Here is a 67,784-nt window from a genome sequence, read left to right as displayed (position 1 = left end):
CATGTGCTTGGCTGATTTTGCCTCAATGTGCAGAATTGTTTATGGCAAACAAGCCAAAGGTAAGAATGTTTTGCCTCTGCTGAACGACATGGGCTTTGTCCAGAAAAGAACAGAAAAACATGCGGTCATCAAATACTGCAAATACTCTGAACAAAAGAATCTGGAGGAATATTACTGCTCCTTGCTCAAGCTGTACCTGCCTCATCGTGCTGATTGCCAATTAAAATCTGAACGCTGTCCTTCCTATCAGTTGTTTCATGATAACGCCTGTGTACAGTTACCGTATAACGACTCTGTGGAGCGCGTGTGCCAAATTGTCAGAAGGAACAGAGAAAGGTATGAGAAACACAGTAAAGACATTGACGATGCCATCCAAGAGGTGGAGGAGAGCGGGCTCGTCATAAACGAATGGTGCCACCTGGATCCTGAGAGCGAGTTGCAAAGACTCGAATGCATTGAGGAAAACAACGCAAGAGATGAACCAAATGACAACGTGGAGGACAATGTCCCGGACTATAACGTAAGGTCAGAAACGTCTGAAATTTCCATTGCGACAGAAGCTGCTGCCATCGATCCCGCAGTGTTACGTGACATGTATCGGAACCTGAACCAAAAGCAAGCGTCTGTTTTCTACAAGGTCAGAGATTGGTGCATAAAACGTGTGTGTAGCTCAAAGCCCATCGAGCAGTTCTTCTACCACATCAACGGTGGCGCCGGGACCGGCAAATCGCATCTCATCAAGTGTATCCACACAGAGGCTACCAAAATACTGCAGAGACTACCACGACTGGCTGAGGAGGCCGACATTTCCAAACAGACGGTCGTTCTCGCAGCCTTCACTGGCACGGCGGCGTTCAACATTTCTGGGACAACTTTGCATTGTCTGCTCAAACTGCCGAGAAGTCTCAAACCCCCGTACCACGGCCTGGGCAATAAACTGGACGAAGTCAGAGCCGAGCTGTCGATCGCCCAAATACTCATCATCGACGAGATTTCCATGGTGTCCAAAGACCTCTTTGCCTACGTGAATGCCAGGTTGATACAAATCAAAGGCATCAATTTACCTTTTGGTGGCATGTCTGTTCTTGCTGTTGGAGATTTCTTTCAGCTCCCTCCCGTGAGACAGTCCAAACCGCTATGCGTGTACGATCCCACTCGGCTGGACCACTGGCGTGACAACTTCAAAAAGATCACGCTCACCGCCATCATGAGGCAGAAAGACGATGTTGCCTTTGCCGAACTGCTGAACCGACTCCGGGTGAAAGAAAAGTCTGATGAACTTTCGGAACTGGACAGAGCTCATCTTGCTACGAGGTACACTTCTCCAGAAATGTGTCCAAGTCATATTCTGCATGTTTTTGCCACCAATAAACAGGTAGATGGCCATAACTCTGCGATGCTGGATCTGCTTCATAAGGACATTGTACAAATTGATGCAGATGACTACAAGAAGGACAAACAAACTGGCAGAATGGCGAGGCAAACTTTCCCTGTGCAAGGCGCTAAGAGCGAGCTCCCGGACTCGATCAGAGTTGCCCTCGGTGCTCGTGTTATGCTCACGCGTAATTTTGATGTTCAAGCAGGTCTGTGCAACGGGACGTTTGGAAAAATTGTGGAATTGGTCAACTATCCGAATGAAGCCCGCGTAAAGAAAGTTGGGTTGGAACTTGATCATGTGAGTAACACAGCGCGTGCCGCTAACCGTGTGTACATTGACAGACAGGAGGAAAAGCTGAAAAAGCCTGGAGTGACGCGCCGACAGTTTCCCATCAAGCTTGCTTTTGCCTGCACGATCCACAAGGTACAAGGTATGACAACATCAGAGGCTGCTGTTTCGCTGAAAGGCGTTTTCGAACACGGCATGGGGTACGTAGCTCTGAGTAGAGTGACCTCGCTCAGCGGTCTGCATATTCTGCATATGGACGAGAGAAGACTTCATGCAAATCCAGAAATCACTGCTGCTCTTGCTGAGATGGCAGAGGATTCTTTGGAGAGCGTCATGCCACTCCTTCACGTGATGCCGTCGGTAGATCGAGCAAATCACCTGGTTGTCGTCCATCATAACACCGAAGGGCTGTCCTGTCATGTGCAGGACATCAGGTGCCACCACGAGCTGCACTTTGCTGATGTTTTGTGCTTCACAGAGACACACCTTCAAGGATCTGTGGCTGATGGACGTGCCTGCTTGGAAGGCTTCACAATGTTTCACAGGAACCGAAGAGATTCTTACACAAACTGTCCTGACCTGGCAACAAAACTTGGTGGCGGCGTAGGTATTTGTGTCAAAAGTCACATTGCAGCCCAGGAAAAGAAATACATACAGGGTGTGACCGACATTGAATTTGTTGTGGTGAAACTTGAAGCTCCCCTCAATGTGTTGATTGCTGCCGTTTACAGGCCTCCAGGCAACAGTCTGCGCACTTTTCTGCCAAGCTTGGGAAATCTCTTGCGGTACCTTGAAGTAATGGACCATCATCAGATCTTGGTATGTGGAGATTTTAATGAAGATATGCTATCTGCCTCATTCAAGCCCATTCTCGATTTGTTTCGCTCAACAGGTTACACGCAACTCATAACCACTGCTACCACTGACAAAAACACATTGCTTGACTTAATTTTTGTCTCTCGACCTCAGTGTGCTCTTCATTCAGGTGTCTTGCAAACGTACTACAGCTATCACAATCCTGTTTTCTGTGTTTTGGCCACTGAAAGGTAAGTCACAGCTAAATCATGTGGTTCAGCATTTGCAAAAAGGATGGAAATCAGAACGTGAACGTTGTCGTAAGTGTATAATATTAGTGGTGGGATGTGGTGGGTGATTTGTTGCCTTTAGGTGAGATGGGATCTGGGGCGAAGGTTGCTCAAAATGACAAATGAAAGAAACCTGCTGGAATAGTGGTTGGGGGTCGGTGAGGAATCACGTTGAGTTAAGGGAAGGCAGAGGCTTTTTAAAATTTCAAAAAGCCTTCCCTTAACTCAACTTTTTAATTTTTAAAAAGCCTTCCCTTAACTCAACTTTTTATTTTTAAAAAGCCTTCCCTTAACTTAACGTTTTAATTTTTAAAAATGTTACTTTTATTTTTTAAAAATTTTAACTTTTAAAACTTTTACCTTTTTACATTTTTAAATTAACTTATGGTTGAGAGGAGACTTTTTAACTTTTTAAACCTTTATTTTACAATCAAATTTTAACCTTTTAAACCTTTATTTTACAATCAAATTTTAACCTTTTAAAACTTTATTTTACAATCAAATTTTAAAACTTTAAACCTTTTTTTTACAATCAAATTTTAACCTTTTAAACCTTTATTTTACAATCAAATTTTAAAGATGAGTTAAGGGAAGGCCTTTTACATTTAAATTTTTTAATTGTTTTGAACTTTTATTTTGAATTTCTTTGAATGTCATAATCACCAGGCGAGAACAGAAAACAGATGAGGTAAGTTGCTCGTCATGAAACATGTTTTTTCCTTTCTTTCTAAAGAGAGTAAATGCTGCTATTTCACTCTTTTGTATTTTAACAGTTTTTATCTGGCGAAAGCAGTTCATCCCAGAATGGAGGCCAGAGGTAGGCATGACATATCACCTTATTGTAATGTAATTATAAAATTGTAACATGTTGTAATTTATAGTTAAGCTTGTGTAAGCCCTCTGTACAATCATACATTTTCAATCAACTTTGCTGGATTGTCCTTTTTTCTCCACAAAGACCTTGAGCATGCAAAAACATTCATCATGGACGAATGACTCCCAAGCAGACTCAAGGCATGCCACCCCTACAACATGGCAGCACAAGAGATGCTCAATTCCATCCCTGAAGACATCTCCAGAGATGCCTGGCTGGCAGCAGCTTGGAAGCAGGAGTGGGAGGCAGCTGGCCCCTCCCTCATGCACTGTTATGTCTGGGAACCAGGAGACGGCGCCATAGGAGGAGACGAACTACCTCGCCAGCAGTGGACCACACTGAACCGCTTAAGAACTGGTGTTGGGCGCTTCAACATGTCTAGTGGGGTCTGGCGGACAGTGCGGCATGCGAGTGCGGAGCCCTCGAGCAGACAGCCGACCACACCATCAACACCTACACCAACATATAGACCACCCTCAGAGGCCGGCCTCTTCGACCTGGGACCAGAGATGCTGGCGTGGCTCCACGACACCAAGTTGGAGCGCTGACGTTATACGAGAGAGAGAGAGAGAGAGAGAGAGAGAGAGAGAGAGAGAGAGAGAGAGAGAGAGAGAGACTCCCAAACCAGGGTGGCAAGAAGCAGGACTTCTCATTCCTCTGTAAGTAGCCAATTATTATTGACTATTGTTACAAAACACTCTCTTTAATTTTGAATGTCTTTTTCAACTCATGTCCTCAACCACCTCTATGTTTTTTCTTCTTCAGTTTTCTATGTTGCGTGTGGCTCCACATGCTCCATTTGTCTAGACCATTTGTTTGGCCACCTTGGTACTCAGCCTTGATGAGACCTGGCCTGTCTCGCCAAAAAAATGACCGACATTTTAAGAAGATCCATGGGACCAGTGTTATTCTCCTTTTCTATTGACTCCAAGCAACAGGTAAGTAATTGTGATTCCAAATTGAATGTGTTCATATCATTCACTCAAGATGGACACAAGTTGCACATATGCTTGATTTATGACTGTATTGTAATGTGATTTTTCAAAATGAATTAATTATGATGTTATATTATAGCACAGGGAGAGCCAAGACTTTCCAAAAGACCTGTACAACGGAGGCCAGCATCATGAAACACAAACTCCCAAACCAGCATGGTAACATGAAACACAAACTCCCAAACCAGCATGGTAACACACAGGACTTCTTCTGATTCTTCTGTGAGTAACCATCAAGGAACATTTTCATGAAGCATTTTGCTCCTTTTCCTCAACACATCTTTCATGTTTTTTTTTTAGTATGTTCTTGGGTCTTGCCTGTGGTTCTACACGCATCCAGAAATGCAGACAAAGAACAGCTTGGCCTTTAACAGTCGGAAGCCTCTGATTTTACTCTACTAAGCCTCAGATACAGTCTGTTTTCTGTTCTCATTCATTCATTCATTCATTCATTCATTCATTCATTCATTCATTCATTCATTTATTTATTTATTTATTTATTTATTTATTTATTTATTTATTTATTTATTTATTTATTTATTTATTTATTTATTTATTTATTTATTTATTTATTTATTATATTTTTTGCCTCAAATTATGTTTGCATTAGCTTTTGTATAACAGCGTCTTCAATCATGTTGCACTTAAACTCTTAAAAAATAACACTGAAATTAACATAACATCCATCCATCCATTCATTCTCTGAACCGCTTAGTCCCCACGCGGGCCGCAGGTGTGCTGGATCCTATCCCAGCCGTCATCGGGCAGTAGGTGGGGGACGCCCTGAACCGGTTGCCAGCCAATCGCAGGGTACACAGCGATTATTATCTATTGAATCAGTAAAATACTTGATATGTTTTTATTTGTTATGTCTTCAGCGTTTTTGAAAGTTATTTATATTATTTCTTGCATTACTTCTTTGACTCAATTAAAAAACCTGTATTTTGTCCCAAAAGGCACTATTTTTTCCCTTCTCTTGTGTGTGATTTATTATATTTTGTTTCCAATGTTTAAACAGCTCAGTGACCTAGTGGTAGAGTGTCCGTCCTGAGACTGGAAGGTTGTGGGTTCAAACCCTGGCCGGGTCATACCAAAGACTATAAAAATGGGACCCATTGCCTCCCTGCTTGGCACTCAGCATTAAGGGTTGGAATTGGGGGGTTAGATCACCAACTGATTCCCGAGCGCGGCACCGCTGCTGCTCACTGCTCCCCTCTCCCCCAGGGGATGGATTAAAATCACACGGGGATGGGTTAAATGCAGAGGACAAATTTCACCACACCCAGATGTGTGTGTGACCATCATTGGGACTTTAACTTTAACTTTTTTAACATGAATTTGAACACTTTCGAGTCAAGCCCAATTTATTCATACTTTTTCAGAGTTTCCGAAAGTTATTTATATTATTTCTTGTATTACTTCTTTGATTCAATAAAAAAAAAAAAACTAATTCCTCCCAAAATCAGGAGTTTCCGGGTTAACGTAATAAATCGGTGAGCGATTGGCTAAGGCAGCGCCCAATTACGTGAGCGGTTGTCTAAGCCAGCGCCCAATTATGTGAGCGGTTGGCTAAGGCAGCGTTATGGTAGCCAATCAGAGCCGGTGCTCTGTAAACTATTGCGGTTCGGTGTTATTGTGGAAATTATTACTCGCCACTTTAAACTTTGTGAAAATTATTAAGTATTCCAATATCCTCACATTTCATTTACTAGACATTTGCGTGTACATACATTTTCAAAATTTTAGAAAAGTCGAGTCAACATTCAGCATCTTACAAAATACACAAATCAGACATTTATTCGTTTAAGAATACTAATTCATTATGTTCATATGCCCATGTATTTCACCACTTAGTAATTGCCAATTTATATTTGGTGAACGACAATTGGCTGCAGAGAATGACGTTCCTGACGAGTCGCAGCCAGACGGTGAGAGTGGGCCGTCATACATCCACACCTCTCAGTCTCGGTACCGGCTCCCCACAGGGCTGCGTACTGAGCCCACTGCTTTACACGCTCTACACACATGCATGCACCCCCGCCCACCGTAGCAACATCATTGTGAAATTTGCGGATGACACAACCGTGGTGGGACTCATCTCAAAGGGGGATGAGTCTGCCTACAAGGACGAAGTGGTCCGGCTATTGGAGTGGTGCGGAGAGAACAATCTGCTCCTAAACACTTTTTTTTAATTATTCTATTTTTTTTATTATTTTTTTTTTTTTTATCTCATGCGCGGATCGGTTGGCACTTTTTAAATTTCGTTGTACAGGTGACAATGACAAATAAAGATCTATTGTATTCTATTCTATTCTAGAACCGCGATCATGGTCGAAAATATGTTTTGACCATGACTGACAGCTCTCAATTGTATAATCACAATTCACATGATGTGTTTAGCAGTTATTATTTTTCTTTCTTCCGTGTGTAATTAATATCTTATTAATGTTGAATGGGGGCGGGGTTGTGCTACGTTCATAGAAATCTGAATTCACAAGGACTGTGATCGTAGTATATCATGAACAAAATCTTAAAGTGCTGAAACATGTTCACTCTTTTTATCGATTGCATATCCAAATGTTGCATATCCAAATGTTGCATATCTGTTTACCCTGCACTGAAATTTCCCACTACCCGCAAAGATATTGGGGCGCACACAAGTTCGCATCAGACTTTCCCAGACGTCGACAGAGGTAAGTAGCTCGCTCAACCCAGTCCGAAATTTGATTTTCCCAAAACATTTATAAACACTTTGTAGTCTAGTGTTGTTCTGTAGACCATTGTGTTACTCTAAAAATTAGTATTTACTACTTTAAACTGGGTGAAAATTAAGTAACATCCTCACTTTTCCGCGTGTACAGACAGGCCTTTTAAAATGCTGGCCTGTACACGCGAATTTGAGTAAGAGGTCTTCAGGTCCGTTTCTTAATGTTTAATAACAATTGTACCGATTTGGTTGAAGAAGAGCTGATATTCAAGAAAAAAAACGAAATAAACCTCGCGCACGACGGCAAGTGTAAAACTATTAAATTAGTCCTATGACCTTAAAAATGTATATTATAATATATATTTTACCTATGTCCTCAAAAAAATTGATCCATTAGTAAGCATCTCTTGAACAATATATTTCTTCAAATGGTTTAGTTTTTGAGACAGACAGTGAATGTACATCTTGTCTTGACTAAATATCATTCAGTAGTGCGTACTCTAAAACAAAATGAGCAAATATTCCGAGTCATATTGTATAAACTTATTTGTACAATTATAAATTGGCAATATTGTTGTATACGTGATTTAACATTGTGATGCCGCCTTAACAAGGCTGCATGGACACCTCTTTTGATCTATACCGCAAGTGCGAAAAAAGCCTGGGAACTAGTGGCGGCCAGGAAAAAGAAAAACGTGGCGCTGTCAATCATGCGAGTTGCGCGGCTAGATCAGTCAACTCTCAGCACCGTTTCTGGCTGCAGATGTTTATTTCACTATAACAAATAGAAAATTAATCTTTGCTTACTGTGGGAACAAATGCACAGGTGCCAACATTTGAGTTTCCCAAATTATGTAGGGGATGAAATTGTAGATCAAAGGAGTCAACTCTTAACATCTTCCAAAATACACAAAACTGGAAGTAGTTCATTGGAAATAATAAATAAATAAATAAATAAATAAATAAATAAATAAATAAATAAATAAATAAATAAATAAATAAATAAATAAATAAATAAATAAATATTTGATAGATAGATAGATAGATACATAGATAGATACATAGATACATACATAGATACATACATAGATACATACATAGATACATAGATAAATAAAACCAACAAAAAACAATTAAACAATAGCCATTTAGGACAAAAACAATTAAACAATAGCCATTTAGGACATTAACCATAGTCCTTCTAAAAGGGTAGGGCTGCTATTTTATAACCAATTTCTGTCATCATGTAGACTAATTCAACCATATATAAGTGCTATAGTAATTATGTCTCTGTTATTATTTTCATTTTTTTTGTCAGAATGGAAAACCTGTGGACGCTCCACCAAATGCCAGCGGTGGTCACGGCCAAAGTGGTGGCCTTAAAAACATCAACACGATTTTCCAGATGGGCCCTTAAAGAGGATGGCACGGTGGAGGCTAAGGCTTCCCACTGTAATACAGTGGTGGCCCTCTGTGATGGCCACCATTTGTGTAAAATGATTCTTTTTGAAAATTTAGCCTCTGATGTCTCCGTTGGAGGCACCTTTCGAATTATTAATTTTGGCCGGGGAAAAGAACAAGGGGTCCTCCTCTCCCGGCACAACACCGGCATTTATGTGGCTGGGGCGATAGAAGTGACCCCAGATTTGGAGGTGAGAGGGACAGCTCTGCTGTACCCTCCAAGCATTGCCAGAGCCTTAAAGGACATCCGCCATGAGGAGGGTGTCCTTTTCACGACAGACGGCATTGTCTCTGCTGTAAGATCAATCTCTCTCTCTTTCCGCTCCCTCTCTTTCATGAAGTAGTGATGATTAATCTGTTTTTCATTTTTAGATCCGCCCCATGAGGATGGTGATGTCACGTGGGTCTGTGGTCCCATTAGGCATCATTTATTTAAAAAAAGTAAACTGATTGTTCTCTCTCTCTCTGTCACACTATCTGTGTGTGTTTGTGTGTGTGTGTGTGCGCGTGCGTGTGCATGCATGTGTGTGCGTATGTGTGCATGTGCGTGTCTAAATATAGATACATCACACACACTCACATTTCACCTGAGTAAGGTGCCTTCAAGGCCTGATCCTTTCCAAGCTTTTGATAGCTCACTCTAATATCACCCGTGCAAAGTTTGCTGACGATCATGCATATTAGAGGAGGGAGACGTCTAAACCTGCAAGACACTGGTTTTGTAGGACAGAAATTTGACACCAGTTTCTTGAGTATTTCTCTAGCTTTATTGTCTTAGTCATTGTAGCCTAGATCGACATTTCAACAGCTAGTACTAATTTGTCATTTTCATTACAGGATCAAATGGTAATAAAGGTGGTCAGGTGGCGAGAGGCGAACATTTCTGTTCTAACGGTTGGACAGCGGGTGTCTCTTACGCACCTGAAAACATCGTGTTCCGGTGGCCTGGAGCTCCACTCCACCGAAAATACTGAGATCAAGGTACCTAAAGCAAGCTGTTTTTCCCATGTGTATAAACAAAGGTATTCTAAATTGAATCAACACTGTTATTTATTTGGGATGCACTGCTATCAGTGGCTCATCATCACTAAGGTTGAAGTCAGATTCACGCTTTGGGAGTTTTCTCAAAATCTGGATCACCAACTTTATAAGATTTTGTCTCAGATGCAGCTCTATCAGGAAGACATACAATTTCACTTGCTTCCTTGACTGTATAAAATCATTGTGGTTGTGATTATGGTCATGAAATTAATCAAATTGTTTTAGGTTATCTATCTATCTATCTATCTATCTATCTATCTATCTATCTATCTATCTATCTATCTATCTATCTATCTATCTATCTATCTATCTATCTATCTATCGATCTATCGATCTATCTATCTATCTGCCCATCATGTTTTCTCGTGGTGTTTTAAACACAATAAATTGTCATGAAATTTCTTTGCGCAGGAACTGGAACAAGAGCCATTTCGATTTGTGGCCTTTAAAATAAAAGGTGAAGACGTGGAGCTTTTGGACGCCACCAATGCCACCAAAAAGGTTCCATTGACAGTGTGGAAAGAAAGATTCCCCGAAGGCCCTAATCTTACCCCAGAGGGGCTTTTGTGGTAATTTTTTTTTGTGTTCTATTGTTTGTATTTCTTGTTTGTTGTTCTGTTTAAAATGTTCTATGATTAAAGTTTAAATTTAAATGCACAAAATAGTCATTGTTTATTTTATTTATTTTTATTAAATTGAATTAATTTAATCTAAATTATGATAATATATTTCACCACTTAGTTATATTTTGTTGTCCGTGTATAAATTGTGTATTGCATCATTATATTAAATGTATTAGTTGTATCAATTCAATAGATACTTTAATTTTTCTTCTCCCCATATTTTTCCAACTGTTTTTTTTTTTTAAATTATGATCAATTATTATTGAATATTCCTACACCAAAATTCAACTTATTTGGACATATTTAGTTTTCCTTTCATAGGCTGGCTTGATAACCACATAAGGTACAACAAAACCAGAAAAAAAGTAAGTAGGTCTTTACTAAACTTTGCTAAATGTGCAATATGATGGGTGATAAGCAGTACAGTTCTGTTGATTCTGTTGCTCAGCACTGGTGGATGTTGAAAATCATTACCAGCAAAGTCATATTTCGTATTTAAGTGACCTAGTTTTATTATATTTCTATTGCAAATACGATCGCGATCTTGATTCAGTTGCTCGACACTGACACTTAGCGGCTGTATAAAATCATTACAAGCAAAGTCTTCCGTGCATTTAAGGTACCCGTTTTATTAAATTACCGTATTTATTCCAATTATCACCCATTATTGTCCGATTGCCAAGGGGCACTGAAAAGGGCGATAATATGTATATTTTCCTTATGTAGTATCTAACTGGTGTTCTTAACACGAGGACAGCGGCTGTTTTGAGCTACCTCTAACAGCGGGGTGCGTCAATTGACGCTCTATCGATGCGACACGCTACCGTCGCATATCACGTGTTGTACACGTCATATTAACGCGATCGTCTTGTTCGAGCCCATGCCCCGAGAACGTAATTGTGTGAGGAGGATATTGTTGCGGAGTGACGAGTGTAATTGTATCATAGTTTATGGAGAAAAACAATTTAAAAGGGGCATTCAACGGGCTGTCAAATCAGTCATATTTAAACTTGCGCAATGACGTCGGCATGTGGTCGCGGAGGAAAACGTAAGTTTTGGGGGGAATTTTTTAGCAGCATGGGCGATAATTCGAGGTATCAATGTTTTATTTATGCTATCGCTAACACACACAGGGCGGTTATTAGAATATGGGCGATAATTATTAGAATAATTACGGTATTGCAAATACAAACTAGCTCAGTGGCCTAGTGGTAGAGTGTCCGCCCTGAGGCTGGAAGGTTGTGGGTTCAAACCCCGGCCGGGTCATACCAAAGACTATAAAAATGGGACCCATTGCCTCCCTGCTTGGCACTCAGCATTAAGGGTTGGAATTGGGGGGTTAGATCACCAACTGATTCCCGAGCGCGGCACCGCTGCTGCTCACTGCTCCCCTCTCCCCCAGGGGATGGATTAAAATCACACGGGGATGGGTTAAATGCAGAGGACAAATTTCACCACACCCAGGTGTGTGTGTGACGATCATTGGGACTTTAATCTTTAATCTTTAATTGCAAAGAAACAATTGGCTGAGGAGCAGTTTTATAGCAGATTTTTGTTGTTGTATTGCGATAGCGTATTGCTAATGCTAATCTGTTGATTGTGTCGCGAGAGAGAGAGAGAGAGAGAGAGAGAGAGAGAGAGAGAGAGAGAGAGAGAGAGAGAGAGAGAGAGAGAGTGAGTGTGTGTGTGTGTCTCAGTAAAGATATCTGTCACACTCTCATTTCACCTGAGTAAGGTCCCTTAGGGCATCATGTTGCCTTAGCCTAGATCTACATTTCAACAACTAGTACTAATTTGTCATTTTCATTACAGGATCAAAGAGAAATTAAGGTCCTCACATGGCGCGAAACCAACTTTTTCCATGTCAAACTTGGACAGCGGCTGTCCATGACACACATGACAACATCATCTTCTAGTGGCGTAGAGCTCCACTCCACAGAAAATACTGTAATAAAGGTACCTAAAGCAAGCAGTTTTTTATGTGTATAAACAAAGGTGTTCTCAATTGAATCAATACTGTTATTTACTTGGGATGCACTGCTATCAGTGGCTCACCATCATTAAGGTTGAAGTCAGATTCATGCTTTAGGAGTTTTCTCAAAATCTGGATCACCAACTTTGTAGGATATTGTCTCAGATACAGCTGGCTGGCTGTCTGTCTATCTGTCTGTCTGTCTGTCTGTTTATATATCTATATCTAACCAAGCTACATACCTACTTACCTACCTACCTACCTACCTACCTACCTACCTACCCAACCCCATCCATCCATCCATCCATCCATCCATCCATCCATCCATCCATCCATCCATCCATCCATCCATCCATCATGTTTTCTCGTGGTGTTTCAAACATAATAAATTGTCATGAAATTTCTTTGCGCAGGAACTGGAAGAAGAGCCCTTTCGCTTTGTGGCCTTTAAAATCAAAGGTGAACAGGTGGAGCTTGTGGACGCCACCAATGCCACCAGAATGGTTCCATTAGAGGAGTGGAACCAAAAATTCCCCGATGGCCCTAATCTTCCCCTAGAGCAGTGCTTCTCAATTATTTTCTGTTACTCCCCCCCCTAGCAAGAAGAAATCTATTCGCGCCCCCCCTCCCCACCGTGACTATCCTAACTTGTCTTGTAAGTCGTAAAATGTTGCACTGTCGCAAACGTGACAGAAGTAACAATGAGAGCGCCACTGCCCCCTGCTGTAGTAAACCCGCAATTACACTTTATTCTAGTACTGCCAAAAAAAAAGCCTGTTCCCCAGGGTCACACGCGCCCCCCCAGGAATAGCACCGCGCCCCCCTTGGTTTTTTTTTTGTTATGTTATTTGTATTTTGTGTTGTTTGTTCTGTTTAAAATGTTCTACTATTAAAGTTTAAAGTTAAATGCACAAAATAATAATTGTTTATTTTATTCATTTTTATTAAATTATGATAATATATTTCACCACTTCATCAACATCTGCCCCCTATAGAGACCACCCTCAGAGGCCGGCCTCTTCGACTTGCAACCAGAGATGCTGGCGTGGCTCCACGACACCAAGTTGGAACACTGACGTTACACGTGAGAGACAGACGGAGAGAGAGAGAGAGAGAGGCAACGTCATCCGCCGAATTAGGTGACCCAGTTTATTATTTTGTTTATAGCAAATACAGTCGCAAATATATTGTTTCAATGTGTAGTTAATGGTATTAATGTATAATATATGATTTTAATCTATTTTAATCTATAGTAATGGTATTTTACCCATGCCTTATTTTGGGATATTTGTAACTTCTGCTGTCTTTATCTTAGTATTCTGGAATACTATGGTTTATTTCGAAAATGTTTCTCAGATGTCGCATGTTTTCCCATTCTAGATTGATAGATAGAATTTACGGTAGCGTTCTTTGGCCTGCTGTCCAAAGAACATAGAAAACAATACGGAATGCGATCATCTCATGTGCGGTGGCACCACAAAGTAGATTGCAGAAGTTAACTCAGCAGCATGGACGCGTTCCAGGCAGTTACTGCGACCGCAAGAGGGTAAGTATTACTAAAAAGAAGCACACAAGTTTCAAACTTGCCGAGTGGACAGTGAAGCAGAAAATAGATTTGTCAAAAAGTGTGAGGAAAATATGCACTGTCTGCCGACTCACATTTTCCATAGTCCATGTGGAACTGACTCACCTTAAGCAACACGGTGGACACGAACGAAAAAACGCACAACTAAGCAAGGGGAAACCTGGACAGATCCATTAGGCAACGACAAAGATGGTACGTAAATATTTTTTTAAACCCTCTCAAGGTTAATATGAGAATGTACAATGGATGTCTATCGTATAGAAAAAGCTATATTAGCTTTTGGGTGTAATAAACGACCAGGTAAATGGATAGATAATACATAAAAACCATTTGTTTGCATACATTGATAAATAAAAGATCAACATTATGTGGCACTTGCCTCCCCAGAACTTTTGGTTTATAGGAGGTTTTTTTTTTTTCTATGGAAGAAACCCATGCGCCCAAGTGCAATATGTATTTTCGCCAGTAGAGGACGCTGAAAATAAATGTTGCACAGCGGATGAGCTGTCTTCATCATTTCTGTCTGTAACAATTGCACACACAGCCTTACATTTGTAACTAGTTTTAAGAGATGTGCATATTTTTTCATTGGACATGCAATGTAATTCTGTCAACTTTTAAATAAACTGTTATTTTATTTTTAATGTGGATAGAGGATTTATTTTTGGTGTTTCCGATTTTACTGCAGATTATCCAGACATCCCCAACGTCAAAGCAGCAGTATTTTTGTCCTCAGCATCCTTATTTTCCACAAAGGTTTCCACATTTTTCAACCGATTCAACACATTCCAACTTTCAACTGTTCATCTTTTGCCTACCTATTCCACAACTTCCCACTTACCAAATATTCCAAACTTTCAATTTTGAAATTCACCACAAATTCTCCAAATATTCTACATCTCTCAAGTAATTCAACACGTTTCAACATCGCTCGGCAGCATTGCCCGAAAAAGTTATTCATACATTTCGCCTTCACACGCAATTTCTCCAGAAATTGCAAAATTCTAGTTTGTTGTGTTATCTGTTTATTTATTATTTATTATTACTCTTATTATTTATTGTTTGTGCCTTTTTGTTTATGATGTTTTTAACTTTTGCGCTATGCTTGCTGGCTCCGTTTTGCTCCTCTTATTTATTGTGTTATCTGTTTATTTATTATTTATTCATCACTCTTACTATTGATTGTTTGAATTTCTGCCTTGTTTTTATATTGTGTCGCGTACTTGTATGTCTATCGTGTTATGTGTCTCGTCACCATGGGATAGAGAAAAACGTAATTTTGGTCTCTTTGTGTGTTGTGACATGTGGAGAGATTGACAATAAAGCTGACTTTGACTTTTGACTTTGTTATCAGTAAATTCTTGGTGGTGACGTTCACCTGAACACCGTCTAGTGTCGCTCGTCTCAACACATGAGACAATCTCAGCAACAGGTCTGCTTGCGGCAACACTGATTTGCGTCATCCACTGCTTCTGTGTCAGCGTTTTCTCTCGTGTGTCTGTCTGTGCATTAAAACTGAGAGATGAATAGAATTCAAGTCGACGTTGCAATGTGATCAACTGCAATTTTCAAAACCGCAAAGGCTGCAATTTGAAAAAGAAAATGTGCATATATTTATTTATTGAATGACTACCATTTCAGTCAAACTGTTTTCTAGGTTGTATTTGAGGTAGTGCCCTTTTTTTGTATTGAAGTTAATGTATCGCTTGTGTTTGGTAAATATGTAGAAAGAGAACCTTAAAAAAATGGCAGATTAAGTCAAAAACAACAATGACATACGTATCGTTGGCTGTTTTTGCTTCGTTTCAGTTTACTTTGGGGTTGAAGAAGGATGACGTGCACCTGCATCAACAACCTCCACCCGAAGACCACGACGAGTTGGCCACCTGAAAGTCAATTTGGTCTGAGATATTTATTTGTTATTGTTACGACATTGTCTTGAAGTCTGTTCCATGTTTTTGTCAATAAATGTCTGACAGTAAAGCCCATAAGTGGCCTTACGATATTTCAGTTTTGCAAATATATATATATATATATATATATATATATATATATACGATGTCTTTGAATCTCAGAAAAAGAGATTTTTGTAGTTCAATCTAATAAGTGAGATTCTCAAAAGACACCTGCCAAAGTGTTATAAATCAAGCAGTTCAATTCACAAGTAAGCAAATAGTTTTATTCATGTTTTAAAAATACATTCCGTTTAAAAAATAAATATAATTATCATGCCTTCAAGTATAAAAACAATAATATGTAATAAATATCTTCTTTAAATAATTCATACGACTGTTTGCAATAAATAAGGTCTTAGATTCACAATGGCTTTTTTGAATGAGCAATAAATAGGTTATCTACAGAATAAAAAATTTAAAAAACTCAGTGCGTCATGCAAAAACAAATACATCATCAATCCGTCAGTGGGTTACGACACGTCAGTGCAGATCCAACAACTTAATTCACTTCATGTTTTGCCCAACATTTCCGACGGGCTTCAGTGGCGGACGTGACTACCGCAATAAACTAAACATGGCGAAGACCTTGGCATGTTTTCCCCTTCGCCGTTTTTTGCGCCTCAGCGCCCTCTCGCCGTCAACAATGAAGATGTAGAGCTTCCGCAGGATGTTGTGCGCCGTCATCTTTCTGTGGAAAGCATCGGGGTGGTACAGTGACCTCAATAGGCTCTCTTCCTCATTGCTACTCAGGCCTGTGACCTCTTCTGTTTTTTTCATCTGCCGGACAAGAGTAAGCAACACAATGTCAAAATAGGTATTATAGTAACAGCAAAATTCATTTCCTATCCCTAAATTGTCACACTGGCCAACCTTTTGTTTGATATTGTAGAGCAGGAGTTCAGAGTAGTGTTTGGCCTCAGACAGAATTTTACTGCCGGGATATTCCTTCTCCACGTGCTTGAGAAGAATTATGTAAGTGGACAGACCTTGGGCCAGCCTGTGCAGGCAAGCCTCCTGGAAAAAAGAATATTTAGGTCAGTTAAAAAACAAATATCTATTCAACCTACGCATAAAAGTCAAGCCGATGCTAGCAAACAATTATGGAAAGTGTCAGTGTCTGTATTTTCTCCCACCTCTGGTGGTTTTCCATTTCTGGTTCTTACCTTGCTAAAGTTGGAGCTGGGGCAGTTTGCTGGAAACTGAGGTGCTTTGTAGTGCTCCAGTAAATGAAAGTTGACATTGTTTTGGAATTCATCATCAAACTGATATTGAAATTAGTCACAAGTCAGATATGTTTTACAGCCAGGAGAAGACAATGAAGGTGCTTTCTGAATTTCCACTTACAGCTTTCTGGTGTTCTTTAGCGGTACCCAGAACCGAGTCCCAAACATGAGCAGAGGTCAGCAGGTCAGAGGGCGCCGTTTCCTCCTCACTTGAGGTGTCGCTTGATGGCAAGACGGTGGTCGCTTCTGTCAACGGAGCGCCATTGGCTCGCAGTACTAGAAAAGCCACCAAGCCCACCGCGAGAATTTGCGTGTCTAATGCGGAAGCAGAAGAAAATCATGAATGAATGGCAAAAGAGGAAGAAAATTCAGGAAACATTCATCACTGACTTACACATGTTGGGCATGTTGCGTCGAGATTACTCTTGCCTTGACCGCGTGCTCTCGTGGAACATGTCTTGACTTCTCATTGCACAGCCGTTATATATTCTACTGACCGCAGGGATTTCCGAATACCTTCCGGTTTCAATTATATACTGATGAAACCGATATTACACTTTTTTTTTTTGGTGCATACAGCAGAATGTAATTACACAGAATGAAAAAAGACCAATTCAATCATTTTTAAAGAACAACAACTTTATTTCAATTATTTCAATTAAATTTCACAACAGGTCGGAGCAGATTTTATTTAAAAAAAGCCCATTTAATTGTAATTTATACAATATTTTTATAATGTGACCATGTCAAAAGTCAAAGTCTGCTTTATTGTCAATCCCTTCATATGTCAAGACACACAAGAAACCGAAATTACATTTCCTCTATCCCACGGTGGAAGTGGAATTTCCATCATCATCTTCCAAACGTGCGCCAGTGGCTTTGCTCATCCTTATTTCCTGGAAGAAAAACAGACGTCAAAAGAGAAATATTGCTTCTTGTCGCTTGAAAGATGTGTCACCTCTCCGTTGGCGTTGATCAAGGTAAAGTGGACCTGGCCTACGGGTCCCCAGTTGGACTGTGTCTCCCAGACTAGATCAGAGGGAGGATTGTGGTTTCCGCCAGCGTCAGCCGCCCAGATCTGATGCATGTAAAGGTCATTGAAATATTGAGCACCTTGTATCTGAGATCTTCCAGATAAGATTGATTACCGTGACACTCTCGTGGGCCTTCAGGATGAATTCTGCGGCAAACTTGAATACAATGGGAGCAGAAGATCCAATCTGGAGCTTCACCTGCCAGTTCCCCAAATTCTGATCCTAATAGTAGAAATTGATCTCAACAGGTTAGTCGTTACTGGAAAATGTGCAAATTTCGTAAGATATTCCCCTGTGACACATCCACTGACCTCATCAACTGTATTGCGGAGTCTGACATATTTGCCGTACTAGTCCACCTCATCCAGAGTGACCTGCTGCTCATCCACAGTGACCTGCTGCTCATCCACAGTGACCTGCTGGGCGATTTTAGGACGAGGCACATTGCATCCGCCCGAGCTCAAACCCTCGCTGTCCTTCGGACGTTTCCTCTTTTTGCTGGCCGACATGGTTTGGCGTACCCTGGGGACAAACGTGGAGACATTAATTGCTATGAGAGCAAACGTTGTGGTATGTTCTAAAGCTGTAAAAAGACCTCTCCTCCTTGTTCTGGGTCCGCTCCCTCTCTGTAGACAGAGCCTCCTCCAGATCTTTCACTTTTTGGCCGGCTTCTAACTCCACCATGCGAGACTCGTGCTGGCTTTGGACCATGCGCAAGTCCTACGTGAGACGTGAAAATGACTCAGCTTTATTTTCATTAATTAAATAAGCGATAGTGATGGTAATTACCGACCGCGGAATGCAGCTTCTTTTCAAACTCCAGCTCATCTTTAAGGATTTGAATGTGATGCGACTTCCTGAGCAAAAACAGTATTAAACCCTCGACGCAGTCAAATGCGCTATTTATATTGATGTGCGACTATGGGATGGTTAACTGAAAGTCCAATTGAGCTGCAATTAGTCACGAGGAGGATTTTCCTTGGGGTGTGGCCCCAGCAGCAAAGCAATTGTGTCAGCACTAATATCCACTATCCATTTTGTTGTTGGCATATTTTTGATAAAATGGCCGGGCGGGCCTCACCTTGCTTCCAGCTCGTCAAAATCAACCTTCAGCTTGGACAACTTCACCTGCAGACGTTCACGCTCTGTGGCCTCCGAGTCCACAGCCGCACGGGCTTTCGCCAGATCGGATTCTTTCTTCGTGTCCCTGAGATGACAGATATACACATAAACTGAGAATATGGAAAATTTCGGGCAGTCGGAGAAATCAGCGTGAACAAACAAATACATACAGCCGAGTTAAAAAAACACCAGAACAATCACCATGACAATTGCGAACACACAGAAAGAAAATAAATAACTGGAACATCACTCAAACACCGGTGATCCCATCGTGAGTCCCACATATGGCATGGTTAACTGTAAGTCCAATTGAGCTGCAATTAGTCACAAGGAGGATTTTCCTCGGGGTGTGGCCCCAGCAGCAAAGCATTTATGTCAGCACTAATATCCACTATCCATTTTGTTGTTGGCATATTTTTGATAAAATGGCCGGGCGGGCCTCACCTTGCTTCCAGCTCGTCAAAATCAATCTTCAGCTTGGACAACTTCACCTGCAGACGTTCACGCTTTGTGGCCTCTGAGTCCAGAGCCGCACGGGCTTTCGCCAGATCGGATTCTTTCTTCGTGTCCCTGAGATGACAGATATACACATAAACTGAGAATATGGAAAATTTCGGGCAGTCGGAGAAATCAGCGTAAACAAACAAATACATACAGCCGAGTTAAAAAAACACCAGAACAATCACCATGACAATTGCGAACACACAGAAAGAAAATAAATAACTGGAACATCACTCAAACACCGGTGATCCCATCGTGAGTCACACATATGGGATGGTTAACTGAAAGTCCAATTGAGCTGCAATTAGTCACGAGGAGGATTTTCCTTGGGGTGTGGCCCCACTAGCAAAGCAATTATGTCAGCACTAATATCCACTATCCATTTTGTTGTTGGCATATTTTTGAAAAAATGGCCGGGCGGGCCTCACCTTGCTTCCAGCTCGTCAAAATCAATCTTCAGCTTGGACAACTCCACCTGCAGACGTTCACGCTCTGTGGCCTCTGAGACCAGAGCCGCACGGGCTTTCGCCAGATCGGATTCTTTCTTCGTGTCCCTGAGATGACAGATATACACATAAACTGGGAATATGGAAAATTTCGGGCAGTCGGAGAAATCAGCGTGAACAAAGAAATACATACAACCGAGTTAAAAAAACACCAGAACAATCACCATGACAACTGCGAACACACAGAAAGAAAATAAATAACTGGAACATCACTCAAACACCGGTGATCCCATCGAGAGTCCCACATATGGGATGGTTAACTGAAAGTCCAATTGAGCTGCAATTAGTCACGAGGAGGATTTTCCTTGGGGTGTGGCCCCAGCAGCAAAGCAATTGTGTCAGCACTAATATCCACTATCCATTTTGTTGTTGGCATATTTTTGATAAAATGGCCGGGCGGGCCTCACCTTGCTTCCAGCTCGTCAAAATCAATCTTCAGCTTGGACAACTTCACCTGCAGACGTTCACGCTCTGTGGCCTCTGAGTCCAGAGCCGCACGGGCTTTCGCCAGATCGGATTCTTTCTTCGTGTCCCTGAGATGACAGATATACACATAAACTGAGAATATGGAAAATTTCGGGCAGTCGGAGAAATCAGCGTGAACAAACAAATACATACAGCCGAGTTAAAAAAACACCAGAACAATCACCATGACAATTGCGAACACACAGAAAGAAAATAAATAACTGGAACATCACTCAAACACCGGTGATCCCATCGTGAGTCACACATATGGGATGGTTGACTGAAAGTCCAATTGAGCTGCAATTAGTCACGAGGAGGATTTTCCTTGGGGTGTGGCCCCACTAGCAAAGCAATTATGTCAGCACTAATATCCACTATCCATTTTGTTGTTGGCATATTTTTGATAAAATGGCCGGGCGGGCCTCACCTTGCTTCCAGCTCGTCAAAATCAATCTTCAGCTTGGACAACTCCACCTGCAGACGTTCACGCTCTGTGGCCTCTGAGACCAGAGCCGCACGGGCTTTCGCCAGATCGGATTCTTTCTTCGTGTCCCTGAGATGACAGATATACACATAAACTGGGAATGTGGAAAATTTCGGGCAGTCGGAGAAATCAGCGTGAACAAAGAAATACATACAGCCGAGTTAAAAAAACACCAGAACAATCACCATGACAACTGCGAACACACAGAAAGAAAATAAATAACTGGAACATCACTCAAACACCGGTGATCCCATCGAGAGTCCCACATATGGGATGGTTAACTGAAAGTCCAATTGAGCTGCAATTAGTCACGAGGAGGATTTTCCTTGGGGTGTGGCCCCAGCAGCAAAGCAATTATGTCAGCACTAATATCCACTATCCATTTTGTTGTTGGCATATTTTTGATAAAATGGCCGGGCGGGCCTCACCTTGCTTCCAGCTCGTCAAAATCAATCCTCAGCTTGGACAACTCCACCTGCAGACGTTCACGCTCTGTGGCCTCTAAGACCAGAGCCGCACGGGCTTTCGCCAGCTCCGTCTCGTAAATGGCCCTCAGCTCATTGTATGCATCTTGAGGAGTGTTTTCTGGGGTTGCCATTTTTCGAATTTGATTCTGTTGATCCAGAAAAGACTCAGTCAGTATCATGCCATTACACCAAATGCAACATGCACTTATCAAAGAAACGTCATAGAGGTTTCTTCAAAGTCAAAGTTTCCTTTGTAACTAGAATTTCGCAATTTCTGGAGAAATTGCGTGTGAAGGCGAAATGTATGAATAACTTCTTCGGGGAATGCTGCCGAACGATGTGGAAACGTGTTGAATTACTTGAGAAATGTAGAATATTTGGAGAATTTGTGGTGAATTTCAAAATAAAAGATGTGAAGTTTTTGGTAAGTTGTGGAATAGGTAAAAAAAATGTGGGATAGGTAGAAAAATGATGAACAGTTGAAAGTTGGAATGGGTTGAATCGGTTGAAAAATGTAGAAATGAGAAGGGGAAAAGGAAATATTGGAGAATTGGGTGTGAATTTCAAAATAAAAGACGTGAAGTTTTTAGTAAGGGTGTATGAGTACTAAGGGGTGATTAGTAATTATTGATTTACGTTTCTTTGTTGGTTTTGTTTGTCTTGTTCAGGCTGTTTTTATTTTGTTTTTATTTGGTTTATTTCTACCATTCAGGTATTTGTGTTGTATTTGAGGTATGAATGAATGTTAAGTGTCTGTGTGTGAAATATACGCACGTATTAATAGTGTGTTGGTACGTGTTTAGTGTCTAGTGAGCAGCAGGTGGGGGATAATTTAGTAATTTAGTACTTTGTTGGGATAACTGAGGCAAAATGATTTATGGCTGGGTATTTAGGGATTATTAAATAGGGGGTGGGATTAAATAAGTTATACTTCTTCCTACTCCTTTTCAGACATGTGAATGTGACTTATGGTTCTTTTGCGGCTATATGTATATGTATGAATGTTGGTACGTCTGTATGTGGATATGCATGTATTTTGTCATGTCGTTTATTGTGTACAATAAGCTTATTCTTCTTTTTTTACATGTTTGAAATAAATAAACGAAACAAAACCAGGATTGTTGCGTTAGTGGGGAAAGTAGCACTTCCCCACTTCTAATTACCATCGTCACAGTTCTATTACTGTACTATTACATGTTATTACTCATTAACTGTACATATAGAAAAAAATAGTCTCCTGTTCTCACGACGGACTTTTGCGGAGTTGTTTCTCCGTGAATTTAGTATGGATTAATTCCATCGGTTGATGAACGTGAACATTATTCGTGACCGAGGCATCCACATCTTTGGTTTGCATCGAGCAAAAAAAAAAAAAAGCCGCCATTACGAAATGCGCATATAGCAAATTAACTTGTAATTATTAATTAACTAGTCAGTCGAAAATACATGTTTGTTCTGCGTTCCTATTTATGACGGAGGATTCCCCATTTTATTGCTCTTGCGTTTAAGTATTATACACTATCGTCCGCCGTGTGCATTTGCCATCTAACAAGATGGACGCACGATGCTTGCACTTTGCGTTACGGAGTAACGACATTTCTGGAAAGATACACGACGCGTAATTTATTTATTTCAGACGACACCTCGTAGTCGCCACACGTAAATGGATAAAAATGGTTTACGGTGTTCTTTTATTAAAATCTTTGTTTTAGGTTAGCCCCCCTCAAAAACCGCACAGGCGCCATTATGAAATGTGCTTCCAAATTTATATAGCAGATGACATTGTAACTGTAAGCACTGATATGTACTGACCGAGTAAGATCAGTAGTATTGAATCATTGCCCAGTGTTAATTTGTAGCAGTCTTGAAATGCTACATACCCATGAACTATTGACTTTGTCACTGCACTGCCATCTGGTGGATGTTAAAAATCATTGCTGGGAAACTCTTTCTTTTCAGTCTAACATTTAAATAATTGTGTGTTTTTTTATTATACGTGGTATCCATTTATTTTTATCCAATTTGAATATGGTAATGATATGTTGTGTCGCTAATAAAATAATCCCAAAGTCAGTCAGATGTATTATAATAGTACCGTATTTTCCGCCCTATAAGGCGCACCTAAAAACCTAAAATTTTCTCAAAAACCAACAGTGCGCCTTATAGTCCGGTGCGCCTTATATATGGACCAAATTCCTAAATTCAAACTGGCCCGAAGTATTGTGTCATGAAATCAATCATAAGTGGCCCGCTGAAGACTATGAATCATTATTTTATGATTATAAAGTAATTTGTTTCGTCTGAAGTTGAAATAAAAAAGATAAAATGGAGAATGATTTGATTTGGATTAAAAATCTGACATGATGCATTAATGGTGCGCCTTATAGTCCGGCGCGCCTTATATAAGGATAAAGTTTTAAAATGGGCCATTCATTGAAGGTGCGCCTTATAGTCCGGTGCGCCTTATAGGCCGGAAAATACGGTAATTATTCTATGAATAATTTGCCATTTGTCATCTACTAACTAAACAAGTCAATTTCTCTCTTTTTTTTTCTTTTTCAGAATGGCGAAAAACATGATCCGCGCTAAAGTAGTCGCGATGAGGACTGCTCTGCGTGCAAAAACATGGATTTGTGCAGCTGATGGCACCTTGTCCATGCACGGCCAGCACAATAATGTAACTGTTGCCCTCTGTGACGACGAGAAAGCCTATAAAATTGTTCTGTTTGAACACTTGGCAGCCCTCGTCACAGAGGGCAGCAGTTACATTTTTTTAAACTTTGGTGTGGACGAGAGTGGCCAAGGGCTCCTCACCAAACCCGGCTCAAAAATATTCATGGCGGCCGAGGTGCAAACCAGCCCGCAGCCGGAAGAAGAGGCCAGGGCCCTGGTCTACCCCAAGTCAGTGGCATCATCTCCTCAGGAGGTAGTGAATAAACTACCTGAGGAGATGGTGTCACTGGAGGGCGTAATAACCGATGTAAGTCACCTGCACCCGCAAATGCACATATACACACACATGTCTTTGTGTACACCTGTGAAGACATGATGCATGTGCAATAATGTACATGTAATGTACCCACCGACACACACACACAAACACACACACACACAATATCTTTGAAATGCTCTGTTTAGTACTAAGGTACCAAAAGTTTTATTTTTTTTTTGTCATCTCAATTTGCTCCACTTCAGATGCGTCCAATCCGCATGGTGCGCCAGAGAGGGAACAGCCTTGCGCCATTTCGGACTTTGACACTAAAAAAAGTAAGTAGCCATTTGTACTTCCCCTGTTGTAGCACTTTGCACACACTCTTTTTTAAACTAACGCAGGATGAAGCCGCTGTCAAAATTGGCCTTTGGCGTGAGGCTAATCTCATTGAACTAAAAGTAGGGGGTTCCTTCATTTTCACCCACCTGAGTGCCCGGGTGAACGATTCGGGACTAATGCTCCACTCTACAACTTGCACAGAAATAAAGGTTAGTAAATGGCTTCATAGCAGTGGAATTTAAATGGTGCTTGCTTTTTGCTTATTATTCCCTTTTCCAAGATTAACTGGGTTAAGGTTCCCAATCTATTTTTCTCATTACAAACAATGGAAAACAAATTAATCCGTTCCAAGACTAAATAAATCCTTTTCTTCAATTTTGTTTTCTTCATTTCTTCATTTTTGTCCCATCGCGCAATTGCAGCGTTCCGCCCAGCGTTCAACCGTAGCGCGCTGCCGACCGCGCAACTGCTCCGCGCTGGTCGCATTATTGTGACAGAGCCGTCGCTGAAATTCTGAAAATATTTGTACCGTCCTAATGTACTTTCCAAAATTGAAGTGTACCTCACTGCGCAGGGAGCTTAATTTGGTCCCATCGCGCAACCACCCGCAGCGCGCCGGGCGCTCACTGTCGCGTGGCTTTAATAACGTCTTTGTGTTCTAGGATGGCTTTACGGCTCCCACTTGCTTTATTTGGAGGCATGATTAGCCTTTGGTAAACTTTGTTTTCCATTCATAAAAACTAATTAGATATTCTTTTTTTATTCAACAGCCCTGCAACTCCAGCCTCACCCTAACAGTCTGTGGTATCCTCTATGGGGAAGAGGTGGTGGAGGTCGTGTCCAATTCGGGCGAAGTTACAAGCATCAAGCTTCAGATCTGGCAGAAAACTTTCAGCCAGCCCCCAAAGATACCACAAGATGGGCTGGCCATCACTGTCACGCGTGTGCAGGGTGACGTGATAAAAATTGAGTGCGTGAATGAATGCATGGATGAATGCTTGAAGGAATGTATGAATGAATGCATGAATGCATGAAGGAATGAATGTTGATGCATAATTGAATGCATTGTTCAAATTAAAATTGAAATTCAACAAAATTCTCCAAATTTTGGTTTTTCTACTCTCATTTCTACATTTTCCAACTCATTCAACCCATTCCAACTTTCAACTGTTCATCATTTTCCTACCTATTCCACAACTTCCCACTTACCTGCATTTTCACTTTTTCTAGTATGAAATTCACACCCAATTTTCCTACATTTCCTTTTTCACATCTTTTATTTTGAAATTCACGCCCAATTCCTTTTTCCCTTCTCATTTCTACATTTTTCAACCGATTCAACCCATTCCAACTTTCAACTGTTCATCATATTTCTACCTATTCCACAACTTACCAAATAATTCACGTTTTATTTTGAAATTCACACCCGATTCTACAATATTTCCTTTTTCCCTTCTCATTTCTACATTTTTCAACCGATTCAACTCGTTTCAACATCATTCTGCAACATTCCTTAAATATTTATTCAACTTCTTCACCTTCACACGCAATTCCTTCAGGAATTGAAAATTCTAGTTAAGTTTATTCGGGGTCACTTCCGGTCAAAAAAGTTCACTTTCGGTTCATTTGGGGTCACTTTCGGTTCACCTGAGGTCACTTCTGATCTATTAGGGGTCACTTTCGGTTTGATTTGGGTCACTTCCGGTTTATTTAGGTCACTTTCGGTTTAATTTGGGTCACTTTCGGTTCGTCTGAGGTCACTTCCGGTTTATTTGGGGTCATTTCCGGTCTAAAAAGGTCATTTCTGGTACATTGGGGTCACTTCCGGTTTGATTTGGGGTCACTTCCGGTCTATTTGCGGTCACTTTCGGTTTGATTTAGGGCACTTCCGGTTCATTCTGGGTTCATTGGTGGCACTCCAGGGTCATCCAAGATGGCCGCCACACTGGAATTGGGGGTCAAGGGTTGAATTGTGTAAGCATAGTGGAAGTGGGGGTGAATGGGAGTGAATGTGGGAAGCATAAGGTGAATTAAGTGAATACATTTGGAATGGGTTGAATCGGTTGAAAAATGTAGAAATTAGAGTAGAAAAACGAAATTTTGGAGAATTTGGTTGAATTTCAAATTTGAAAATTTGGAATTTTTGGTAAGTGGGAATATGTGGAACAGGTAGGCAAAAGATGAACACTTGAAAGTTGGAATGGGTTGAATCGGTTGAAAAATGTGGAAATTAGAGTAGAAAAACGAAATTTTAGAGAATTTTGGTTGAATTTCAAAATAAAAGATGTGAAGTTTGTGGTAAGTGGGAAGTTGTGGAATAGGTAGGCAAAAAATGTTTAAAAACAACTACATGTTACAGCTGAGTAGTCTTAATACTCTATAAATAAAATTGTGAGGGACGCGTGACTGGGCTTTACTCCAGAATGATCTAAAATGTTGAGGAGTTATTAGTAGGTCATCTCCATTTTGGCATTTGGCTACGCACCCTGAAGATAAATTGAGGTTAATTTCATTTCTTTCATGTGAGTATACTCTAAATTTGCATAGACCCTAAAATCCATCCATCAGTCATCACCCAAAATGACACCCCTGCACTCAGAGCAGCAGTATACCCAACTTCACCCTTTCCACACACTGTCAATGTTGTAATGACCTAAAGAGGATACATTCATGAAAAATGTTCATATATGTATGAAAAGCAGAGTCAAATGGGGTTTTAGGAGTTACTTGACAGTTAAGCTTTTTCAGCATTACAAAATAAAATATTATAGTAAAAAGAGTGAAATAGGGTATGTTCCACAGACTGAAGTGTATGTAAACGTGCAGTATATGTGGTTTTACCCCCTCCACCCTAACGGCTTAAAATACAAACTTAAAAAGCCAGCATAAAGAAGCATACAGTCTTTGCAGAGCGCAAGTCTAGCTGGCGTCCACTTTGTCAGCACACTTGTCTTTCAGTTGGCGATTTTCTCAATTTCATCCAGATCGTGTGTGTCGAGTTTTTCAATTTTCTTATCTGGAAAAGAGAAAACCAGCGAGTGTTTTTTTTCTGCCAGTGGACGAATAAAAATGCAAACATATATATTACATTGAACCTGGCCAATGCAATAGATAATAGCAAGGATAACTACTTACTAAAATGCTCCTGGATCCTGTTGAGAATGTTCATACTCATTCTGCTGTCCACCATGTTGATGGCCAGCCCCCTTTTGCCGAACCGACCCGTGCGGCCAATCCTATGAAGGTAGGTCTCGTTGTCTGGGTTACCCTCCTGGTCTACAGGCAGGTCAAAATTGATCACCACCGATACCTGCTCCACATCAATTCCTGGTGGACAGAAAAAAAAGAAAAAAAAAGGCGAGAGGTGATAGGGGAAATTGACGTTAATATTTTCAATGTATGAAGAATACATACGGTATCTTCTCTAATAGCATACAGGGTGTTGACAGTCAGAATACATGTTAAAACAATATTACAAAAGCAATTGATAGGGAGAAGTGGAAGACTAAATAATTGTTAAATATCTACATATTTCATAATTATCTTGCATGGGTCCCTCACCTCTGGCACAGACATTTGTGGTGACAAGCACCTTCTCCTTTCCATTCCGGAAGCGTTCAATGACAGCTGCCCTCTGCTCTACTTGCATCTCCCCGCTAAGCAGCACCACCTGGTGGTTCTCTTTGGAAAGCTCTCCCGCCAGCCAGCCTGCGGTCTTCCTTGTCTGGATCGCATGAAGGAAAGCAGAGTCACCAGTTCATATACCAGCCAGACACTCAAGGAACATAATGAATTTATGCGACGCCAGTCTTGTGACGTTCTTAATAAACTCTGGAACATTTCTCAGGAAAATGTGATGCCATTTATAATCTATCAATCGGAAAGTGCTGGGTGAAGGGAAGTGCCTCACATGGCAGAAAATCATAGCCTGGGCTATGGTGATGGCGCCATAGATGTTGCACAGGGCTTCAAACTTTTCCTCCTTGCTGTTGCACAACACATAGTACTGCTTGATAGTATCCAGCGTCTCCTCCTCTCTTTTCAATTTGATGATATTTGGGTCAGGCACGACGCGCCTGGCGAAGTCCCACACGGTCTCCTCAAACGTAGCTGAGAACAGCAACATCTGGCAGTTTCTGGGCAGCATCCTGTGTAGCAAAGAACAAATTAAAATCGTAGCATCCTTTAGTGGAAACTCAAAATGCGAACTCCCACATTTGTCAGGAAACTTTTTTATTAATATTCATTTTTACCTCTGGATGCGAATACTCTGGTCTTTGTGACCCTGCGTTGCGATCATGACATCGGCCTCATCCAGCACAAACACCTGAATCTTCTCGGGATCAATGAACTTCAATTTGCTGCACCAGTCCAGCATGGTGCCGGGCGTGCCAATGATTATCTGTTCCTGAAGCTTCACGCCTCGCTGCACTGGAAAATTTTCAAAGAAACTTTGTCAACACAAAAACACGCCGAGGACCAGACGAGAACGTCAACATGGCACTCGATGTGAACTTACGCCTATTTCCTCGTATGGCGTAAACTAGTTTGACTTCAGGGTAGTTTTTGCCCATCTGCTCAATAACTTTGCCAGTCTGAAGCGCCAGTTCATAGGTGGGTGACAAACACAGGCACTGGTGGAAAAGGAAAAAGAGATTTAGAAATCTAACTCGCAGGTCACACAAGGACTAAGGATAAACCCATCTGCGGTCATTTGGATCACTGATAAAATCCCTAAAAAATAACCTGGGGATATTTGTGGTCTGGATTGACGTGGCTGAGCATGGCAAGCACAAAGGCAGCGGTTTTTCCTGTTCCTGACTGAGACTGGGCGATTAGATTCTGTGGACTAAACAGAAAAATCAAACTGACTTTAGTCACATCATATATTTAGTTCAGAAAAGTAGCACATCACAGTCAATGTACAGCATACTCACGGTTCAGCGAGCATCATGGGTAAGGCGGTCTCCTGGATTTTGGAGGGCCGGTTAAAACCCATGCCATAGACACCCTGAAGGAGCTGTGGTTTACTGCACATATGAGAAAAAATATTTTTGGTTTATTGATCAAGTTTGGCAGGAATACAACAAATTGGGCATGTAATGAACATCGAGCACTTCTGCCACACTTTTGCAGAACACAAATTTTATTTTTCCCTTTTCAATACGAGCGCATCTGCCGTGGTGTGTAATCTTTATTGGATAACATCCACAGACATGAGCTCATTCGTCATTTATGGCAGACGCACTAAATCACAAGAGGGATTATGAATAAATTAAAGAATGATACACTTACAGTCGCAACTCTTCAAAGGATTTTACAGAGTACAGTGGAGAGTTGGGATCCTTCTGAAGAACTTCAACTTGATTTGTGGTGTTGACAAGATTACTTCTGATTAACTTGTTCAACAATGACTGGGCCGCTTTGTCTTCTGCGGAAAAAAAAGAGAGTAGAAATTGCGTTTTTAAGATGGGAGGAATTGTTAGTGATCTGAAGGACCATGCAAAGCATACGAGTAAAAGCGACCATGTTAAACTTGCATATGCAGTGGCACCTCTACTTACGAACGCCTATACTTACGGACATTTTGAGATACGAACGGAAGCTGCGCGGATTTTTTGCATCTACTTACGTGCCAATTTTCCACTTCTGAACCGACGCATCAGCAGCCCCCCTTTTTGAGATACGATCCGGGCCCGCGCAATTTGTTTTGCATCTATTTATGAACCAATTTTCGACGCAAACTCATTAATTGCACCAAAAAGTAATGACGAGTATGTGAACACATTGCAAGCAGTATGTGGAAGCAAACAATAATTTCTTAGCATGACTTATTTTTTTCTGTGTCTTCTCAGTGTGGAAAATTATAATATAGTATAAATACCATCATTGGACCACATCTTTTTATTTTGATGTTCTACCTTTTTGGTTTAGAATATAAACGGCATCATTGATCAAAGCTTTTTACTTTGATCCAACTTTTGCTCTATTGGATCACAGCTTTTTACTTTGATGTTCTACCCTTTTGCTCTATCATGTCTATTCGGTCAATAATTTTGACAGCGTAATTGTTGTGAGGAGCGTTTGGGGTGACAAAACAATTCAATTACTGTATGGGAATACATAATCACATCAGCTTACCACGGTCATCTTCATCTGTAGTCTTTCCTGGAGTCTTATCTCCCGCTTCTGACTTTCCAAAAGTACTGCCTGCTGATGATACAGATGTTCCTTAGCAAAATCACTTTATAGCCTTTTCATGCTTGAAATTAGTCTCATCACTTTGCAAACATACCGTTTTCTCCAGGTGCATCCTTTAGTTGAAGGTTTCCAATCTGTAAAAAAAAAACAGTTTACCACAGTTGACTAGGAAAACACGTTAACGCCAGTAATGGTCAACTGTTATATATATTTATAAACGTGACCCTGAAACATAAAACTTGGAAAGCACAAATCTAGAAGAAACCAATGCTTCTACTTAATCAGGTTAAGCTATTTTGGAACCTCTTGCATCATTCAGTTGCCAGCCAGTTAAAGCTGTCTCAATGAATTACCTCTTTGATGGTAGCTTCTGCAAAAGCTAGCAACGCACAAGGCACGCAGCAATTCTTTACCGGCTAATTTGGGGCATTCTAGCGCTTGCATTTAAACTAAGCAAATATCCAAAGGCACGGCAATACACGCAGATTTGTGTTGAAACAATGTCTGTCTTAACGCCAGACAAATAGTAAGCATTCATTTTTTACAGCGCTAGGCCTGTGACTAAAACATCTTCAAGGCTAACTCAACGTAAACTAGCACATTTACATTTACTGATTCTGCTCCCGCTTCCTGTTCGTCAACAGCCTGGGCCCAAGAGTCCGAAGCCATCGTCGTTTCCCTTTGTCGTTGTTTTAAAAACTGTGTGAGGGAAAAGTAGGGTGCAGTACTTCAGTCACAATGGCGTGCCGATACCAACTGAGAGCCTTGTACAACAGCAACGTCTACCGAGTGGAAATGAAGTGCAGGGAAACAGTTCCTCCATATTAAAGGTTCCTAGCAGGATTTCCCTCAAACATAAAAAGGAATACTGTGAAAATGATTGCGATGATTTTACAAAACAAAAGTGTCAAAATTCAAAATTATGTCTAGGTTCGAAGATTACCCTGTTAGAGCTAATATAAAATTTGAAGACGACAGTATTTTCCATTTATACTTATTACTAATTAAATGTTATCAAGCGTCTTTGGGTTTTTGAAAAGCGCTCTACAAATTTAATGAATTATTATTATTAATGTTTGATAATGTTTTCATGGACACTGTCAAGGCAGTATCAATGTAACTTTATAATGATAATACTTATATCATAATTATCCATCCATCCATCCATTTTCTGTACTGCTTGTCCCCACATAATAATAATTAACCGCAGAAAATACAACAATGTCCTCACACGCACATTCACACAAGCACATACAGTGCAAATACTTTCTCTCCGTTCCTGCTGCTCTAATGTGTCTGGGTGTGTGTTTGTGCATGCACACGTGTTGGAAAGTTGGAACGGGTTGAATCAGTTAAGAAATGTAGAAGTTAGAGCAAATGTTGAATCCCCATAGAGAGAATGAATGGGAAAATAAAAAAAAGCAATTGCGCCAAAATCTTTCTAAATTTGGAACAAAACAAAAAAAACGGCCTCAGGAGGTTCACTTTTGGGGTAAAAATGTTGAAACGGGTTAAATCGGACAAAAACCGAAAACCTTAGCGCAAATGTAGCTATTTGGGGCACTTAGTGTTGAAATAGGTTCACTTCCGGCTTGATTCGGGTCATTTCCGGTCTAATTTGGGTCACTTCCGGTTTATTTGGGACACTTCCGGTTTACTACAGGTCACTTCCGGTTTAGCTGAGGTCACTTCCGGTTTATTCGGGGTCACTTCCGGTCAAAAAAGGTCACTTTCGGTTCATTTGGGGTCACTTTCGGTTCACCTGAGGTCACTTCCGGTCTATTAGGGGTCACTTTCGGTTTGATTTGGGTCACTTCCGGTTTATTTAGGTCACTTTCGGTTTAATTTGGGTCACTTTCGGTTCGTCTGAGGTCACTTCCGGTTTATTTGGGGTCATTTCCGGTCTAAAAAGGTCATTTCTGGTACATTGGGGTCACTTCCGGTTTGATTTGGGGTCACTTCCGGTCTATTTGGGGTCACTTTCGGTTTGATTTAGGGCACTTCCGGTTCATTCTGGGTTCATTGGTGGCACTCCAGGGTCATCCAAGATGGCCGCCACACTGGAATTGGGGGTCAAGGGTTGAATTGTGTAAGCATAGTGGAAGTGGGGGTGAATGGGAGTGAATGTGGGAAGCATAAGGTGAATTAAGTAAATACATTTGGAATGGGTTGAATCGGTTGAAAAATGTAGAAATTAGAGTAGAAAAACGGAATTTTGGAGAATTTGGTTGAATTTCAAATTTGAAAATTTGGAATTTTTGGTAAGTGGGAATATGTGGAACAGGTAGGCAAAAGATGGAACACTTGAAAGTTGGAATGGGTTGAATCGGTTGAAAAATGTGGAAATTAGAGTAGAAAAACGAAATTTTAGAGAATTTTGGTTGAATTTCAAAATAAAAGATGTGAAGTTTTTGGTAAGTGGGAAGTTGTGGAATAGGTAGGCAAAAAATGTTTAAAAACAACTACATGTTACAGCTGAGTAGTCTTAATACTCTATAAATAAAATTGTGAGGGACGCGTGACTGGGCTTTACTCCAGAATGATCTAAAATGTTGAGGAGTTATTAGTAGGTCATCTCCATTTTGGCATTTGGCTACACACCCTGAAGATAAATTGAGGTTAATTTCATTTCTTTCATGTGAGTATACTCTAAATTTGCATAGACCCTAAAATCCATCCATCAGTCATCACCCAAAATGACACCCCTGCACTCAGAGCAGCAGTATACCCAACTTCACCCTTTCCACACACTGTCAATGTTGTAATGACCTAAAGAGGATACATTCATGAAAAATGTTCATATATGTATGAAAAGCAGAGTCAAATGGGGTTTTAGGAGTTACTTGACAGTTAAGCTTTTTCAGCATTACAAAATAAAATATTATAGTAAAAAGAGTGAAATAGGGTATGTTCCACAGACTGAAGTGTATGTAAACGTGCAGTATATGTGGTTTTACCCCCTCCACCCTAACGGCTTAAAATACAAACTTAAAAAGCCAGCATAAAGAAGCATACAGTCTTTGCAGAGCGCAAGTCTAGCTGGCGTCCACTTTGTCAGCACACTTGTCTTTCAGTTGGCGATTTTCTCAATTTCATCCAGATCGTGTGTGTCGAGTTTTTCAATTTTCTTATCTGGAAAAGAGAAAACCAGCGAGTGTTTTTTTTCTGCCAGTGGACGAATAAAAATGCAAACATATATATTACATTGAACCTGGCCAATGCAATAGATAATAGCAAGGATAACTACTTACTAAAATGCTCCTGGATCCTGTTGAGAATGTTCATACTCATTCTGCTGTCCACCATGTTGATGGCCAGCCCCCTTTTGCCGAACCGACCCGTGCGGCCAATCCTATGAAGGTAGGTCTCGTTGTCTGGGTTACCCTCCTGGTCTACAGGCAGGTCAAAATTGATCACCACCGATACCTGCTCCACATCAATTCCTGGTGGACAGAAAAAAAAGAAAAAAAAAGGCGAGAGGTGATAGGGGAAATTGACGTTAATATTTTCAATGTATGAAGAATACATACGGTATCTTCTCTAATAGCATACAGGGTGTTGACAGTCAGAATACATGTTAAAACAATATTACAAAAGCAATTGATAGGGAGAAGTGGAAGACTAAATAATTGTTAAATATCTACATATTTCATAATTATCTTGCATGGGTCCCTCACCTCTGGCACAGACATTTGTGGTGACAAGCACCTTCTCCTTTCCATTCCGGAAGCGTTCAATGACAGCTGCCCTCTGCTCTACTTGCATCTCCCCGCTAAGCAGCACCACCTGGTGGTTCTCTTTGGAAAGCTCTCCCGCCAGCCAGCCTGCGGTCTTCCTTGTCTGGATCGCATGAAGGAAAGCAGAGTCACCAGTTCATATACCAGCCAGACACTCAAGGAACATAATGAATTTATGCGACGCCAGTCTTGTGACGTTCTTAATAAACTCTGGAACATTTCTCAGGAAAATGTGATGCCATTTATAATCTATCAATCGGAAAGTGCTGGGTGAAGGGAAGTGCCTCACATGGCAGAAAATCATAGCCTGGGCTATGGTGATGGCGCCATAGATGTTGCACAGGGCTTCAAACTTTTCCTCCTTGCTGTTGCACAACACATAGTACTGCTTGATAGTATCCAGCGTCTCCTCCTCTCTTTTCAATTTGATGATATTTGGGTCAGGCACGACGCGCCTGGCGAAGTCCCACACGGTCTCCTCAAACGTAGCTGAGAACAGCAACATCTGGCAGTTTCTGGGCAGCATCCTGTGTAGCAAAGAACAAATTAAAATCGTAGCATCCTTTAGTGGAAACTCAAAATGCGAACTCCCACATTTGTCAGGAAACTTTTTTATTAATATTCATTTTTACCTCTGGATGCGAATACTCTGGTCTTTGTGACCCTGCGTTGCGATCATGACATCGGCCTCATCCAGCACAAACACCTGAATCTTCTCGGGATCAATGAACTTCAATTTGCTGCACCAGTCCAGCATGGTGCCGGGCGTGCCAATGATTATCTGTTCCTGAAGCTTCACGCCTCGCTGCACTGGAAAATTTTCAAAGAAACTTTGTCAACACAAAAACACGCCGAGGACCAGACGAGAACGTCAACATGGCACTCGATGTGAACTTACGCCTATTTCCTCGTATGGCGTAAACTAGTTTGACTTCAGGGTAGTTTTTGCCCATCTGCTCAATAACTTTGCCAGTCTGAAGCGCCAGTTCATAGGTGGGTGACAAACACAGGCACTGGTGGAAAAGGAAAAAGAGATTTAGAAATCTAACTCGCAGGTCACACAAGGACTAAGGATAAACCCATCTGCGGTCATTTGGATCACTGATAAAATCCCTAAAAAATAACCTGGGGATATTTGTGGTCTGGATTGACGTGGCTGAGCATGGCAAGCACAAAGGCAGCGGTTTTTCCTGTTCCTGACTGAGACTGGGCGATTAGATTCTGTGGACTAAACAGAAAAATCAAACTGACTTTAGTCACATCATATATTTAGTTCAGAAAAGTAGCACATCACAGTCAATGTACAGCATACTCACGGTTCAGCGAGCATCATGGGTAAGGCGGTCTCCTGGATTTTGGAGGGCCGGTTAAAACCCATGCCATAGACACCCTGAAGGAGCTGTGGTTTACTGCACATATGAGAAAAAATATTTTTGGTTTATTGATCAAGTTTGGCAGGAATACAACAAATTGGGCATGTAATGAACATCGAGCACTTCTGCCACACTTTTGCAGAACACAAATTTTATTTTTCCCTTTTCAATACGAGCGCATCTGCCGTGGTGTGTAATCTTTATTGGATAACATCCACAGACATGAGCTCATTCGTCATTTATGGCAGACGCACTAAATCACAAGAGGGATTATGAATAAATTAAAGAATGATACACTTACAGTCGCAACTCTTCAAAGGATTTTACAGAGTACAGTGGAGAGTTGGGATCCTTCTGAAGAACTTCAACTTGATTTGTGGTGTTGACAAGATTACTTCTGATTAACTTGTTCAACAATGACTGGGCCGCTTTGTCTTCTGCGGAAAAAAAAGAGAGTAGAAATTGCGTTTTTAAGATGGGAGGAATTGTTAGTGATCTGAAGGACCATGCAAAGCATACGAGTAAAAGCGACCATGTTAAACTTGCATATGCAGTGGCACCTCTACTTACGAACGCCTATACTTACGGACATTTTGAGATACGAACGGAAGCTGCGCGGATTTTTTGCATCTACTTACGTGCCAATTTTCCACTTCTGAACCGACGCATCAGCAGCCCCCCTTTTTGAGATACGATCCGGGCCCGCGCAATTTGTTTTGCATCTATTTATGAACCAATTTTCGACGCAAACTCATTAATTGCACCAAAAAGTAATGACGAGTATGTGAACACATTGCAAGCAGTATGTGGAAGCAAACAATAATTTCTTAGCATGACTTATTTTTTTCTGTGTCTTCTCAGTGTGGAAAATTATAATATAGTATAAATACCATCATTGGACCACATCTTTTTATTTTGATGTTCTACCTTTTTGGTTTAGAATATAAACGGCATCATTGATCAAAGCTTTTTACTTTGATCCAACTTTTGCTCTATTGGATCACAGCTTTTTACTTTGATGTTCTACCCTTTTGCTCTATCATGTCTATTCGGTCAATAATTTTGACAGCGTAATTGTTGTGAGGAGCGTTTGGGGTGACAAAACAATTCAATTACTGTATGGGAATACATAATCACATCAGCTTACCACGGTCATCTTCATCTGTAGTCTTTCCTGGAGTCTTATCTCCCGCTTCTGACTTTCCAAAAGTACTGCCTGCTGATGATACAGATGTTCCTTAGCAAAATCACTTTATAGCCTTTTCATGCTTGAAATTAGTCTCATCACTTTGCAAACATACCGTTTTCTCCAGGTGCATCCTTTAGTTGAAGGTTTCCAATCTGTAAAAAAAAAACAGTTTACCACAGTTGACTAGGAAAACACGTTAACGCCAGTAATGGTCAACTGTTATATATATTTATAAACGTGACCCTGAAACATAAAACTTGGAAAGCACAAATCTAGAAGAAACCAATGCTTCTACTTAATCAGGTTAAGCTATTTTGGAACCTCTTGCATCATTCAGTTGCCAGCCAGTTAAAGCTGTCTCAATGAATTACCTCTTTGATGGTAGCTTCTGCAAAAGCTAGCAACGCACAAGGCACGCAGCAATTCTTTACCGGCTAATTTGGGGCATTCTAGCGCTTGCATTTAAACTAAGCAAATATCCAAAGGCACGGCAATACACGCAGATTTGTGTTGAAACAATGTCTGTCTTAACGCCAGACAAATAGTAAGCATTCATTTTTTACAGCGCTAGGCCTGTGACTAAAACATCTTCAAGGCTAACTCAACGTAAACTAGCACATTTACATTTACTGATTCTGCTCCCGCTTCCTGTTCGTCAACAGCCTGGGCCCAAGAGTCCGAAGCCATCGTCGTTTCCCTTTGTCGTTGTTTTAAAAACTGTGTGAGGGAAAAGTAGGGTGCAGTACTTCAGTCACAATGGCGTGCCGATACCAACTGAGAGCCTTGTACAACAGCAACGTCTACCGAGTGGAAATGAAGTGCAGGGAAACAGTTCCTCCATATTAAAGGTTCCTAGCAGGATTTCCCTCAAACATAAAAAGGAATACTGTGAAAATGATTGCGATGATTTTACAAAACAAAAGTGTCAAAATTCAAAATTATGTCTAGGTTCGAAGATTACCCTGTTAGAGCTAATATAAAATTTGAAGACGACAGTATTTTCCATTTATACTTATTACTAATTAAATGTTATCAAGCGTCTTTGGGTTTTTGAAAAGCGCTCTACAAATTTAATGAATTATTATTATTAATGTTTGATAATGTTTTCATGGACACTGTCAAGGCAGTATCAATGTAACTTTATAATGATAATACTTATATCATAATTATCCATCCATCCATCCATTTTCTGTACTGCTTGTCCCCACATAATAATAATTAACCGCAGAAAATACAACAATGTCCTCACACGCACATTCACACAAGCACATACAGTGCAAATACTTTCTCTCCGTTCCTGCTGCTCTAATGTGTCTGGGTGTGTGTTTGTGCATGCACACGTGTTGGAAAGTTGGAACGGGTTGAATCAGTTAAGAAATGTAGAAGTTAGAGCAAATGTTGAATCCCCATAGAGAGAATGAATGGGAAAATAAAAAAAAGCAATTGCGCCAAAATCTTTCTAAATTTGGAACAAAACAAAAAAAACGGCCTCAGGAGGTTCACTTTTGGGGTAAAAATGTTGAAACGGGTTAAATCGGACAAAAACCGAAAACCTTAGCGCAAATGTAGCTATTTGGGGCACTTAGTGTTGAAATAGGTTCACTTCCGGCTTGATTCGGGTCATTTCCGGTCTAATTTGGGTCACTTCCGGTTTATTTGGGACACTTCCGGTTTACTACAGGTCACTTCCGGTTTAGCTGAGGTCACTTCCGGTTTATTCGGGGTCACTTCCGGTCAAAAAAGGTCACTTTCGGTTCATTTGGGGTCACTTTCGGTTCACCTGAGGTCACTTCCGGTCTATTAGGGGTCACTTTCGGTTTGATTTGGGTCACTTCCGGTTTATTTAGGTCACTTTCGGTTTAATTTGGGTCACTTTCGGTTCGTCTGAGGTCACTTCCGGTTTATTTGGGGTCATTTCCGGTCTAAAAAGGTCATTTCTGGTACATTGGGGTCACTTCCGGTTTGATTTGGGGTCACTTCCGGTCTATTTGGGGTCACTTTCGGTTTGATTTAGGGCACTTCCGGTTCATTCTGGGTTCATTGGTGGCACTCCAGGGTCATCCAAGATGGCCGCCACACTGGAATTGGGGGTCAAGGGTTGAATTGTGTAAGCATAGTGGAAGTGGGGGTGAATGGGAGTGAATGTGGGAAGCATAAGGTGAATTAAGTAAATACATTTGGAATGGGTTGAATCGGTTGAAAAATGTAGAAATTAGAGTAGAAAAACGGAATTTTGGAGAATTTGGTTGAATTTCAAATTTGAAAATTTGGAATTTTTGGTAAGTGGGAATATGTGGAACAGGTAGGCAAAAGATGAACACTTGAAAGTTGGAATGGGTTGAATCGGTTGAAAAATGTGGAAATTAGAGTAGAAAAACGAAATTTTAGAGAATTTTGGTTGAATTTCAAAATAAAAGATGTGAAGTTTGTGGTAAGTGGGAAGTTGTGGAATAGGTAGGCAAAAAATGTTTAAAAACAACTACATGTTACAGCTGAGTAGTCTTAATACTCTATAAATAAAATTGTGAGGGACGCGTGACTGGGCTTTACTCCAGAATGATCTAAAATGTTGAGGAGTTATTAGTAGGTCATCTCCATTTTGGCATTTGGCTACGCACCCTGAAGATAAATTGAGGTTAATTTCATTTCTTTCATGTGAGTATACTCTAAATTTGCATAGACCCTAAAATCCATCCATCAGTCATCACCCAAAATGACACCCCTACACTCAGAGCAGCAGTATACCCAACTTCACCCTTTCCACACACTGTCAATGTTGTAATGACCTAAAGAGGATACATTCATGAAAAATGTTCATATATGTATGAAAAGCAGAGTCAAATGGGGTTTTAGGAGTTACTTGACAGTTAAGCTTTTTCAGCATTACAAAATAAAATATTATAGTAAAAAGAGTGAAATAGGGTATGTTCCACAGACTGAAGTGTATGTAAACGTGCAGTATATGTGGTTTTACCCCCTCCACCCTAACGGCTTAAAATACAAACTTAAAAAGCCAGCATAAAGAAGCATACAGTCTTTGCAGAGCGCAAGTCTAGCTGGCGTCCACTTTGTCAGCACACTTGTCTTTCAGTTGGCGATTTTCTCAATTTCATCCAGATCGTGTGTGTCGAGTTTTTCAATTTTCTTATCTGGAAAAGAGAAAACCAGCGAGTGTTTTTTTTCTGCCAGTGGACGAATAAAAATGCAAACATATATATTACATTGAACCTGGCCAATGCAATAGATAATGGCAAGGATAACTACTTACTAAAATGCTCCTGGATCCTGTTGAGAATGTTCATACTCATTCTGCTGTCCACCATGTTGATGGCCAGCCCCCTTTTGCCGAACCGACCCGTGCGGCCAATCCTATGAAGGTAGGTCTCGTTGTCTGGGTTACCCTCCTGGTCTACAGGCAGGTCAAAATTGATCACCACCGATACCTGCTCCACATCAATTCCTGGTGGACAGAAAAAAAAGAAAAAAAAAGGCGAGAGGTGATAGGGGAAATTGACGTTAATATTTTCAATGTATGAAGAATACATACGGTATCTTCTCTAATAGCATACAGGGTGTTGACAGTCAGAATACATGTTAAAACAATATTACAAAAGCAATTGATAGGGAGAAGTGGAAGACTAAATAATTGTTAAATATCTACATATTTCATAATTATCTTGCATGGGTCCCTCACCTCTGGCACAGACATTTGTGGTGACAAGCACCTTCTCCTTTCCATTCCGGAAGCGTTCAATGACAGCTGCCCTCTGCTCTACTTGCATCTCCCCGCTAAGCAGCGCCACCTGGTGGTTCTCTTTGGAAAGCTCTCCCGCCAGCCAGCCTGCGGTCTTCCTTGTCTGGATCGCATGAAGGAAAGCAGAGTCACCAGTTCATATACCAGCCAGACACTCAAGGAACATAATGAATTTATGCGACGCCAGTCTTGTGACGTTCTTAATAAACTCTGGAACATTTCTCAGGAAAATGTGATGCCATTTATAATCTATCAATCGGAAAGTGCTGGGTGAAGGGAAGTGCCTCACATGGCAGAAAATCATAGCCTGGGCTATGGTGATGGCGCCATAGATGTTGCACAGGGCTTCAAACTTTTCCTCCTTGCTGTTGCACAACACATAGTACTGCTTGATAGTATCCAGCGTCTCCTCCTCTCTTTTCAATTTGATGATATTTGGGTCAGGCACGACGCGCCTGGCGAAGTCCCACACGGTCTCCTCAAACGTAGCTGAGAACAGCAACATCTGGCAGTTTCTGGGCAGCATCCTGTGTAGCAAATAACAAATTAAAATCGTAGCATCCTTTAGTGGAAACTCAAAATGCGAACTCCCACATTTGTCAGGAAACTTTTTTATTAATATTCATTCTTACCTCTGGATGCGAATACTCTGGTCTTTGTGACCCTGCGTTGCGATCATGACATCGGCCTCATCCAGCACAAACACCTGAATCTTCTCGGGATCAATGAACTTCAATTTGCTGCACCAGTCCAGCATGGTGCCGGGCGTGCCAATGATTATCTGTTCCTGAAGCTTCACGCCTCGCTGCACTGGAAAATTTTCAAAGAAACTTTGTCAACACAAAAACACGCCGAGGACCAGACGAGAACGTCAACATGGCACTCGATGTGAACTTACGCCTATTTCCTCGTATGGCGTAAACTAGTTTGACTTCAGGGTAGTTTTTGCCCATCTGCTCAATAACTTTGCCAGTCTGAAGCGCCAGTTCATAGGTGGGTGACAAACACAGGCACTGGTGGAAAAGGAAAAAGAGATTTAGAAATCTAACTCGCAGGTCACACAAGGACTAAGGATAAACCCATCTGCGGTCATTTGGATCACTGATAAAATCCCTAAAAAATAACCTGGGGATATTTGTGGTCTGGATTGACGTGGCTGAGCATGGCAAGCACAAAGGCAGCGGTTTTTCCTGTTCCTGACTGAGACTGGGCGATTAGATTCTGTGGACTAAACAGAAAAATCAAACTGACTTTAGTCACATCATATATTTAGTTCAGAAAAGTAGCACATCACAGTCAATGTACAGCATACTCACGGTTCAGCGAGCATCATGGGTAAGGCGGTCTCCTGGATTTTGGAGGGCCGGTTAAAACCCATGCCATAGACACCCTGAAGGAGCTGTGGTTTACTGCACATATGAGAAAAAATATTTTTGGTTTATTGATCAAGTTTGGCAGGAATACAACAAATTGGGCATGTAATGAACATCGAGCACTTCTGCCACACTTTTGCAGAACACAAATTTTATTTTTCCCTTTTCAATACGAGCGCATCTGCCGTGGTGTGTAATCTTTATTGGATAACATCCACAGACATGAGCTCATTCGTCATTTATGGCAGACGCACTAAATCACAAGAGGGATTATGAATAAATTAAAGAATGATACACTTACAGTCGCAACTCTTCAAAGGATTTTACAGAGTACAGTGGAGAGTTGGGATCCTTCTGAAGAACTTCAACTTGATTTGTGGTGTTGACAAGATTACTTCTGATTAACTTGTTCAACAATGACTGGGCCGCTTTGTCTTCTGCGGAAAAAAAAGAGAGTAGAAATTGCGTTTTTAAGATGGGAGGAATTGTTAGTGATCTGAAGGACCATGCAAAGCATACGAGTAAAAGCGACCATGTTAAACTTGCATATGCAGTGGCACCTCTACTTACGAACGCCTATACTTACGGACATTTTGAGATACGAACGGAAGCTGCGCGGATTTTTTGCATCTACTTACGTGCCAATTTTCCACTTCTGAACCGACGCATCAGCAGCCCCCCTTTTTGAGATACGATCCGGGCCCGCGCAATTTGTTTTGCATCTATTTATGAACCAATTTTCGACGCAAACTCATGAATTGCACCAAAAAGTAATGACGAGTATGTGAACACATTGCAAGCAGTATGTGGAAGCAAACAATAATTTCTTAGCATGACTTATTTTTTTCTGTGTCTTCTCAGTGTGGAAAATTATAATATAGTATAAATACCATCATTGGACCACATCTTTTTATTTTGATGTTCTACCTTTTTGGTTTAGAATATAAACGGCATCATTGATCAAAGCTTTTTACTTTGATCCAACTTTTGCTCTATTGGATCACAGCTTTTTACTTTGATGTTCTACCCTTTTGCTCTATCATGTCTATTCGGTCAATAATTTTGACAGCGTAATTGTTGTGAGGAGCGTTTGGGGTGACAAAACAATTCAATTACTGTATGGGAATACATAATCACATCAGCTTACCACGGTCATCTTCATCTGTAGTCTTTCCTGGAGTCTTATCTCCCGCTTCTGACTTTCCAAAAGTACTGCCTGCTGATGATACAGATGTTCCTTAGCAAAATCACTTTATAGCCTTTTCATGCTTGAAATTAGTCTCATCACTTTGCAAACATACCGTTTTCTCCAGGTGCATCCTTTAGTTGAAGGTTTCCAATCTGTAAAAAAAAAACAGTTTACCACAGTTGACTAGGAAAACACGTTAACGCCAGTAATGGTCAACTGTTATATATATTTATAAACGTGACCCTGAAACATAAAACTTGGAAAGCACAAATCTAGAAGAAACCAATGCTTCTACTTAATCAGGTTAAGCTATTTTGGAACCTCTTGCATCATTCAGTTGCCAGCCAGTTAAAGCTGTCTCAATGAATTACCTCTTTGATGGTAGCTTCTGCAAAAGCTAGCAACGCACAAGGCACGCAGCAATTCTTTACCGGCTAATTTGGGGCATTCTAGCGCTTGCATTTAAACTAAGCAAATATCCAAAGGCACGGCAATACACGCAGATTTGTGTTGAAACAATGTCTGTCTTAACGCCAGACAAATAGTAAGCATTCATTTTTTACAGCGCTAGGCCTGTGACTAAAACATCTTCAAGGCTAACTCAACGTAAACTAGCACATTTACATTTACTGATTCTGCTCCCGCTTCCTGTTCGTCAACAGCCTGGGCCCAAGAGTCCGAAGCCATCGTCGTTTCCCTTTGTCGTTGTTTTAAAAACTGTGTGAGGGAAAAGTAGGGTGCAGTACTTCAGTCACAATGGCGTGCCGATACCAACTGAGAGCCTTGTACAACAGCAACGTCTACCGAGTGGAAATGAAGTGCAGGGAAACAGTTCCTCCATATTAAAGGTTCCTAGCAGGATTTCCCTCAAACATAAAAAGGAATACTGTGAAAATGATTGCGATGATTTTACAAAACAAAAGTGTCAAAATTCAAAATTATGTCTAGGTTCGAAGATTACCCTGTTAGAGCTAATATAAAATTTGAAGACGACAGTATTTTCCATTTATACTTATTACTAATTAAATGTTATCAAGCGTCTTTGGGTTTTTGAAAAGCGCTCTACAAATTTAATGAATTATTATTATTAATGTTTGATAATGTTTTCATGGACACTGTCAAGGCAGTATCAATGTAACTTTATAATGATAATACTTATATCATAATTATCCATCCATCCATCCATTTTCTGTACTGCTTGTCCCCACATAATAATAATTAACCGCAGAAAATACAACAATGTCCTCACACGCACATTCACACAAGCACATACAGTGCAAATACTTTCTCTCCGTTCCTGCTGCTCTAATGTGTCTGGGTGTGTGTTTGTGCATGCACACGTGTTGGAAAGTTGGAACGGGTTGAATCAGTTAAGAAATGTAGAAGTTAGAGCAAATGTTGAATCCCCATAGAGAGAATGAATGGGAAAATAAAAAAAAGCAATTGCGCCAAAATCTTTCTAAATTTGGAACAAAACAAAAAAAACGGCCTCAGGAGGTTCACTTTTGGGGTAAAAATGTTGAAACGGGTTAAATCGGACAAAAACCGAAAACCTTAGCGCAAATGTAGCTATTTGGGGCACTTAGTGTTGAAATAGGTTCACTTCCGGCTTGATTCGGGTCATTTCCGGTCTAATTTGGGTCACTTCCGGTTTATTTGGGACACTTCCGGTTTACTACAGGTCACTTCCGGTTTAGCTGAGGTCACTTCCGGTTTATTCGGGGTCACTTCCGGTCAAAAAAGGTCACTTTCGGTTCATTTGGGGTCACTTTCGGTTCACCTGAGGTCACTTCCGGTCTATTAGGGGTCACTTTCGGTTTGATTTGGGTCACTTCCGGTTTATTTAGGTCACTTTCGGTTTAATTTGGGTCACTTTCGGTTCGTCTGAGGTCACTTCCGGTTTATTTGGGGTCATTTCCGGTCTAAAAAGGTCATTTCTGGTACATTGGGGTCACTTCCGGTTTGATTTGGGGTCACTTCCGGTCTATTTGGGGTCACTTTCGGTTTGATTTAGGGCACTTCCGGTTCATTCTGGGTTCATTGGTGGCACTCCAGGGTCATCCAAGATGGCCGCCACACTGGAATTGGGGGTCAAGGGTTGAATTGTGTAAGCATAGTGGAAGTGGGGGTGAATGGGAGTGAATGTGGGAAGCATAAGGTGAATTAAGTAAATACATTTGGAATGGGTTGAATCGGTTGAAAAATGTAGAAATTAGAGTAGAAAAACGGAATTTTGGAGAATTTGGTTGAATTTCAAATTTGAAAATTTGGAATTTTTGGTAAGTGGGAATATGTGGAACAGGTAGGCAAAAGATGAACACTTGAAAGTTGGAATGGGTTGAATCGGTTGAAAAATGTGGAAATTAGAGTAGAAAAACGAAATTTTAGAGAATTTTGGTTGAATTTCAAAATAAAAGATGTGAAGTTTGTGGTAAGTGGGAAGTTGTGGAATAGGTAGGCAAAAAATGTTTAAAAACAACTACATGTTACAGCTGAGTAGTCTTAATACTCTATAAATAAAATTGTGAGGGACGCGTGACTGGGCTTTACTCCAGAATGATCTAAAATGTTGAGGAGTTATTAGTAGGTCATCTCCATTTTGGCATTTGGCTACGCACCCTGAAGATAAATTGAGGTTAATTTCATTTCTTTCATGTGAGTATACTCTAAATTTGCATAGACCCTAAAATCCATCCATCAGTCATCACCCAAAATGACACCCCTACACTCAGAGCAGCAGTATACCCAACTTCACCCTTTCCACACACTGTCAATGTTGTAATGACCTAAAGAGGATACATTCATGAAAAATGTTCATATATGTATGAAAAGCAGAGTCAAATGGGGTTTTAGGAGTTACTTGACAGTTAAGCTTTTTCAGCATTACAAAATAAAATATTATAGTAAAAAGAGTGAAATAGGGTATGTTCCACAGACTGAAGTGTATGTAAACGTGCAGTATATGTGGTTTTACCCCCTCCACCCTAACGGCTTAAAATACAAACTTAAAAAGCCAGCATAAAGAAGCATACAGTCTTTGCAGAGCGCAAGTCTAGCTGGCGTCCACTTTGTCAGCACACTTGTCTTTCAGTTGGCGATTTTCTCAATTTCATCCAGATCGTGTGTGTCGAGTTTTTCAATTTTCTTATCTGGAAAAGAGAAAACCAGCGAGTGTTTTTTTTCTGCCAGTGGACGAATAAAAATGCAAACATATATATTACATTGAACCTGGCCAATGCAATAGATAATGGCAAGGATAACTACTTACTAAAATGCTCCTGGATCCTGTTGAGAATGTTCATACTCATTCTGCTGTCCACCATGTTGATGGCCAGCCCCCTTTTGCCGAACCGACCCGTGCGGCCAATCCTATGAAGGTAGGTCTCGTTGTCTGGGTTACCCTCCTGGTCTACAGGCAGGTCAAAATTGATCACCACCGATACCTGCTCCACATCAATTCCTGGTGGACAGAAAAAAAAGAAAAAAAAAGGCGAGAGGTGATAGGGGAAATTGACGTTAATATTTTCAATGTATGAAGAATACATACGGTATCTTCTCTAATAGCATACAGGGTGTTGACAGTCAGAATACATGTTAAAACAATATTACAAAAGCAATTGATAGGGAGAAGTGGAAGACTAAATAATTGTTAAATATCTACATATTTCATAATTATCTTGCATGGGTCCCTCACCTCTGGCACAGACATTTGTGGTGACAAGCACCTTCTCCTTTCCATTCCGGAAGCGTTCAATGACAGCTGCCCTCTGCTCTACTTGCATCTCCCCGCTAAGCAGCGCCACCTGGTGGTTCTCTTTGGAAAGCTCTCCCGCCAGCCAGCCTGCGGTCTTCCTTGTCTGGATCGCATGAAGGAAAGCAGAGTCACCAGTTCATATACCAGCCAGACACTCAAGGAACATAATGAATTTATGCGACGCCAGTCTTGTGACGTTCTTAATAAACTCTGGAACATTTCTCAGGAAAATGTGATGCCATTTATAATCTATCAATCGGAAAGTGCTGGGTGAAGGGAAGTGCCTCACATGGCAGAAAATCATAGCCTGGGCTATGGTGATGGCGCCATAGATGTTGCACAGGGCTTCAAACTTTTCCTCCTTGCTGTTGCACAACACATAGTACTGCTTGATAGTATCCAGCGTCTCCTCCTCTCTTTTCAATTTGATGATATTTGGGTCAGGCACGACGCGCCTGGCGAAGTCCCACACGGTCTCCTCAAACGTAGCTGAGAACAGCAACATCTGGCAGTTTCTGGGCAGCATCCTGTGTAGCAAATAACAAATTAAAATCGTAGCATCCTTTAGTGGAAACTCAAAATGCGAACTCCCACATTTGTCAGGAAACTTTTTTATTAATATTCATTCTTACCTCTGGATGCGAATACTCTGGTCTTTGTGACCCTGCGTTGCGATCATGACATCGGCCTCATCCAGCACAAACACCTGAATCTTCTCGGGATCAATGAACTTCAATTTGCTGCACCAGTCCAGCATGGTGCCGGGCGTGCCAATGATTATCTGTTCCTGAAGCTTCACGCCTCGCTGCACTGGAAAATTTTCAAAGAAACTTTGTCAACACAAAAACACGCCGAGGACCAGACGAGAACGTCAACATGGCACTCGATGTGAACTTACGCCTATTTCCTCGTATGGCGTAAACTAGTTTGACTTCAGGGTAGTTTTTGCCCATCTGCTCAATAACTTTGCCAGTCTGAAGCGCCAGTTCATAGGTGGGTGACAAACACAGGCACTGGTGGAAAAGGAAAAAGAGATTTAGAAATCTAACTCGCAGGTCACACAAGGACTAAGGATAAACCCATCTGCGGTCATTTGGATCACTGATAAAATCCCTAAAAAATAACCTGGGGATATTTGTGGTCTGGATTGACGTGGCTGAGCATGGCAAGCACAAAGGCAGCGGTTTTTCCTGTTCCTGACTGAGACTGGGCGATTAGATTCTGTGGACTAAACAGAAAAATCAAACTGACTTTAGTCACATCATATATTTAGTTCAGAAAAGTAGCACATCACAGTCAATGTACAGCATACTCACGGTTCAGCGAGCATCATGGGTAAGGCGGTCTCCTGGATTTTGGAGGGCCGGTTAAAACCCATGCCATAGACACCCTGAAGGAGCTGTGGTTTACTGCACATATGAGAAAAAATATTTTTGGTTTATTGATCAAGTTTGGCAGGAATACAACAAATTGGGCATGTAATGAACATCGAGCACTTCTGCCACACTTTTGCAGAACACAAATTTTATTTTTCCCTTTTCAATACGAGCGCATCTGCCGTGGTGTGTAATCTTTATTGGATAACATCCACAGACATGAGCTCATTCGTCATTTATGGCAGACGCACTAAATCACAAGAGGGATTATGAATAAATTAAAGAATGATACACTTACAGTCGCAACTCTTCAAAGGATTTTACAGAGTACAGTGGAGAGTTGGGATCCTTCTGAAGAACTTCAACTTGATTTGTGGTGTTGACAAGATTACTTCTGATTAACTTGTTCAACAATGACTGGGCCGCTTTGTCTTCTGCGGAAAAAAAAGAGAGTAGAAATTGCGTTTTTAAGATGGGAGGAATTGTTAGTGATCTGAAGGACCATGCAAAGCATACGAGTAAAAGCGACCATGTTAAACTTGCATATGCAGTGGCACCTCTACTTACGAACGCCTATACTTACGGACATTTTGAGATACGAACGGAAGCTGCGCGGATTTTTTGCATCTACTTACGTGCCAATTTTCCACTTCTGAACCGACGCATCAGCAGCCCCCCTTTTTGAGATACGATCCGGGCCCGCGCAATTTGTTTTGCATCTATTTATGAACCAATTTTCGACGCAAACTCATTAATTGCACCAAAAAGTAATGACGAGTATGTGAACACATTGCAAGCAGTATGTGGAAGCAAACAATAATTTCTTAGCATGACTTATTTTTTTCTGTGTCTTCTCAGTGTGGAAAATTATAATATAGTATAAATACCATCATTGGACCACATCTTTTTATTTTGATGTTCTACCTTTTTGGTTTAGAATATAAACGGCATCATTGATCAAAGCTTTTTACTTTGATCCAACTTTTGCTCTATTGGATCACAGCTTTTTACTTTGATGTTCTACCCTTTTGCTCTATCATGTCTATTCGGTCAATAATTTTGACAGCGTAATTGTTGTGAGGAGCGTTTGGGGTGACAAAACAATTCAATTACTGTATGGGAATACATAATCACATCAGCTTACCACGGTCATCTTCATCTGTAGTCTTTCCTGGAGTCTTATCTCCCGCTTCTGACTTTCCAAAAGTACTGCCTGCTGATGATACAGATGTTCCTTAGCAAAATCACTTTATAGCCTTTTCATGCTTGAAATTAGTCTCATCACTTTGCAAACATACCGTTTTCTCCAGGTGCATCCTTTAGTTGAAGGTTTCCAATCTGTAAAAAAAAAACAGTTTACCACAGTTGACTAGGAAAACACGTTAACGCCAGTAATGGTCAACTGTTATATATATTTATAAACGTGACCCTGAAACATAAAACTTGGAAAGCACAAATCTAGAAGAAACCAATGCTTCTACTTAATCAGGTTAAGCTATTTTGGAACCTCTTGCATCATTCAGTTGCCAGCCAGTTAAAGCTGTCTCAATGAATTACCTCTTTGATGGTAGCTTCTGCAAAAGCTAGCAACGCACAAGGCACGCAGCAATTCTTTACCGGCTAATTTGGGGCATTCTAGCGCTTGCATTTAAACTAAGCAAATATCCAAAGGCACGGCAATACACGCAGATTTGTGTTGAAACAATGTCTGTCTTAACGCCAGACAAATAGTAAGCATTCATTTTTTACAGCGCTAGGCCTGTGACTAAAACATCTTCAAGGCTAACTCAACGTAAACTAGCACATTTACATTTACTGATTCTGCTCCCGCTTCCTGTTCGTCAACAGCCTGGGCCCAAGAGTCCGAAGCCATCGTCGTTTCCCTTTGTCGTTGTTTTAAAAACTGTGTGAGGGAAAAGTAGGGTGCAGTACTTCAGTCACAATGGCGTGCCGATACCAACTGAGAGCCTTGTACAACAGCAACGTCTACCGAGTGGAAATGAAGTGCAGGGAAACAGTTCCTCCATATTAAAGGTTCCTAGCAGGATTTCCCTCAAACATAAAAAGGAATACTGTGAAAATGATTGCGATGATTTTACAAAACAAAAGTGTCAAAATTCAAAATTATGTCTAGGTTCGAAGATTACCCTGTTAGAGCTAATATAAAATTTGAAGACGACAGTATTTTCCATTTATACTTATTACTAATTAAATGTTATCAAGCGTCTTTGGGTTTTTGAAAAGCGCTCTACAAATTTAATGAATTATTATTATTAATGTTTGATAATGTTTTCATGGACACTGTCAAGGCAGTATCAATGTAACTTTATAATGATAATACTTATATCATAATTATCCATCCATCCATCCATTTTCTGTACTGCTTGTCCCCACATAATAATAATTAACCGCAGAAAATACAACAATGTCCTCACACGCACATTCACACAAGCACATACAGTGCAAATACTTTCTCTCCGTTCCTGCTGCTCTAATGTGTCTGGGTGTGTGTTTGTGCATGCACACGTGTTGGAAAGTTGGAACGGGTTGAATCAGTTAAGAAATGTAGAAGTTAGAGCAAATGTTGAATCCCCATAGAGAGAATGAATGGGAAAATAAAAAAAAGCAATTGCGCCAAAATCTTTCTAAATTTGGAACAAAACAAAAAAAACGGCCTCAGGAGGTTCACTTTTGGGGTAAAAATGTTGAAACGGGTTAAATCGGACAAAAACCGAAAACCTTAGCGCAAATGTAGCTATTTGGGGCACTTAGTGTTGAAATAGGTTCACTTCCGGCTTGATTCGGGTCATTTCCGGTCTAATTTGGGTCACTTCCGGTTTATTTGGGACACTTCCGGTTTACTACAGGTCACTTCCGGTTTAGCTGAGGTCACTTCCGGTTTATTCGGGGTCACTTCCGGTCAAAAAAGGTCACTTTCGGTTCATTTGGGGTCACTTTCGGTTCACCTGAGGTCACTTCCGGTCTATTAGGGGTCACTTTCGGTTTGATTTGGGTCACTTCCGGTTTATTTAGGTCACTTTCGGTTTAATTTGGGTCACTTTCGGTTCGTCTGAGGTCACTTCCGGTTTATTTGGGGTCATTTCCGGTCTAAAAAGGTCATTTCTGGTACATTGGGGTCACTTCCGGTTTGATTTGGGGTCACTTCCGGTCTATTTGGGGTCACTTTCGGTTTGATTTAGGGCACTTCCGGTTCATTCTGGGTTCATTGGTGGCACTCCAGGGTCATCCAAGATGGCCGCCACACTGGAATTGGGGGTCAAGGGTTGAATTGTGTAAGCATAGTGGAAGTGGGGGTGAATGGGAGTGAATGTGGGAAGCATAAGGTGAATTAAGTAAATACATTTGGAATGGGTTGAATCGGTTGAAAAATGTAGAAATTAGAGTAGAAAAACGGAATTTTGGAGAATTTGGTTGAATTTCAAATTTGAAAATTTGGAATTTTTGGTAAGTGGGAATATGTGGAACAGGTAGGCAAAAGATGAACACTTGAAAGTTGGAATGGGTTGAATCGGTTGAAAAATGTGGAAATTAGAGTAGAAAAACGAAATTTTAGAGAATTTTGGTTGAATTTCAAAATAAAAGATGTGAAGTTTGTGGTAAGTGGGAAGTTGTGGAATAGGTAGGCAAAAAATGTTTAAAAACAACTACATGTTACAGCTGAGTAGTCTTAATACTCTATAAATAAAATTGTGAGGGACGCGTGACTGGGCTTTACTCCAGAATGATCTAAAATGTTGAGGAGTTATTAGTAGGTCATCTCCATTTTGGCATTTGGCTACGCACCCTGAAGATAAATTGAGGTTAATTTCATTTCTTTCATGTGAGTATACTCTAAATTTGCATAGACCCTAAAATCCATCCATCAGTCATCACCCAAAATGACACCCCTACACTCAGAGCAGCAGTATACCCAACTTCACCCTTTCCACACACTGTCAATGTTGTAATGACCTAAAGAGGATACATTCATGAAAAATGTTCATATATGTATGAAAAGCAGAGTCAAATGGGGTTTTAGGAGTTACTTGACAGTTAAGCTTTTTCAGCATTACAAAATAAAATATTATAGTAAAAAGAGTGAAATAGGGTATGTTCCACAGACTGAAGTGTATGTAAACGTGCAGTATATGTGGTTTTACCCCCTCCACCCTAACGGCTTAAAATACAAACTTAAAAAGCCAGCATAAAGAAGCATACAGTCTTTGCAGAGCGCAAGTCTAGCTGGCGTCCACTTTGTCAGCACACTTGTCTTTCAGTTGGCGATTTTCTCAATTTCATCCAGATCGTGTGTGTCGAGTTTTTCAATTTTCTTATCTGGAAAAGAGAAAACCAGCGAGTGTTTTTTTTCTGCCAGTGGACGAATAAAAATGCAAACATATATATTACATTGAACCTGGCCAATGCAATAGATAATGGCAAGGATAACTACTTACTAAAATGCTCCTGGATCCTGTTGAGAATGTTCATACTCATTCTGCTGTCCACCATGTTGATGGCCAGCCCCCTTTTGCCGAACCGACCCGTGCGGCCAATCCTATGAAGGTAGGTCTCGTTGTCTGGGTTACCCTCCTGGTCTACAGGCAGGTCAAAATTGATCACCACCGATACCTGCTCCACATCAATTCCTGGTGGACAGAAAAAAAAGAAAAAAAAAGGCGAGAGGTGATAGGGGAAATTGACGTTAATATTTTCAATGTATGAAGAATACATACGGTATCTTCTCTAATAGCATACAGGGTGTTGACAGTCAGAATACATGTTAAAACAATATTACAAAAGCAATTGATAGGGAGAAGTGGAAGACTAAATAATTGTTAAATATCTACATATTTCATAATTATCTTGCATGGGTCCCTCACCTCTGGCACAGACATTTGTGGTGACAAGCACCTTCTCCTTTCCATTCCGGAAGCGTTCAATGACAGCTGCCCTCTGCTCTACTTGCATCTCCCCGCTAAGCAGCGCCACCTGGTGGTTCTCTTTGGAAAGCTCTCCCGCCAGCCAGCCTGCGGTCTTCCTTGTCTGGATCGCATGAAGGAAAGCAGAGTCACCAGTTCATATACCAGCCAGACACTCAAGGAACATAATGAATTTATGCGACGCCAGTCTTGTGACGTTCTTAATAAACTCTGGAACATTTCTCAGGAAAATGTGATGCCATTTATAATCTATCAATCGGAAAGTGCTGGGTGAAGGGAAGTGCCTCACATGGCAGAAAATCATAGCCTGGGCTATGGTGATGGCGCCATAGATGTTGCACAGGGCTTCAAACTTTTCCTCCTTGCTGTTGCACAACACATAGTACTGCTTGATAGTATCCAGCGTCTCCTCCTCTCTTTTCAATTTGATGATATTTGGGTCAGGCACGACGCGCCTGGCGAAGTCCCACACGGTCTCCTCAAACGTAGCTGAGAACAGCAACATCTGGCAGTTTCTGGGCAGCATCCTGTGTAGCAAATAACAAATTAAAATCGTAGCATCCTTTAGTGGAAACTCAAAATGCGAACTCCCACATTTGTCAGGAAACTTTTTTATTAATATTCATTCTTACCTCTGGATGCGAATACTCTGGTCTTTGTGACCCTGCGTTGCGATCATGACATCGGCCTCATCCAGCACAAACACCTGAATCTTCTCGGGATCAATGAACTTCAATTTGCTGCACCAGTCCAGCATGGTGCCGGGCGTGCCAATGATTATCTGTTCCTGAAGCTTCACGCCTCGCTGCACTGGAAAATTTTCAAAGAAACTTTGTCAACACAAAAACACGCCGAGGACCAGACGAGAACGTCAACATGGCACTCGATGTGAACTTACGCCTATTTCCTCGTATGGCGTAAACTAGTTTGACTTCAGGGTAGTTTTTGCCCATCTGCTCAATAACTTTGCCAGTCTGAAGCGCCAGTTCATAGGTGGGTGACAAACACAGGCACTGGTGGAAAAGGAAAAAGAGATTTAGAAATCTAACTCGCAGGTCACACAAGGACTAAGGATAAACCCATCTGCGGTCATTTGGATCACTGATAAAATCCCTAAAAAATAACCTGGGGATATTTGTGGTCTGGATTGACGTGGCTGAGCATGGCAAGCACAAAGGCAGCGGTTTTTCCTGTTCCTGACTGAGACTGGGCGATTAGATTCTGTGGACTAAACAGAAAAATCAAACTGACTTTAGTCACATCATATATTTAGTTCAGAAAAGTAGCACATCACAGTCAATGTACAGCATACTCACGGTTCAGCGAGCATCATGGGTAAGGCGGTCTCCTGGATTTTGGAGGGCCGGTTAAAACCCATGCCATAGACACCCTGAAGGAGCTGTGGTTTACTGCACATATGAGAAAAAATATTTTTGGTTTATTGATCAAGTTTGGCAGGAATACAACAAATTGGGCATGTAATGAACATCGAGCACTTCTGCCACACTTTTGCAGAACACAAATTTTATTTTTCCCTTTTCAATACGAGCGCATCTGCCGTGGTGTGTAATCTTTATTGGATAACATCCACAGACATGAGCTCATTCGTCATTTATGGCAGACGCACTAAATCACAAGAGGGATTATGAATAAATTAAAGAATGATACACTTACAGTCGCAACTCTTCAAAGGATTTTACAGAGTACAGTGGAGAGTTGGGATCCTTCTGAAGAACTTCAACTTGATTTGTGGTGTTGACAAGATTACTTCTGATTAACTTGTTCAACAATGACTGGGCCGCTTTGTCTTCTGCGGAAAAAAAAGAGAGTAGAAATTGCGCTTTTAAGATGGGAGGAATTGTTAGTGATCTGAAGGACCATGCAAAGCATACGAGTAAAAGCGACCATGTTAAACTTGCATATGCAGTGGCACCTCTACTTACGAACGCCTATACTTACGGACATTTTGAGATACGAACGGAAGCTGCGCGGATTTTTTGCATCTACTTACGTGCCAATTTTCCACTTCTGAACCGACGCATCAGCAGCCCCCCTTTTTGAGATACGATCCGGGCCCGCGCAATTTGTTTTGCATCTATTTATGAACCAATTTTCGACGCAAACTCATTAATTGCACCAAAAAGTAATGACGAGTATGTGAACACATTGCAAGCAGTATGTGGAAGCAAACAATAATTTCTTAGCATGACTTATTTTTTTCTGTGTCTTCTCAGTGTGGAAAATTATAATATAGTATAAATACCATCATTGGACCACATCTTTTTATTTTGATGTTCTACCTTTTTGGTTTAGAATATAAACGGCATCATTGATCAAAGCTTTTTACTTTGATCCAACTTTTGCTCTATTGGATCACAGCTTTTTACTTTGATGTTCTACCCTTTTGCTCTATCATGTCTATTCGGTCAATAATTTTGACAGCGTAATTGTTGTGAGGAGCGTTTGGGGTGACAAAACAATTCAATTACTGTATGGGAATACATAATCACATCAGCTTACCACGGTCATCTTCATCTGTAGTCTTTCCTGGAGTCTTATCTCCCGCTTCTGACTTTCCAAAAGTACTGCCTGCTGATGATACAGATGTTCCTTAGCAAAATCACTTTATAGCCTTTTCATGCTTGAAATTAGTCTCATCACTTTGCAAACATACCGTTTTCTCCAGGTGCATCCTTTAGTTGAAGGTTTCCAATCTGTAAAAAAAAAACAGTTTACCACAGTTGACTAGGAAAACACGTTAACGCCAGTAATGGTCAACTGTTATATATATTTATAAACGTGACCCTGAAACATAAAACTTGGAAAGCACAAATCTAGAAGAAACCAATGCTTCTACTTAATCAGGTTAAGCTATTTTGGAACCTCTTGCATCATTCAGTTGCCAGCCAGTTAAAGCTGTCTCAATGAATTACCTCTTTGATGGTAGCTTCTGCAAAAGCTAGCAACGCACAAGGCACGCAGCAATTCTTTACCGGCTAATTTGGGGCATTCTAGCGCTTGCATTTAAACTAAGCAAATATCCAAAGGCACGGCAATACACGCAGATTTGTGTTGAAACAATGTCTGTCTTAACGCCAGACAAATAGTAAGCATTCATTTTTTACAGCGCTAGGCCTGTGACTAAAACATCTTCAAGGCTAACTCAACGTAAACTAGCACATTTACATTTACTGATTCTGCTCCCGCTTCCTGTTCGTCAACAGCCTGGGCCCAAGAGTCCGAAGCCATCGTCGTTTCCCTTTGTCGTTGTTTTAAAAACTGTGTGAGGGAAAAGTAGGGTGCAGTACTTCAGTCACAATGGCGTGCCGATACCAACTGAGAGCCTTGTACAACAGCAACGTCTACCGAGTGGAAATGAAGTGCAGGGAAACAGTTCCTCCATATTAAAGGTTCCTAGCAGGATTTCCCTCAAACATAAAAAGGAATACTGTGAAAATGATTGCGATGATTTTACAAAACAAAAGTGTCAAAATTCAAAATTATGTCTAGGTTCGAAGATTACCCTGTTAGAGCTAATATAAAATTTGAAGACGACAGTATTTTCCATTTATACTTATTACTAATTAAATGTTATCAAGCGTCTTTGGGTTTTTGAAAAGCGCTCTACAAATTTAATGAATTATTATTATTAATGTTTGATAATGTTTTCATGGACACTGTCAAGGCAGTATCAATGTAACTTTATAATGATAATACTTATATCATAATTATCCATCCATCCATCCATTTTCTGTACTGCTTGTCCCCACATAATAATAATTAACCGCAGAAAATACAACAATGTCCTCACACGCACATTCACACAAGCACATACAGTGCAAATACTTTCTCTCCGTTCCTGCTGCTCTAATGTGTCTGGGTGTGTGTTTGTGCATGCACACGTGTTGGAAAGTTGGAACGGGTTGAATCAGTTAAGAAATGTAGAAGTTAGAGCAAATGTTGAATCCCCATAGAGAGAATGAATGGGAAAATAAAAAAAAGCAATTGCGCCAAAATCTTTCTAAATTTGGAACAAAACAAAAAAAACGGCCTCAGGAGGTTCACTTTTGGGGTAAAAATGTTGAAACGGGTTAAATCGGACAAAAACCGAAAACCTTAGCGCAAATGTAGCTATTTGGGGCACTTAGTGTTGAAATAGGTTCACTTCCGGCTTGATTCGGGTCATTTCCGGTCTAATTTGGGTCACTTCCGGTTTATTTGGGACACTTCCGGTTTACTACAGGTCACTTCCGGTTTAGCTGAGGTCACTTCCGGTTTATTCGGGGTCACTTCTGGTCAAAAAAGGTCACTTTCGGTTCATTTGGGGTCACTTTCGGTTCACCTGAGGTCACTTCCGGTCTATTAGGGGTCACTTTCGGTTTGATTTGGGTCACTTCCGGTTTATTTAGGTCACTTTCGGTTTAATTTGGGTCACTTTCGGTTCGTCTGAGGTCACTTCCGGTTTATTTGGGGTCATTTCCGGTCTAAAAAGGTCATTTCTGGTACATTGGGGTCACTTCCGGTTTGATTTGGGGTCACTTCCGGTCTATTTGGGGTCACTTTCGGTTTGATTTAGGGCACTTCCGGTTCATTCTGGGTTCATTGGTGGCACTCCAGGGTCATCCAATTTACTACTCCATTTACTTTATTATTGTGTGAAGGCGAAGGCCTTCACACATATGTTATTCTACTCCATTTACTTTATTATTGTGTGAAGGCGAAGGCCTTCACACATATGTTATTCTACTCCATTTACTTTATTGTGTGAAGGCGAAGGCCTTCACACATATGTTATTCTACTCCATTTACTTTATTATTGTGTGAAGGCGAAGGCCTTCACACATATGTTATTCTACACCATTCTCTATTATTGTGTGAAGGCGAAGGCCTTCACACATTGATATTGTACTTTATTATTAAACAACTTATTCCTCCCACTTTTTTGACATCCAACTACTCCCACATGCTTCAACCGATTCACCTCGTTCAAACTTTCACACGTTCCAAAAATTCATGGCACGCTTGCCAGTATTTTTCGCGTTCATAACATTTACCGTTTTTAAGTAATTAGCAAATTTGTGCCTTTTATTTCCCCATTCATTCTTAATAGAAATGTCAACCCGAGCCAGTTTCCTGTAGTGGGTCCGATTCCCACATTGGGCGTCATTAATTATTTTACTCTTTATTCTTCCCGCTTATCATTTTCAACGCTTATCATTTGTAACTAACATTCACATTCAACATTCATTACATTAAGCAATTTCCACCACTTTGATTACGTATTCGCATTCAACAAACACATTCATTACATTAACCAAATTCAACCGGTATGTAGACAGGGACACAATTAGCTCGTGGGAAACACAAGTGATTCCAGTACACGAGCATCTTTCCCGAGTGGTATCAAAACCCGCGTCAGTTCGATTCCCACATTGGGCGTCATTATTTATTTTACTCTTTATCCTTCCCGGTTATCATTTTCAACGGTTATCATTTGTAACTTTTGTCATTCGCATTCAACATTCATTACATTAAGCAATTTCCACCAGTTTGATTACGCATTCGCATTCAACAAACACATTCATTACATTAACCAAATTCAACCAGCAAGAAGGAAGGATCCTCGTTAGCTCAGTCGGAAACACAATGGAAATGTCAACCCGAGCCAGTTTCCTGTAGTGGGTTCGATTCCCACATTGGGAGTCATAAATTATTTTACTCTTTATTCTTCCCCCTTATCATTTTCAACGCTTATCATTTGTACCTTTTTTGTAACATTTGTAACGTTTCATTTTTAACGCTTATCATTTGTACCTTTTTGTAACATGTATTTGTAACATTTTCCCATTTATTTCACAATTATCTATTTTCCCTTTGTATTCTTCCCGCTCATCATTTTTAACGCTTAACGTTTGTAACTTAACATCTGCCTTCGCCTTCACATGCAATTTCTTCCGAAATTGCAATTCTAGTTGTGTGAAGGCGAAGGCCTTCACACATTGTTATTCTACTTTATTGTGTGAAGGCGAAGGCCTTCACACATTGATATTGTACTTTATTATTAAACAACTTATTCCTCCCACTTTTTTGACATCTAACTACTCCCACATGCTTCAACCCATTCACCTCGTTCAAACTTTCACACGTTCCAAAAATTCATGGCACGCTTGCCAGTATTTTTCGCGTTCATAACATTTACCGTTTTTAAGTAATTAGCAAATTTGTGCCTTTTATTTCCCCATTCATTGTGTGAAGGCGAAGGCCTTCACACATTGTTATTCTACTTTATTATTATTTTTATTAAACAACTTATTCCTCCCACCTTTTTGACATCCAACTACTCCCACATGCTTCAACCGATTCACCTCGTTCAAACTTTCACACGTTCCAAAAATTCATGGCAAGCTTGCCACTTTTTTTCTCGTTCATAACATTTACCGTTTTTAAGTAATTAGCAAATTTGTGCCTTTTATTTCCCCATTCATTCTTAATGGCAATGTCAACCCGAGCCAGTTTCCTGTAGTGGGTTCGATTCCCACATTGGGCGTCATTATTTATTTTACTCTTTATTCTTCCCGCTTATCATTTTCAACGCTTATCATTTGTAACTAACATTCGCATTCAACATTCATTACATTAAGCAATTTCCACCACTTTAATTACGTATTCGCATTCAACAAACACATTCATTACATTAACCAATTTCAACCATGGCATAGTAAGGGACTCAATTAGCTCGTGGGAAACACAAGTGATTCCAGTACACGAGCATCATTCCCGAGTGGTATCAAAACCCGCGTCAGTTCGATTCCCACGTTGGGCGTCATTATTTATTTTACTCTTTATCCTTTCCCTTATCATTTTCAACGCTTATCATTTGTACCTTTTTTGTAACATTTGTAACATTTCATTTTTAACGCTTATCATTTGTACCTTTTTGTAACATGTATTTGTAACATTTTCCCATTTATTTCACAATTATTTCTTTCCCTTTTCATTCTTCCCTCTCATCATTTTTAACGCTTAACGTTTCTAAATTAACATCTGCCTTCGCCTTCACACGCAATTTCTTCCGAAATTGCAATTCTAGTTCTTAATGGCAATGTCAACCCGAGCCAGTTTCCTGTAGTGGGTTCGATTCCCACATTGGGCGTCATTAATTATTCTACTCTTTATTCTTCCCGCTTATCATTTTCAACGCTTATCATTTGTAACTAACATTCGCATTCAACATTCATTACATTAAGCAATTTCCACCACTTTGATTACGTATTCGCATTCAACAAACACATTCATTACATTAACCAAATTCAACCAATAAAAGAAAGGGACTCAATTAGCTCGTGGGAAACACAAGTGATTCCAGTACACGAGCATCTTTCCCGAGTGGTATCAAAACCCGCGTCAGTTCGATTCCCACATTGGGCGTCATTATTTATTTTACTCTTTATCCTTCCCGGTTATCATTTTCAACGGTTATCATTTGTAACTTTTGTCATTCGCATTCAACATTCATTACATTAAGCAATTTCCACCACTTTGATTACGCATTCGCATTCAACAAACACATTCATTACATTAACCAAATTCAACAGTTACTGAGGTAGGAACCTGATTAGCTCAGTTGGAAACACAATGGCAATGTCAACCTGCGCCAGTTTCCTGTAGTGGGTTCGATTCCCACTTTGGGCGTCATAAAGTATTTTACTCTTTATTCTTCCCCCTTATCATTTGTACCTTTTTTGTAACATTTGTAACGTTTCATTTTTAACGCTTATCATTTGTACCTTTTTGTAACATGTATTTGTAACATTTTCCCATTTATTTCACAATTATCTATTTTCCCTTTGTATTCTTCCCGCTCATCATTTTTAACGCTTAACGTTTGTAACTTAACATCTGCCTTCGCCTTCACACGCAATTTCTTCCGAAATTGCAATTCTAGTTGTGTGAAGGCGAAGGCCTTCACACATTGATATTGTACTTTATTATTAAACAACTTATTCCTCCCACTTTTTTGACATCTAACTACTCCCACATGCTTCAACCGATTCACCTCGTTCAACCTTTCACACGTTCAAAAAATTCATGGCACGCTTGCCAGTATTTTTCGCGTTCATAACATTTACCGTTTTTAAGTAATTAGCAAATTTGTGCCTTTTATTTCCCCATTCATTCTTAATGGCAATGTCAACCCGAGCCAGTTTCCTGTAGTGGGTTCGATTCCCACATTGGGCGTCATTAATTATTTTACTCTTTATTCTTCCCGCTTATCATTTTCAACGCTTATCATTTGTAACTAACATTCGCATTCAACATTCATTACATTAAGCAATTTCCACCACTTTGATTACGTATTCGCATTCAACAAACACATTCATTACATTAACCAATTGCAACCACGACATAGTAAGGGACTCAATTAGCTCGTGGGAAACACAAGTGATTCCAGTACACGAGCATCATTCCCGAGTGGTATCAAAACCCGCGTCAGTTCGATTCCCACATTGGGCGTCATTATTTATTTTACTCTTTATCCTTCCCGGTTATCATTTTCAACGGTTATCATTTGTAACTTTTGTCATTCGCATTCAACATTCATTACATTAAGCAATTTCCACCACTTTGATTACGCATTCGCATTCAACAAACACATTCATTACATTAACCAAATTCAACCAGCAAGAAGGAAGGATCCTCGTTAGCTCAGTCGGAAACACAATGGAAATGTCAACCCGAGCCAGTTTCCTGTAGTGGGTTCGATTCCCACATTGGGCGTCATTAATTGTTTTACTCTTTATTCTTCCCGCTTATCATTTTCAACGCTTATCATTTGTAACTAACATTCGCATTCAACATTCATTACATTAAGCAATTTCCACCACTTTGATTACGTATTCGCATTCAACAAACACATTCATTACATTAACCAAATTCAACCAGTATGTAGACAGGGACACAATTAGCTCGTGGGAAACACAAGTGATTCCAGTACACGAGCATCTTTCCCGAGTGGTATCAAAACCCGCGTCAGTTCGATTCCCACATTGGGCGTCATTATTTATTTTACTCTTTATCCTTCCCCTTATCATTTTCAACGCTTATCATTTGTACCTTTTTTGTAACATTTGTAACATTTCATTTTTAACGCTTATCATTTGTACCTTTTTGTAACATGTATTTGTAACATTTTCCCATTTATTTCACAATAATTTATTTTCCCTTTCTATTCTTCCCGCTCATCATTTTTAACGCTTAACGTTTGTAAATCAACATCTGCCTTCGCCTTCACACGCAATTTCTTCCGAAATTGCAATTCTAGTTGTGTGAAGGCGAAGGCCTTCACACATTGATATTGTACTTTATTGTGTGAAGGCGAAGGCCTTCACACATTGTTATTGTGTGAAGGCGAAGGCCTTCACACATTGTTATTCTACTTTATTATTATTTTTATTAAACAACTTATTCCTCCCACTTTTTTGACATCTAACTACTCCCACATGCTTCAACCGATTCACCTCGTTCAAACTTTCACACGTTCCAAAAATTCATGGCAAACTTGCCACCTTTTTTCCCCTTCATAACATTTACCGTTTTTAAGTAATTAGCAAATTTGTGCCTTTTATTTCCCCATTCATTCTTAATGGCAATGTCAACCCGAGCCAGTTTCCTGTAGTGGGTTCGATTCCCACATTGGGCGTCATTAATTATTTTACTCTTTATTCTTCCCGCTTATCATTTTCAACGCTTATCATTTGTAACTAACATTCGCATTCAACATTCATTACATTAAGCAATTTCCACCACTTTGATTACGTATTCGCATTCAACAAACACATACATTACATTAACCAATTTCAACAACTCCATAGTAAGGGACTCAATTAGCTCGTGGGAAACACAAGTGATTCCAGTACACGAGCATCATTCCCGAGTGGTATCAAAACCCGCGTCAGTTCGATTCCCACATTGGGCGTTATTATTTATTTTACTCTTTATCCTTCACGGTTATCATTTTCAACGGTTATCATTTGTAACTTTTGTCATTCGCATTCAACATTCATTACATTAAGCAATTTCCACCACTTTGATTACGCATTCGCATTCAACAAACACATTCATTACATTAACCAGATTCAACCAGCAAGAAGGAAGGATCCTCATTAGCTCAGTCGGAAACACAATGGAAATGTCAACCCGAGCCAGTTTCCTGTAGTGGGTTCGATTCCCACATTGGGAGTCATAAATTATTTTACTCTTTATTCTTCCCCCTTATCATTTTCAACGCTTATTATTTGTACCTTTTTTGTAACATTTGTAACGTTTCATTTTTAACGCTTATCATTTGTACCTTTTTGTAACATGTATTTGTAACATTTTCCCATTTATTTCACAATTATCTATTTTCCCTTTGAATTCTTCCCGCTCATCATTTTTAACGCTTAACGTTTGTAACTTAACATCTGCCTTCGCCTTCACACGCAATTTCTTCCGAAATTGCAATTCTAGTTCTACTTTATTATTATTTTTATTAAACAACTTATTCCTCCCACCTTTTTGACATCCAACTACTCCCACATGCTTCAACCGATTCACCTCGTTCAAACTTTCACACGTTCCAAAAATTCATGGCAAGCTTGCCACTTTTTTTCTCGTTCATAACATTTACCGTTTTTAAGTAATTAGCAAATTTGTGCCTTTTATTTCCCCATTCATTCTTAATGGCAATGTCAACCCGAGCCAGTTTCCTGTAGTGGGTTCGATTCCCACATTGGGCGTCATTATTTATTTTACTCTTTATTCTTCCCGCTTATCATTTTCAACGCTTATCATTTGTAACTAACATTCACATTCAACATTCATTACATTAAGCAATTTCCACCACTTTAATTACGTATTCGCATTCAACAAACACATTCATTACATTAACCAATTTCAACCACGGCATAGTAAGGGACTCAATTAGCTCGTGGGAAACACAAGTGATTCCAGTACACGAGCATCATTCCCGAGTGGTATCAAAACCCGCGTCAGTTCGATTCCCACGTTGGGCGTCATTATTTATTTTACTCTTTATCCTTTCCCTTATCATTTTCAACGCTTATCATTTGTACCTTTTTTGTAACATTTGTAACATTTCATTTTTAACGCTTATCATTTGTACCTTTTTGTAACATGTATTTGTAACATTTTCCCATTTATTTCACAATTATTTCTTTCCCTTTTCATTCTTCCCTCTCATCATTTTTAACGCTTAACGTTTCTAAATTAACATCTGCCTTCGCCTTCACACGCAATTTCTTCCGAAATTGCAATTCTAGTTATTAAACAACTTATTCCTCCCACTTTTTTGACATCTAACTACTCCCACATGCTTCAACCGATTCACCTCGTTCAACCTTTCACACGTTCCAAAAATTCATGGCACGCTTGCCAGTATTTTTCGCGTTCATAACATTTACCGTTTTTAAGTAATTAGCAAATTTGTGCCTTTTATTTCCCCATTCATTCTTAATGGCAATGTCAACCCGAGCCAGTTTCCTGTAGTGGGTTCGATTCCCACATTGGGCGTCATTAATTATTTTACTCTTTATTCTTCCCGCTTATCATTTTCAACGCTTATCATTTGTAACTAACATTCGCATTCAACATTCATTACATTAAGCAATTTCCACCACTTTGATTACGTATTCGCATTCAACAAACACATTCATTACATTAACCAATTGCAACCACGACATAGTAAGGGACTCAATTAGCTCGTGGGAAACACAAGTGATTCCAGTACACGAGCATCATTCCCGAGTGGTATCAAAACCCGCGTCAGTTCGATTCCCACATTGGGCGTCATTATTTATTTTACTCTTTATCCTTCCCGGTTATCATTTTCAACGGTTATCATTTGTAACTTTTGTCATTCGCATTCAACATTCATTACATTAAGCAATTTCCACCACTTTGATTACGCTTTCGCATTCAACAAACACATTCATTACATTAACCAAATTCAACAGTTACTGAGGTAGGAACCTGATTAGCTCAGTTGGAAACACAATGGCAATGTCAACCTGCGCCAGTTTCCTGTAGTGGGTTCGATTCCCACTTTGGGCGTCATAAATTATTTTACTCTTTATTCTTCCCCCTTATCATTTGTACCTTTTTTGTAACATTTGTAACGTTTCATTTTTAACGCTTATCATTTGTACCTTTTTGTAACATGTATTTGTAACATTTTCCCATTTATTTCACAATTATCTATTTTCCCTTTGTATTCTTCCCGCTCATCATTTTTAACGCTTAACGTTTGTAACTTAACATCTGCCTTCGCCTTCACACGCAATTTCTTCCGAAATTGCAATTCTAGTTATTGTGTGAAGGCGAAGGCCTTCACACATTGTTATTCTACTTTATTATTATTTTTATTAAACAACTTATTCCTCCCACTTTTTTGACATCCAACTACTCCCACATGCTTCAACCGATTCACCTCGTTCAAACTTTCACACGTTCCAAAAATTCATGGCAAGCTTGCCGCCTTTTTTCCCCTTCATAACATTTACCGTTTTTAAGTAATTAGCAAATTTGTGCCTTTTATTTCCCCATTCATTCTTAATGGCAATGTCAACCCGAGCCAGTTTCCTGTAGTGGGTTCGATTCCCACATTGGGCGTCATTAATTATTTTACTCTTTATTCTTCCCGCTTATCATTTTCAACGCTTATCATTTGTAACTAACATTCGCATTCAACATTCATTACATTAAGCAATTTCCACCACTTTGATTACGTATTCGCATTCAACAAACACATTCATTACATTAACCAATTTCAACCTCAACACAGTAAGGGACTCAATTAGCTCGTGGGAAACACAAGTGATTCCAGTACACGAGCATCATTCCCGAGTGGTATCAAAACCCGCGTCAGTTCGATTCCCACATTGGGCGTCATTATTTATTTTACTCTTTATCCTTCCCGGTTATCATTTTCAACGGTTATCATTTGTGACTTTTGTCATTCGCATTCAACATTCATTACATTAAGCAATTTCCACCACTTTGATTACGCATTCGCATTCAACAAACACATTCATTACATTAACCACATTCAACCATTACTGAGAAAGGAGCCTTATTAGCTCAGTTGGAAACACAATGGCAATGTCAACCCCCGCCAGTTTCCTGTAGTGGGTTCGATTCCCACTTTGGGCGTCATAAATTATTTTGCTCTTTATTCTTCCCCTTATCATTTGTACCTTTTTTGTAACATTTGTAACATTTCATTTTTGTACATGTGCATTTGTACCTTTTTGTAACATGTGTTTGTAACATTTTCCCATTTATTTCACAATAATTTATTTTCCCTTTCTATTCTTCCCGCTCATCATTTTTAACGCTTAACGTTTGTAAATTAACATCTGCCTTCGCCTTCACACGCAATTTCTTCCGAAATTGCAATTCTAGTTATTTTTATTAAACAACTTATTCCTCCCACTTTTTTGACATCTAACTACTCCCACATGCTTCAACCGATTCACCTCGTTCAAACTTTCACACGTTCCAAAAATTCATGGCAATCTTGCCACCTTTTTTCCCCTTCATAACATTTACCGTTTTTAAGTAATTAGCAAATTTGTGCCTTTTATTTCCCCATTCATTCTTAATGGCAATGTCAACCCGAGCCAGTTTCCTGTAGTGGGTTCGATTCCCACATTGGGCGTCATTAATTATTTTACTCTTTATTCTTCCCGCTTATCATTTTCAACGCTTATCATTTGTAACTAACATTCGCATTCAACATTCATTACATTAAGCAATTTCCACCACTTTGATTACGTATTCGCATTCAACAAACACATTCATT

General features: G+C 40.2%; 7 protein-coding genes and 3 long non-coding RNA genes across 22 annotated transcripts; 4 read left to right on the top strand and 6 right to left on the bottom strand.

Annotated features, from left to right (window-relative positions):
* The first annotated feature begins 3,637 nt into the window (after positions 1 to 3,637).
* On the top strand, positions 3,638 to 5,940 carry LOC133156220 (uncharacterized). Its single transcript, XR_009714808.1, has 4 exons — positions 3,638 to 4,284; positions 4,391 to 4,563; positions 4,700 to 4,842; positions 4,921 to 5,940. It is a non-coding gene; the product is annotated as an uncharacterized LOC133156220 (long non-coding RNA).
* Positions 5,941 to 9,363: 3,423 nt separating this feature from the next.
* On the top strand, positions 9,364 to 10,449 carry LOC133156210 (uncharacterized). The gene is made up of 3 exons (XR_009714805.1): positions 9,364 to 9,540; positions 9,626 to 9,769; positions 10,241 to 10,449. It is a non-coding gene; the product is annotated as an uncharacterized LOC133156210 (long non-coding RNA).
* A 1,203-nt stretch (positions 10,450 to 11,652) lies between these two features.
* LOC133155123 (uncharacterized) lies at positions 11,653 to 15,351 on the top strand. 2 transcript variants are annotated; one of them, XR_009714583.1, is made up of 3 exons: positions 12,067 to 12,408; positions 13,420 to 14,201; positions 14,698 to 15,351. It is a non-coding gene; the product is annotated as an uncharacterized LOC133155123 (long non-coding RNA). The 2 variants fall into 2 exon arrangements; XR_009714582.1 differs by having other exon boundaries at positions 11,653 to 12,408; positions 13,420 to 15,351.
* Positions 15,352 to 17,805: 2,454 nt separating this feature from the next.
* LOC133155398 (prelamin-A/C-like) lies at positions 17,806 to 28,053 on the bottom strand. Its single transcript, XM_061280692.1, has 13 exons — positions 27,937 to 28,053; positions 21,728 to 21,912; positions 21,243 to 21,368; positions 20,758 to 20,883; positions 20,273 to 20,398; positions 19,788 to 19,913; positions 19,303 to 19,428; positions 19,015 to 19,078; positions 18,817 to 18,941; positions 18,533 to 18,743; positions 18,336 to 18,443; positions 18,146 to 18,265; positions 17,806 to 18,083 (listed from the first exon to the last, which is right to left on the bottom strand). The coding sequence occupies exons 2-10, from the start codon at positions 21,895 to 21,897 to the stop codon at positions 18,572 to 18,574; spliced, it is 1,161 nt and encodes a 386-aa protein (XP_061136676.1). The 5' UTR covers positions 21,898 to 21,912; positions 27,937 to 28,053; the 3' UTR covers positions 17,806 to 18,083; positions 18,146 to 18,265; positions 18,336 to 18,443; positions 18,533 to 18,571.
* On the top strand, positions 24,288 to 27,604 carry LOC133155399 (uncharacterized). Its single transcript, XM_061280694.1, has 4 exons — positions 24,288 to 24,746; positions 24,962 to 25,033; positions 25,100 to 25,246; positions 25,808 to 27,604. Exons 1-4 carry the CDS (start codon positions 24,330 to 24,332, stop codon positions 26,069 to 26,071), a joined length of 900 nt encoding a protein of 299 aa, XP_061136678.1. The 5' UTR covers positions 24,288 to 24,329; the 3' UTR covers positions 26,072 to 27,604.
* On the bottom strand, positions 24,886 to 34,370 carry LOC133155393 (ATP-dependent RNA helicase DDX19B-like). 3 transcript variants are annotated; one of them, XM_061280676.1, is made up of 13 exons: positions 34,254 to 34,370; positions 31,845 to 31,937; positions 31,333 to 31,372; positions 31,179 to 31,250; positions 30,333 to 30,468; positions 29,975 to 30,067; positions 29,784 to 29,886; positions 29,557 to 29,671; positions 29,291 to 29,468; positions 28,948 to 29,185; positions 28,599 to 28,761; positions 28,173 to 28,364; positions 24,886 to 28,053 (listed from the first exon to the last, which is right to left on the bottom strand). In XM_061280676.1, exons 2-13 carry the CDS (start codon positions 31,905 to 31,907, stop codon positions 27,992 to 27,994), a joined length of 1,455 nt encoding a protein of 484 aa, XP_061136660.1. In that variant the 5' UTR covers positions 31,908 to 31,937; positions 34,254 to 34,370; the 3' UTR covers positions 24,886 to 27,991. The 3 variants fall into 3 exon arrangements, with proteins under 3 accessions (XP_061136660.1, XP_061136659.1, XP_061136661.1); XM_061280675.1 differs by lacking the exon at positions 34,254 to 34,370 and adding an exon at positions 32,025 to 33,568; XM_061280677.1 differs by lacking the exon at positions 34,254 to 34,370 and having other exon boundaries at positions 31,179 to 31,247; positions 31,845 to 33,549.
* A 114-nt stretch (positions 34,371 to 34,484) lies between these two features.
* On the bottom strand, positions 34,485 to 40,686 carry LOC133155397 (ATP-dependent RNA helicase DDX19B-like). 3 transcript variants are annotated; one of them, XM_061280690.1, is made up of 10 exons: positions 40,570 to 40,686; positions 38,162 to 38,254; positions 37,650 to 37,689; positions 37,496 to 37,567; positions 36,650 to 36,785; positions 36,292 to 36,384; positions 36,101 to 36,203; positions 35,874 to 35,988; positions 35,608 to 35,785; positions 34,485 to 35,502 (listed from the first exon to the last, which is right to left on the bottom strand). In XM_061280690.1, exons 2-10 carry the CDS (start codon positions 38,222 to 38,224, stop codon positions 35,112 to 35,114), a joined length of 1,191 nt encoding a protein of 396 aa, XP_061136674.1. In that variant the 5' UTR covers positions 38,225 to 38,254; positions 40,570 to 40,686; the 3' UTR covers positions 34,485 to 35,111. The 3 variants fall into 3 exon arrangements, with proteins under 3 accessions (XP_061136674.1, XP_061136673.1, XP_061136675.1); XM_061280689.1 differs by lacking the exon at positions 40,570 to 40,686 and adding an exon at positions 38,342 to 38,482; XM_061280691.1 differs by lacking the exon at positions 40,570 to 40,686 and having other exon boundaries at positions 37,496 to 37,564; positions 38,162 to 38,437.
* On the bottom strand, positions 40,295 to 47,002 carry LOC133155394 (ATP-dependent RNA helicase DDX19A-like). Of its 4 annotated transcripts, XM_061280681.1 has the most exons (12): positions 44,478 to 44,753; positions 43,966 to 44,005; positions 43,812 to 43,883; positions 42,966 to 43,101; positions 42,608 to 42,700; positions 42,417 to 42,519; positions 42,190 to 42,304; positions 41,924 to 42,101; positions 41,581 to 41,818; positions 41,232 to 41,394; positions 40,806 to 40,997; positions 40,295 to 40,686 (listed from the first exon to the last, which is right to left on the bottom strand). In XM_061280681.1, exons 1-12 carry the CDS (start codon positions 44,538 to 44,540, stop codon positions 40,625 to 40,627), a joined length of 1,455 nt encoding a protein of 484 aa, XP_061136665.1. In that variant the 5' UTR covers positions 44,541 to 44,753; the 3' UTR covers positions 40,295 to 40,624. The 4 variants fall into 4 exon arrangements, with proteins under 4 accessions (XP_061136665.1, XP_061136663.1, XP_061136662.1 ...); XM_061280679.1 differs by lacking the exon at positions 40,295 to 40,686 and adding an exon at positions 46,886 to 47,002 and having other exon boundaries at positions 40,801 to 41,394; positions 44,478 to 44,570; XM_061280678.1 differs by lacking the exon at positions 40,295 to 40,686 and having other exon boundaries at positions 40,801 to 41,394; positions 44,478 to 44,570; positions 44,658 to 44,798.
* Positions 46,611 to 53,318, bottom strand: LOC133155395 (ATP-dependent RNA helicase DDX19A-like). Of its 4 annotated transcripts, XM_061280686.1 has the most exons (12): positions 50,794 to 51,069; positions 50,282 to 50,321; positions 50,128 to 50,199; positions 49,282 to 49,417; positions 48,924 to 49,016; positions 48,733 to 48,835; positions 48,506 to 48,620; positions 48,240 to 48,417; positions 47,897 to 48,134; positions 47,548 to 47,710; positions 47,122 to 47,313; positions 46,611 to 47,002 (listed from the first exon to the last, which is right to left on the bottom strand). In XM_061280686.1, exons 1-12 carry the CDS (start codon positions 50,854 to 50,856, stop codon positions 46,941 to 46,943), a joined length of 1,455 nt encoding a protein of 484 aa, XP_061136670.1. In that variant the 5' UTR covers positions 50,857 to 51,069; the 3' UTR covers positions 46,611 to 46,940. The 4 variants fall into 4 exon arrangements, with proteins under 4 accessions (XP_061136670.1, XP_061136668.1, XP_061136666.1 ...); XM_061280684.1 differs by lacking the exon at positions 46,611 to 47,002 and adding an exon at positions 53,202 to 53,318 and having other exon boundaries at positions 47,117 to 47,710; positions 50,794 to 50,886; XM_061280682.1 differs by lacking the exon at positions 46,611 to 47,002 and having other exon boundaries at positions 47,117 to 47,710; positions 50,794 to 50,886; positions 50,974 to 51,114.
* On the bottom strand, positions 52,927 to 58,544 carry LOC133155396 (ATP-dependent RNA helicase DDX19A-like). 2 transcript variants are annotated; one of them, XM_061280688.1, is made up of 12 exons: positions 57,110 to 58,544; positions 56,598 to 56,637; positions 56,444 to 56,515; positions 55,598 to 55,733; positions 55,240 to 55,332; positions 55,049 to 55,151; positions 54,822 to 54,936; positions 54,556 to 54,733; positions 54,213 to 54,450; positions 53,864 to 54,026; positions 53,438 to 53,629; positions 52,927 to 53,318 (listed from the first exon to the last, which is right to left on the bottom strand). In XM_061280688.1, the coding sequence occupies exons 1-12, from the start codon at positions 57,170 to 57,172 to the stop codon at positions 53,257 to 53,259; spliced, it is 1,455 nt and encodes a 484-aa protein (XP_061136672.1). In that variant the 5' UTR covers positions 57,173 to 58,544; the 3' UTR covers positions 52,927 to 53,256. The 2 variants fall into 2 exon arrangements, with proteins under 2 accessions (XP_061136672.1, XP_061136671.1); XM_061280687.1 differs by lacking the exon at positions 52,927 to 53,318 and having other exon boundaries at positions 53,433 to 54,026; positions 56,444 to 56,512.
* Between the last annotated feature and the right edge of the window lie 9,240 nt (positions 58,545 to 67,784).

The sequence above is a fragment of the Syngnathus typhle genome, linkage group LG6 (genome assembly GCF_033458585.1).
Source record: "Syngnathus typhle isolate RoL2023-S1 ecotype Sweden linkage group LG6, RoL_Styp_1.0, whole genome shotgun sequence".
Taxonomy (NCBI): domain Eukaryota; kingdom Metazoa; phylum Chordata; class Actinopteri; order Syngnathiformes; family Syngnathidae; genus Syngnathus; species Syngnathus typhle.
This window is presented reverse-complemented; position numbering and strand designations above follow the sequence as displayed.

Coding starts and splice junctions, on each gene's coding strand:
- LOC133155398 (XM_061280692.1), bottom strand. CDS start 21,897: ATGGCAACCCCAGAAAACACTCCTCAAGATGCATACAATGAGCTGAGG. Junction 21,369..21,727: donor TTTGACGAGCTGGAAGCAAG/GTGAGGCCCGCC, acceptor CTGTCATCTCAG/GGACACGAAGAAAGAATCCG. Junction 19,914..20,272: donor TTTGACGAGCTGGAAGCAAG/GTGAGGCCCGCC, acceptor CTGTCATCTCAG/GGACACGAAGAAAGAATCCG.
- LOC133155399 (XM_061280694.1), top strand. CDS start 24,330: ATGGCGAAAAACATGATCCGCGCTAAAGTAGTCGCGATGAGGACTGCT. Junction 24,747..24,961: donor TGGAGGGCGTAATAACCGAT/GTAAGTCACCTG, acceptor GCTCCACTTCAG/ATGCGTCCAATCCGCATGGT. Junction 25,247..25,807: donor CAACTTGCACAGAAATAAAG/GTTAGTAAATGG, acceptor TTTATTCAACAG/CCCTGCAACTCCAGCCTCAC.
- LOC133155393 (XM_061280676.1), bottom strand. CDS start 31,907: ATGGCTTCGGACTCTTGGGCCCAGGCTGTTGACGAACAGGAAGCGGGA. Junction 29,672..29,783: donor CAGACCACAAATATCCCCAG/GTTATTTTTTAG, acceptor CTTTTCCACCAG/TGCCTGTGTTTGTCACCCAC. Junction 29,469..29,556: donor CGCCATACGAGGAAATAGGC/GTAAGTTCACAT, acceptor AAAATTTTCCAG/TGCAGCGAGGCGTGAAGCTT.
- LOC133155397 (XM_061280690.1), bottom strand. CDS start 38,224: ATGGCTTCGGACTCTTGGGCCCAGGCTGTTGACGAACAGGAAGCGGGA. Junction 37,568..37,649: donor GGATGCACCTGGAGAAAACG/GTATGTTTGCAA, acceptor CTGTATCATCAG/CAGGCAGTACTTTTGGAAAG. Junction 35,786..35,873: donor CGCCATACGAGGAAATAGGC/GTAAGTTCACAT, acceptor AAAATTTTCCAG/TGCAGCGAGGCGTGAAGCTT.
- LOC133155394 (XM_061280681.1), bottom strand. CDS start 44,540: ATGGCTTCGGACTCTTGGGCCCAGGCTGTTGACGAACAGGAAGCGGGA. Junction 44,006..44,477: donor CGGGAGCAGAATCAGTAAAT/GTAAATGTGCTA, acceptor TTTTTTTTACAG/ATTGGAAACCTTCAACTAAA. Junction 41,819..41,923: donor CAGAGTATTCGCATCCAGAG/GTAAGAATGAAT, acceptor TTTGCTACACAG/GATGCTGCCCAGAAACTGCC.
- LOC133155395 (XM_061280686.1), bottom strand. CDS start 50,856: ATGGCTTCGGACTCTTGGGCCCAGGCTGTTGACGAACAGGAAGCGGGA. Junction 49,017..49,281: donor TCCTTTGAAGAGTTGCGACT/GTAAGTGTATCA, acceptor TCATATGTGCAG/TAAACCACAGCTCCTTCAGG. Junction 47,314..47,547: donor CACAAATGTCTGTGCCAGAG/GTGAGGGACCCA, acceptor TCTGTCCACCAG/GAATTGATGTGGAGCAGGTA.
- LOC133155396 (XM_061280688.1), bottom strand. CDS start 57,172: ATGGCTTCGGACTCTTGGGCCCAGGCTGTTGACGAACAGGAAGCGGGA. Junction 56,638..57,109: donor CGGGAGCAGAATCAGTAAAT/GTAAATGTGCTA, acceptor TTTTTTTTACAG/ATTGGAAACCTTCAACTAAA. Junction 55,152..55,239: donor CCCATGATGCTCGCTGAACC/GTGAGTATGCTG, acceptor TTTTCTGTTTAG/TCCACAGAATCTAATCGCCC.